Source organism: Canis aureus, chromosome 28 (genome assembly GCF_053574225.1).
Source record: "Canis aureus isolate CA01 chromosome 28, VMU_Caureus_v.1.0, whole genome shotgun sequence".
Classification (NCBI taxonomy): Eukaryota; Metazoa; Chordata; class Mammalia; order Carnivora; family Canidae; genus Canis; species Canis aureus.
The window spans coordinates 1,712,271-1,784,359 of NC_135638.1; the positions used below are offsets into that span (position 1 = coordinate 1,712,271).

General features: G+C 40.1%; 1 pseudogene; it reads right to left on the reverse strand.

The window, feature by feature from the left end:
• Positions 1 to 71,441: 71,441 nt before the first annotated feature.
• Positions 71,442 to 72,089, reverse strand: part of LOC144300154 (cytosolic 5'-nucleotidase 3A-like) — a 1,150-nt pseudogene continuing 502 nt past the window's right edge.

Genomic DNA, 72,089 nt, shown 5'->3' on the forward strand with positions numbered 1-72,089 from the left:
TCCCGCGGTGTTCCCATGGCAGCCCATATATACCACTACCATTTTTAAAACCAGTATTTGCTGAACACTTGTTAAGGGCTAAGCATTGGGTTAGGCATATAACCTCGATTAATTTAATCTTCATGACAATCTTATAAGTGTCACTTAAAATTATTTCACAGACAAGGAAAAGGAAAAGGAGGGTAGAAACACTAAGGAACTTGCCCCAGGCCAGACTGCTCATGGGCGGTGAAGTGCAATTTGAAGTGCAGGTCTGTCCGACTTCCAAGTCTGTTCTCTTCAGCACTAGCTCATCCTACCTTCTGTAATAATTTTAAGGTATATTTACTGATATACTTTATTATGGGTATACCTACCTGTCACTTCCATTAATTCGAAAGTACCTTGAGGTCAGAGCTAAACTCTTACTCATATTTGTAGTTTCAGAGTATACTAGTAAAGTGCCTGGCTTAGATCAAGTGGCCAACAAAAAGCTGTTGAATAAATGACAATGGAGGTCTCTCTTCTGTCACTTTCCACGTTCAGCTTACATCAGACTGCCCCTTTTCTCAGTGAAATTGAAACCCAGCTTCACCGGGTCAGACCATACCATATGCTAGTGAGGAAAAGCAGAAGGAATCTGAGGCAACTGGTGTATTGGCAGCTCCGAGTAAAGCGAGCAGGAAAAACAATGTGTAAGTGCCCAGAGATGCCAAGCTCCAGGGATGAATTAGTTTGTGCAGCTGGGAGTCAGTGGCAGCCAGCCCGCCGATTTCACATAGGAAGCAATCATCAATAGGGCAGCATAGACCAAGGGCTGAAGAAACACCCTCTGAAATCAAAAGTTGATCAAGAGAAACCCAACCCCAAATTAAGAATAAGCTAGTATAGACAAGATGAAGCATGGTGTACACTTCAGTACCTATATTCCAGCCCTAGAGAATGTGTCCATGCAGCTATTTGTAGTAATTCGAGTCACCTACAGTTGGACTTGGTAGTGATTCCCAGAGCAACAGAGAAAATAAGATTTGTTTAGAGAGATGGCACCAAGGAGAAAAAGGATCTGCGCTACAGAAAGAGCTACAAGGAGCGGACTCTAGGCAGTTGGGGATCCCAAGCTCATTATTTAAAGAATGAAAGAAAGAATGTTTAAAAGCAATTATGTGGCATAACTAACAGGATGGGAAATTAGTCCCGCTGAAAGTAACAGACAGGGTCTGCATGAGAGAAGGATGATTGTGGAGGAGATCTGAGACGAAGGGAGGAGAGGGCTGAATAGTTTCTAGCAATTTTAAATGTGGAGATAAGGTGGGATAAGCATGGCACGTGCATAGCTAGAGAAGTCATACGAGTGTAACCCAGGGAAGAATAGTCACGAAGTTGAGCACTGGACTGAAAGATGACCACAGAAAGCCTGCGGATGAGATGAATGGGAGAGAATAGATGAATGCGTATCTCGAGTTCCCATACTGAGAACATGAGTGCTGGGAATAAGCAACATGCAGTAAGAGAACAGCGAAGAAAACTGGAAAGCTACTTCTTTTCAGATATCAAAATCCTGGGATCCCAACTTCAAAAGAATCAGGTTTAATAGCAGAAAAGCTAAGGGAACAAAAGAGTTTCTAGAAAATGAGTTAAAAAAACATGAAAATACAAACAGCACTCACTATAGGAAACGTAAATTCCAAGTCTGTAGAAAGAGTGCAGTGACACTGAACATGAGTCAGCAAAGGGGGAAAAAAGTGGGGAGAGCATTCAAAGCGGGGGCTAAAAAGATGAAATGTGAATGTCGCAAGTATGGAGAAAACGCACCTTCAGTTAGAAAATGGACTTAAACAGTGTCTGCATATGGAAACCTGGAGGAGAAAAGAAAAGTCGAGATAGTTCAGAGCAAGAAAAAAATGTCTTTATATAGATCGATATAGGAATACAGATCTATCCACATAGAGTGCATTTAGTAAAAGTTTGAAAACTATTTCACCTCTAGTAAAAGATATATAATTATGGCTTTGAATTGTAGGAAAAGAGTTAGTATATATTTTCCAAAAGACAGGGAAAAGAGGAATTATGGAAGGAAATGACACTTATCCATTGACCAGTGGTTCTCCACCTTGCCTGTGTGTTAGAATCATATTTTGAACCATACCAATATCTTGGCTCCAGCCCCAAATATTCTGAATTAATTTTCAGTGGTGGGGGAGGGTGGGTGGGAGAGAGGGCATAGTCTCAGCACCTGTATTTTTAACAAACTTGCTAAGAAGTAGTTTCACGTGTTAGCTGGAAATCATGAGAAGTGTTTGTCTAAAATTTAAAATTAAGGATCAATTAGTAAGAAAAATCTTATTGAGGAGTGCTTATTTATATAAACCTATTTATCATTTGGAATGGCATATCTAAAAGACAAGTGAATCAATAGAGGGCATAATTATGTATAAACAAGAATACAGGTGAAAGTTAAAGCTTTAAAATAGAAAAAAAAACAATTTAAAAAAAAAAGGGGGAGATCCCTGGGTGGCACAGAGGTTTGGCGCCTGCCTTTGGCCCAGGACGCGATCCTGGAGACCCGGGATTGAATCCCAAGTCAGGCTCCCGGTGCATTGAGCCTGCTTCTCCCTCTGCCTATGTCTCTGCCTCTCTCTCTCTCTCTCTCTGTATGACTATCATAAAAAAATAATAATAAAAAAATAGCAAAAAAAAAAAGATTTTACAGGGATATATGAGGAAGCAGCAAATCTTGTTAGAGCATGAAGAAATTTAAAATAAAGTGAGGAAATAAGGGAAGAAGGAAGACTGTGCTTCTCCTTTCTAGCATCTCTGTCTCCTCGGTATCTAGAGCAGAGCCTGGCATGAAGTTGGAATTCGCTAATGTTTGCTGAATAAAGAATTCTGCATCAGAGTAAACATGAGATAGGAAATCAGGGGCCAAGTGTAATGGAAAATGAAAAACAACCGGGAGTCAGTGCTGGACTTCAACTACCAACAGGTTGCCAAGCAACTGGACAAATCTATACATCTCCATGGATCATTGTTGAACTAGATGAACTCAAAGCTCATGTAGCTCCTAAAGTTTATGACTATATCCTGGCTGTAAAAAATAAGTAAGCCCTCAAGGAAAAAGGAGAAGTCAAAAACGTTAAAAAGCAAAATGGAACGTGCCAGATCCACTTAATAGAAATCATAGACCGATAAACCAAAGGTGAGGAAATGAAAGCCAAAACGTCAAAAACGGGAGTAAATAAAAGGAGTTGATAGGTGCACTAAAAGGTAAGCTCCCCGAGATCAGAAACTTTGTGTCTCACTTCCCACCATATCTCCCTGTACTCAGAATAATGCCTGGCTCATAATGGGTGCTGATCTGACTGGAAAGACAGGAATGCCACGTTTTTACTCCAAACTGGGCACTGGTCTGGAAAGCACTGTAGAGAAGAGGGTCAAAAGAAACAGATGTCCAGTAAGTGCAAAGTATCCCCAAGTCATTATCCCTTATCTCTGTTATTTTACCAGGGGTCTGCCATCAACTTATTTGGTCGCAACACCTGTGCTAAGTCCAAAAGGACATGGTTCACATGACACACTGGCTTGAAGCTAAGTGTGCTGACACGGAATTAATCCAGATATTGAAAGGACTCTAAGGCAGTACGGTACCTGCCAAGTGACTTTTTTCTCTTCAGCCAAAGGCATGTGCTTTTCCACAGACGGAGGCCAAGAGGCCTTGATCATGGACCCATATTTGCGTTGCAGGACCATTCCCGAGGAACACCTGCACAGCAGTCAAAACCTTCCCCAGATAGTTCAAGAGGCTCCAATATTTAGCCCCAATCTTTTTTTCACCAAGCAAACCAGGGCCTTAATTTGTAACTCACAGCTTTACGAAGTGTAGTACTTCTAACAAGGAGCATTTACTCCTTAAGTTCAAAGATTATATGGACTTAATTAAGCTTCCCTATCTCCCTTCATCACCCGCAAATCAAGGGCTCAGATGAAACAGTGGGGTACACCAAAGCAGAGGTCCACATGCATTGTTACAGGGGGGCTGGCCAATAAGTTGGACCAAGTTTTGTAGGGGGTGACATGGCATGCCTTTTATCCTAGAGCCAACACACTTGTATCGAACACCTATATTGGGCACTGTACTAGGGCGGGGGGCTAGGAAGATTGATATGTCAAGGTGTCTCCCTAGAGGGCTTCCTAGTCTACCGAGAGGGACAGACTGATCCACAGCTAAGAAGGAAGGGAGAAGAAAGGAAATATGGTTGTTAAACATCTGCTGGAGGCCAGGCTTTATGCTATGTGCATTATCTACTCTCCTTTTTTCACCTCTCTTTTACGTAAAAGAAAACTGAGGTTCCAAGAAAATATTTACTTGCCCAAATTCTCAAACCTGAGTATAGCATAGTTAGATGGGTGCTCAGATTTGTCCTCCTGGAAAATCCATTCTCTTGCTTCTCTATCATATTCAATTGCAATTCTTAAAAACTTAAAATAACCGCAGAGGATGAAGGCTCTACTAGTAGTAGTTGGAACAAAGGGCTATAGGAGCACAAAGGGCGTAGTGAGACCGAAGGGGGTCAGGGAAGGCATCACCGAGGATGTGACATTTGAGTTGGGCCATGTTAAACAGCTGGAGTCAGTCCTGCTGGATTACTAATGTGTTGATTTTTTGACTACACCTCTTGGGCACTGACCAGAGTCACAAAGTGAAGGAAGCAATAATTCTTCTCTGGCCACCAAAACTGCTGAAATGGAGTCACCTGCTATTTCTACACCCTCTCATTTCACACAGAGTTTCTCTTAAATAAGGTTGCAGTTAGAGGATGTTAGCTCAGGGAGCAGCAGGTGTGTGGATGGAGGGGGGGGTGTGGGTCACATCTGATAGGAGGGGGGGTATTGTGGTGCCTTGGAGCCCCCCCTCCTTGTTTGCACACTGGGACGAAAGGTACCCAGATTAGATAAATGGAACAAATCACTCCAACAAAGACCTGCAAAAGCATATGGAATAATTTTTGTGTGAGAGTTGTTTCAAAAAGAAAGATCTCAAGCAAGGATTAAATAAAAAAGAGTTTCTGTTTACCTATTGATGATAAATCAACAGGGTTGCATGGCAGCCAAATGGGTCTTTGAATGTGCTGCTTCATTTTTCCCATTAAGTCTAAGGATAGTCACAGAAATGGAAAAAATACGGCATTAAACTTCAATGAAGCAAAATCTGGAAAAATGTGTGTGAGCCACTGAACAAAAGACACTCGGTTGTACATTAATGGAAAGTACCTTAGAGTAAATTATGGAAAGTTTAGTGACCATGTACTCTAAAAATAAGGGAAAATAATGGAATGCCCACGTAAAGCACATAGAGTCACCAAGTGGAGAGGGAAAGGGAAAAAAGTGAAAAGGTCTCTAAAGTACCGTGGTGCTTCTCCCATCCAAGTACTAACCAGGCCCGAACCTGCTTAGCTTCCGAGATCAGATGACACCGGGCGTGTCAGGGTGGTGTGGCCGTAGACCCGTGATGCTTCTCTATGGGAGACACGGAAGACCTACAGAGGCAATAGGTGAATACCCGCAAGCCAGCGCATGACTGAGCAGGCCCTTGCTCATCTCCCTGCTTCCAACTCTGCACCTTACAGATGATTCCTTCCACTGTGACCAGTGATCTCCCGAAAACGCAGACCTGATCATAGCACTCCTCTGCTTCCATGCCTTCAATTCCTCAGTCTCAAGAAAAAGTCCAAATTCCTTTGTGTGCCTTGTAAGAATGACCATGTGGCCCTTACTGTTGCCCTGCTTCAGCTTTCACACCCTTCCCCAACTCACACCTGATTCTCTGATCCTCCTAACTATCTGACTATCCCTCCAACTCAACCTCTGAAACATGGAACATGCTGTTTCCCACTCCCAGCTTCTCTTTTCTCCTGATGAGTTCTAATTCCTCAATCCTTTAACATTTGTTGAGCCCAACAATGGGCTAGACCGTGAATAGAAAACGATGATGGAGATGGAGGTGGTCCCGGTTCTCTTGGTTTTCAGTCCAGTATGGTTATTATCATTTCCTTCATGATGTGAAGGCTCCAAGGCTTGACTGAATGCCTCTTCTATCCCAATGCACTGTGACTGTATAACTGAATTATCCATTTTAATTAACTAATAGTCAATCTTCATTTGTTTAATGAATAATTATTGAATCAATAAAGTCATAAAAAACCCTAGAAAATTTCCATTATCAATGGTACAGCTTTCCTAACAGCATTTGCCTTTGTTTGGTTCAATATTTATTGGGCATCGACTACCAAGGCCCCATGCTAGGCACTGGGCATCTAAAGATAAATAAGACCGTCTCTGACCTTAAGGAGTGTGCAGTCCAGCAAGAGAAACAAATATGTGAATTTTAATATGATTTTAAAGCACATAAATGCCTAACTTATTATAATATCAGAAGATGCTTCACGTGTTTTGCCTGAACCTATCTTTCTATCCTCATAAGAATTCCAAGGTAGAAGACAATTCTCATTTTTACCCCTCTCTTATTGTGAGAAAACTGAGATTAGGCTATCTGTCCAAGGTCGTGATTAAACCCAGCCAATTTTGTTAGCCAGCCCATGATTTTAACATCATAATAGAGCAAAGCAGGTACTAGAGTAGGATTGTGTGCATAAGGTGCCGTCTTGAGACAGAGACAAGAACTGAACCCAGAATTAAAACTGAGGAAAAGTTTACTGAAGAAGTTGAGCCCTTTCCGGTGCTAAACACAGAGTCAACCAATGACCACATCAGTTGGGTGAAAGAACAGACCCACTTACCCCAAATTAGACAGATGAGAAGAAAGATATCGGGATGGCAGTCAGATGACTCACACAAGCATGCCGTGCTTTTTATCAGATACTAAAATTATTTTTTAACATTTGTGGGAAAAAGTTCTGCTGCCCTGATCCCCCAAAGCCACCCTCCCATCCTGACCATCTGGCTGCAATGCCAGCTCTGTGAGACCCAAGCTTCCAAACAGGCAAGAGTCGGCTTCTATTCTCTCAGTCCTGTTCCACTGACCTAATTCTCTATGCCTTTGCCAAAAACATGCTGCTATCATAAACAATAGGTTATAGCACTGGGTGTTATGCTATACGTTGGCAAATTGAATTTAAATTAAAAAATGTAAAAAATAATGTTTTTAAAGCATAAAAAAATGAACAACAGGTTTGTTATAATTCTTGACATCAGCTAGGCTGAGAGCTCCTGCTCTGTTCTTCTTCAGGAGTATCTCAGCTATTCATGGCCTTGTGTTCATCTGTTTATATTTTTTAAATCCATTTGTCCAGTTGTGTTAAAAACTCTACTGAAATTTTGAATGAAATTGCATTGAGTCTGGAGATTGGAAGAGAATTGATATTTCTGTGATACTGAGTCTTTCTACAAAAAGATGAGGTGTCTTTTACCTAGGTCTTGGTAATATCTTCCAATGGATTGTCCTAATTTTCTCTCTAAAGGTTCTGCACATCTCTTATTAGATTTATTCATAGAACCTTACTTTTGTTGCCAGTGCAAATAGCATCTTTTAAATATATACCTGTTCTAGTAGTTTACTAAGATTTTTTCTTAATATGAAAGTATTGGGAGTCAATTATTGCTTTTATTCTTCATCTACTGAGAGGACTATTATGACTTTCCTCTTTAATCTGCTAATGCAATGATTTTCTAATTTTATAACCAGAAAACCAGATTAGCAATGATTAATGTTTCATTGGATTTCATTTGCCTATTATTTCTGTTAGAATTTTTGCATCCATATTAGTGAGGGAGCTTGTCTTATAATTGCTCTTTTCATACCGTTATTGTCTGGTTTTGATAATAAGATTTAACAGCCTCATAAAATAAGTGGGGGAGTGTCCTCTCTTTTCCTATTTGCTGAAAAAGTGTGGAATTATCTGTTATTTAAATGTTTGAAAGTATTTGGAAGAATTTGCTGGTAAAATCATCTAAACCTACCATTTTCTTTTAACAAAAAAAAGAGAGAAAATCTAAAGAGTCTTATTTTATGGCAATAATACTTTTAAGATTTCTTTCTTCTCTTGTTTTGTTTAGATATGATGAAATGCATAAAAAAACTATCTTTTAATTTATTGAAATAAATTACATATATTCTGTTATTTTTTTAGGTTCTTCTGCATCTGAAGTTATATTTCTTTCTCTTTCTTAAAATTCCTAGTATAGATTTTTTTGTTGCCTTTTTAATCAATATTACCATACACTGAGCAATTTTGTCACTTCACAAAAATCCAACTTTGTTGATTCTCTTTGTTTTCTATCTCATTAACTTCATTCATTTCTGCTTTTACCTTTGCTATTCCTTTCTTTTTATGTTCCTTGGCTTTATTCTATTGCTATTTTTAATATAATTATTAAGTTAAAATGTTAGCTTATTAATCTTCACTCATTCTTCTCTAATATAAATATTTAAATTCTGCTTTACCTGCATTCCACAAATTTGATATGTAGTACTTTCATTCTCATTCAATTTTAAGTGTTTTTGAATTCCATTATGATATTTGATCCATGAGTTACTTAGTCTGTAGAATTTTTCAAATGTACTTTAAATTTTTCAAGTTTAGCTTAGTAATCTTTTTGTAATATATTTCTAATGTAATTGCATTATCACTGAATATAGTGTCCATATCAATTTTGTAAATTTGATGAGACTTCAGTCTCATAACTGATTCAGGTTTCATAAATGTTCAATGGATTCTACAAAGAATGTTTTTCTCCAGTTGTTCGGTGCAAGAGTCAAAATATTGTGTGTTGATTATAGCAGGCAAATGTTGTATGTCCTAACCTATGGATTTTTCTGCTTGATTTATCAGTTGCTGAGCTATTTTAATATTGAGTATAGTAATAATGGATTTTTCATTTTATCCCTATGGTTATTTTTACTTTTTACTCTGTATGTTTTGAAGTTATATAATTACATGCATGCAAGTTTGAATTGTTATTTGTTCAAGAGAATTCAACCTTTTGTCAATACATAGTAATTTTTTAAATTTCTAGAAGTGATTCTTAAAGACTTATTTATCTGATATTATCAAAACCTCATCAATTTATGTTTCATTACTATTTTCTGGTGTATTTTCTTCTAACCTTTCAAATTTTTATATTATAGGTAAGACTTTATAAATAAATAACATAGAGTTAGATCTTTTTAAATCCAGCCAAATAACCTTCTAACTAAGCAGTTTGGTTCACTAATATTAATTAAGATTATTGATATATCGTATTTCTTTTTACCATCTTATTTTTGCCTTTTTATTTGCCATACTAAATACCATAAACACCATATTTGACAGTAAACAGTTTGTTTCTCTGAAAATGTCTTTATCTACTGTCCATTCTTAAAAGACAGTTTTATGGCTCTATAGTTCCAGGTTTACATTTATTTTCTCTCGGGGCTTAAAGTAATATGACACTATATTCTCTTTTTCATTTTTGCCTTCAATCTAACTGTTATTTATTTGTTGCTAATCTGTCTTTTCTGACTATTCATTAGATTTGGTTTTCTTCATATATTCTGCAGCTTTACTACAATGTAACCAGGTACATATGTCTCTGCTTCGAATTTAGTGATCCCTAAATCTTAGGATTTGTGTCTTTTATCAGTTTGGGGAAATTTTTCACTATTATCTCTTAGAATATTATCTATTTTTCATTCTTTCTAGCCTCTCCTCTGTAACTCTGATTACATGTTGGAACCTTCCCATTTTACATTCCATGATTCTTGATTCCTCCCTCACGGTTACCATATCTTTTACACTGGTGTGTCTGGTCACTTCTGTAGGTTTATATCGCAGCTCAGTACTTTTCTTGAGTTGTATGTCATCTCTTTCTTAAACCAAGTAAGTTGGGGCACGTGGCTGGCTCGGTTAGTGGAGCATGTGACTCTTGATCTCAGAGTTGTCAGTTGGAGCCCATGTTGAGTGTAGAGATTAGTTAAAAATTAAATATTAAAAAAAAACAACCTAAGTTTATCCCCATTATGTTTCTAGGTCTATAATTTCTTTTTCAAATGTAACTTAGTCATCATTGAGAGTTTCTGAACCTTACTCATACTTGCAATACTCTTATATTTTTTTAAACTTATAAACGGTTATTTTCCATTCTATATTTGATCAGTTGAATATCATACATCTTAATGTTTAATTCAACTACTGGGTATTTCTGCTGAGTGTCAGCTGTTTTTTACAAAGATTTTATTTATACGAGAGAGCTAGAGTGCACATACATGCTGGGGGAGGGGCAGAAAGAGAGGGGAAGGGGCAGAGGGGGAGAGGCAGAGGGAGAAGGAGAAGCAGACTCCCTACTGAGCAGGGAGTCCAGAGCAGGGCTGGATCCTAGGAGCCTGAGAACAAACCTGAGCTGAAGTCAGACACTTAACTGACTGAGCCACCCAGGTGTCCTTTCAGTCATGTTTCTTGCTCTCATATCTACGTTGTGACATTTAACTATTGAGTCACTATCTGATATAGTTTTCCTGAAGGAATTCTAAGAGGCATAAAGGTGAGTGTTCTTTCATCCAGAGAGACTTTTTACTTGCTTCTGCTAGCCACCTTTAAACCTACTTTTTGCTAATAATTTGGGGTTTCCTTCCAGTTAGAATTGAAGTCAAAATAGGTAAGTTTCCCATGTAAATTAGGACTTACCTCTAGTTCACTAAAGGTATTGTCCTTTCTCATAGGTAGGGTCTTGGCGTCACACAGGTCCTTGATCTGACTCTCTCCACTATATGGACGCTACCATTTTTTTACCTTGTTCCCCATGAGGCCATTAAGACCTAATCTCTGGATCACCAGAAATCCATGGTGCCCAGAGAGCAGTCATAGACTTTTCTCCCAGGATTTATGCTTTCACTTTATGTTTGACTGCTAGGGATTTCCTTATTCTATTGCCAACTCAGCCATGCATTGAAAAGTTTTCCATTTTATATAATATCTTGGATTATTTTGTAGTGTAAAGCTTTTCAGAATATCAAGTTTATAATACTGCCAAAAATGGGGGAAATCTAATTTATTATTTTTAAATTTTGCCTAAATTAGAACAGTTCCTTTTTAGATGACCAAGTTACTTTCTATTAAAAATTCTTTATATTACAAACAATGTTTCTGTAAAAATAGGAAATTATAAATCAAATTCACAGAAAGAGAATATTGCTGAAGATTTCATCACTTCCCAAAGATATTCAAGTGTTACTAGAGTAAACCATGTGAAAGAGTACTTCTATAGGTCAAAATCAACAACTTTATAAGGCTCAGATAACTATTTCCTTTTAGTTTTTTTTTCCAATAACTGTTTTACATAGTTAAAATAATTTATATATAATTTTGAATTTTTTTCTTTGTAGAAACATTTCCCCATTAAACTTCTTACAAATAAATTGCTTACATAGAATATATTCACATGAAATTTAGCATAATTGTTTTAATCATTTCCTTGTTTTGGAGCATTTAAATTGTTTCCAGGTTTTTTTTCAATTATACTATGGTAAACATCTTTGTGCAGAGAGCAAATTTCTTAATTTTATATTTTCTCTTAGACTGGGTAAATAAAAATGGAATCAAAAGATTAAAGTTTTTCAAGATCTTATTTATCTATCAGAAAATTATACTCACTTGCAGATTTAAAGTATCAGAAAAGAAGTATTTGAAGCATCTTCCAATTTCCTAATTTGATATTTCAACACCTTACTAGGAAAGTCATGTGATGATTTAGATCTAACCTACAACTCACATGTTGTAATGTGTTCTTATTTTTTTACTATCTGTTCTTGGTTGTTTTTTTTTTTAAGATTTTATTTATTTATTCATAAGAGACACAGAAAGAGAGGCAGAGACACAGGCAGAGAGAGAAGCAGGCTCCATGCAGACAGCCCAATGTGGAACTCAATCCTGGGACTCCAGGATCACGACCTGAGCCAAAGGCAGGTGCTCTACCGCTGAGCTCCCCAGGGTCCCTGTTCTTAGTTTAAATAGCTTCCAGATACTCACCACATTTTATGTAATGACTGAGAATCTCATCTAACTTCCCTTACGACTTATTTAAAAGTTCTATAAGAGTCAAATGACCTAATTATATCAAAAATTAATTCTTCAAAGAGGTATGCCAATTTTTACCAAAAGCCTAAAATTTAGTTCAAATTGTTCAGATTTCATTTCATTTCCATTTGTGAAAAAAAGAAAAGTTTTGTTCCTCTCTCCCAAATTCCCATCTAACAAAAATGGCAATAACTCTTACATTTTTCTCTCGCTAGACTGTTTCAATAATAATAACAAAAGACTGAGTGCCGCCTCATCGATGCCAAGAACTATAGATTGATGCCAAGAACTATACTTAACTACACTTAAAGTATCTCCCATTCCCATAATAAACTTGCAAGGTATCATCATGTCCATTTTATAACTGAGGAAAATTGAGTCTTGGAGAGGTTAAAGGGTCATAGGAAAATAAAGGGTGTGATCAAAGTTGAGGTGGATTTAACTAAAGTTAAGCCTTAATCTATAGAAATACACACAACCAGGCAGAACTATGGCTCAGAAAAGGTGGGAATGGGGGTGGGGGATTGCTTTGTAAAGCATACCAGGTGTCTTGGGGCAACTACAGGACTTAGAGACACAGTGGATCATCACTATGTCACGGATAAAGTTTAAAGTCTGAAGTAAAGAAACTTCACTACCAACACTGTGAAAAATATTACCAACAAATAAACAAAAAAAGCCAAGAAAGTGAATGTGTAGCCCAAAGATGATTTTTCCCTGTGGCTCCACTTTAATCAGCTAATAACACCCAAGAGCAGCATGGCTAGGCTAGTTCTTTCATTCAATGCCATATTCAGGAGATGCTGTTTCACAGTTTTAATAGCCCTGTCAACATTCATCAGGAAATCAACGCAGCCCTCCAGAATCCTGCCATAAAAACACAGTGGCTTTTTAAATTAGAGCTGTGCAAGCTTCAGCACACCCCAACTCTGTGTTGAATTGATGTGTCTCACTCTCACCTTAAGCTCACCAAGATTCAGATGAATCCAAAGGAAGCAGAAAAGGGTCAATGTGGGCCCAGTTGAATAGAGCCCAGGATTCAAAGTCAATAGGCTTTTAACTCTTGATGCCATAGCCTTTTTAAAAAAATGAATAAATTATGGTAGGAAAACTTCTCACTGTGAAAGTTTCTAGGGATCCTACATGCTGGACACAATTCTGTGAAACGTAGAAGCAGAGATATAATTTCAAGATCCTGGTGATATCGAGGTTGCTATACATCCATATACCCGCAGAGAATGTTATGCAGGCAGGAAATTAGGAGGCTAAGTTAATGAGTCAGTTTTGTTGTTTCATTACAAATGTGTGGTTTACCAAAAGTCTTGCATCTGTGTTGTTCTGAAAATTACAATGTGTCTCTCCTACAATTATCACCCCTGGTTTCTGAATAGATCTATGTACTCACTGAAAATCTGTAGGGGGAGACATGGAGAAACAGGAAGGGGTTCAATGGTACAGTATTGTTGCAATGGTACAGACACTTGTTGCTTTTCCTAAAAATTTTAAGATTACAGACTCCTCAATCTTTTGTCATTGAAATCACAATACAACATGGTGATGGTCACTGCTAGGTTTGAAGCTTCCATCATCCATGAATTAAATGGAAAATGTTTGGTCATTCTTTTTGCAATTCACTATCCAGGAGTTGTATTCTTGGCCAAAAATTTAATTTTTATATATAAGAATAAATAGCTCTCATAACAGCAAGAAAAAAATGCATACTCTGAATCTCCACCTACTGTTAATCTCTTTGCCTTAGCCATTAGTTTCTCTAAAATCAAATAATTTAAGTTAAACATGATTTGGGCTTTACCAAAAACTATATATTTACTAAAGCCAATTATCTTGAATTCGATCTCAAATCCTTTAAACATATACAGCACCCATCAGTACAGATATTTTTAAAATTCTTTCCATTGCTCTTTCAGAGTATATATAAATTCATGTCAATCATGAGTCAAAATTCTTTTTCAGGGGCTCCTGGGTGGCTCAGTGGTTGAGCATCTGCCTTTGGCTCAGATCATGATCCCAGATCAAGTCCCACATCGGGCTCCCCACAGGGAGCCTGCTTCTCCCTCTGCCTGCGTCTCTGCCTGTCTCTCTGTGTTTCTCATGAACAAATAAAATGTTTTCTAAAAAAATAATTTTCACTTTTTTAAATAAAAACTTCTATAAAATGTTGTTTCCCCCAAACTCAAGTGCAAATTATGAACTCACTTTTGTAATATTTCTTGGCAAAACTTCTGGAATGAATTAATAAAATGCAACCTTCCATAGGAAATGCACTTCTGAAAAATAACTTGCTCCACTGAAATGGAGTCTGTAGAATGGCAAGTGACCTCTTTAGTTTACAATGTAAAATGTAATGCTGATTTGCTAAACTATACATTTGTATTGCTGATAGGAGGCTTTGATCAGAGATTCATTAGATATATAAAATAATTCCTTGCCTGTTATGCCCCAAGTATTTAGGTATGAATAGATCTGAATAAGTAGAACGGATGTATTGAAAATAAAAGGGAAAATCCGGGGTCACATTCAGGGTTATAATCTAGGAGTACTCCTGCATTTTGACAAATTAGGTTTGTAGCCAAAGTGGAATTAAACAGGTAAGGAAATTAAACTTGTTAAATTTTTTGTAATCGTTGTAATGGGAAGTGACATCTCATAAACTTGTCTAGGAAAAAAACTTCTGCCCTCCTGTAATAAAGTCAATACGTGCAGAGAAATGGCATGAGAGCCAAATTAAAAGTTGATCTGTCTTCCCTGAAAGAAATACTAGGGAACCTTTGGTCAGGGTTAACCTCATAGATGGGCCACGTGGGTACCCAAGCTCTATGTTCTGAATGCCCCACTAATGCTCTCCTTCTCAAAACATCTCCCCAAGTTCTGCTAGTGATACCTGAAATTATTCCTCTCCTTTCATGTTTTTTTCCAAGCTAAAATGTAAATATCAAAGAGAAGAATAACACATGAAGTGTGTCAGTCATTTCTGTGTTCACAGTGATGCGTTTTTCATAGAAGAGGTAAACAAAGTTTGAGACAACCGTTCATAATGGGAAGGAAAATGCTAGGAAAGGGAAGAGCCTCTGGAAGAGGCAGGAAGATACCGGGAAATATGGGAAGGCAGAGGAATAGAAGGAAAGCTGCCTTCCCTTTTCTTTTCTTTTTTTTTTTTTTTTTTTTTTTTTTTGCCTTCCCTTTTCTTGTCATAAAACCAATATAACACATCTCAGTTTCTTTTTTTTTTTTTTTTTTAAGATTTTATGTATTTATCCATGAGAGACACAGGCAGAGGAAGAAGCAGGCTCCATGCAGGAAGCCCGATGTGGGACTCGATCCCAAAACTCCAGGATCACGCCCTGAGCCAAAGGCAGACACTCAACCACTGAGCCACCCAGACGTCTCTCAGTTTCTATTTAAATAGAATTTTAATCATCCTGGGTCATAGCAGAATGGAGGGAAAACACTTACGGCTAGGTTTGAACTATGCTTCCACGAGGGAAGTAAACACATAGAAAAAAAAAACACAAGTAAGGTCTTCTCAAACAAAATAAAGAAAACAATCTTTAGACTTGAAAATACAGCTCTCACACAGTCATTATCTATGAATACCTTTCTAAACACAGCACTTCTTTTGGTTTCTACAGCATAGTTAAAAGCCAAGAAACCCAGTAGCAATTGTTTGAGAGTCTAAGAGAGAAACGTTAAGTATTTCTCAAAATGTGTTCCATGGAATACTTGAATGGATAGAAGCTAGAATGATGAAGGGGGAGGTCTTAGAATAAGTAAGTTTGAGAAATGCTTTATGCTGTAGGTCTCTTTTAGGAAGTTAAAACAGGAGTGTGGCAGAGACTGCTACGAGTTCACCAAAACTATATCCTTTTCTCTAGACCAGACTTCCCAGCATTTGCTGTAGTTGGGAAAGGCCATGTGACTGAGCTCTGGCCAATGGGATGTGATTTTGGGGTAGAAGCTATGTGTTCCACTTTCTGGTTTGGCTCATTAAATTGCACCATCTCTCTTTACCCCTTCCAACTTTCTGAAGTGGAGATAAACCTGGGGCGACTTGTGGAGCTACACATTGAGGATGACGAAATTTAGGCAGATGGTCTCTGGCTTTATGAATTACCTCCTGGAGGCAGCCTCTTTAATCAAGAGCTCTAGCATTAGACCATGTCATGAGCCAGGAATATATCTTATTATGTTAAAGCTGAGATTTGAATGTTTTTTCTTTTATGGTACCATTTATCCTAATAAAATATTTTGCACTTCCATGGATTTGACCACAAACCCTATATGGTTTTGTTTTTAACTATTATCTGGTACAACTCATTTTCTACACTGAAAAAAGCTGTATTATATCTTTCTCTTTTTTTAAGAACAGGGAGGGGGCAAATGGAGAGGGGGAGAGAGAGAATCTCTGGCAGGCACCATGACTAGTGTGGAGTTCAATGTGGGGCTCAAATCCCACAACCCTGAGATGACAACCTGAGCTGAAAGCAAGAATCCGATGTTTAACTGACTGAGCCATCCAGGTGCCCCTGTACTATGTCTTTCTTTAGGGAAGACTGCACTGTGCCTTTCTGTCACTTTCCCCATATTTCTGGTAGTTTATTCTAGTCGAGGGAAAGACGGACTTAGAAACAAGCTCTAACAAGATATGAGGAGGTTATAGTACCAGGGATTCTAGTTATAAACTCATGCACAGATCTATTAAGATAAATACAGATAGTGCAAAACTGAATTAAAAAGGTAAGCTCAACGAACTAAAGCATGTTCTCTGAGACCCTAAAGTAAAAAGAGAGAAGGAAGAGCTGAGAATCATACACAGCAGGTAAGGTCTAGGGTGGTGACAAGATGCCAGTATTTTTAATTTTGTATTATTTTATATTTTCATATAAGAGCACATCATACAGGAGTAGTAACTACTAATAATAACGTTGCTCAGCCATTTTAAGAATAAAAAGATGTAATTTTGAGCTTGTTATCAATTAGAACTCCTGGAGAAATACCAACCAACTCAAACTGGACTAAAGAATGACAGGGATGGGGCAGCCCGGGTGGCTCAGCGGTTTAGCGCCTGCCTTCAGCCCAGGGCATGATCCTGGGGACCTGGGATTGAGTCCCACGTCGGGATCTCTCCATGGAGCCTGCTTCACCCTCTGTCTGTGTCTCTGCCTCTCTCTCTCTGTCTCTGTGTATAAATAAATTTAAAAAAATTTAAAAAAAAAGAATGACAGGGATGTATTGGTCTCTTCTTAGAGGTAGGGCAAGCCTGCAGGCTGGTTTAACCCGCCAGCTCCAGGAGTACTCAAGGACTGGCTTCTACTGGTTTCTCTGTTCTCTGTCCCATGAGATCAGGAGCGTCTTCAGTTTGCTTTCCTTTGTGGTAGCAGGAACGTCAGTGACTCTAGGGTTTGCATACATACATCAAAAGAGACCTATTTCCTCCAAAAATCTTTGCTCACATTTTCTTCATCTAACCTTGGTCAATACCCTTTCCTGTACCTTCACAAAGTAAAATATTCAGGAAAAATACTATATATTGATTGACCCGTGTCTGGATTACCTGGATCTGTCACTATGGCAAAGAGGACCTTCTGATGATACTACACAAGTTAGGTCCTTCACTTACAGTTGGTAGTGAGTTGAACCCCTCCACACTATATGGCTGCCACACAACAGGGGAGAGGTGAAATCACTGTTGGAATGACAATCACAGATCAACTTTTGAATAAATCATTTAATAAGTGTTAACACTTACATGCCAGGCATTTATGATATACAAGAAATTATTCTACATATTTAAATATATTAACTCATTTAAAAATTAAGTCATTATAGATATTAACCTACAACAACTCTATGAAATAGGCAATATTATTATTAACACCACTTTGCAAATGAGGACACTGAAGCATAGATAGGCTGTATAACTTGCTGGCAATCAGGCTGGTAGGTAACAGAACTTGGCTTTGATTCTATACAGTCAAGATTCAGAGTCTCTGTCCTTTTGCAACCATGTTAAAATTTTGTAAAGCCAACCTTGTATATATAAAGTACACACAAACACACACCAGTATACACTAACATGTATATATTTATACACACACTTATATTTATACCACATGCATGCACCCACGCACACTCATGTTGGATTAGAGCCCCAGCTCTCCAGACCTTATGATTATAACAAAGGTGCCATCTGGTGTTAGAGCCCTCTAATTGCAGAAAAAGCACCCAAGTAGAAACAAAGATCTTCAAACAATACAAATATAACTTGAAAGGTCATCTAAATTCCTAACTCCAGAGCACTGTCTCACCCTTTGAGGCATCTGTATGATGCCTGAAAGTATATTTAACTGGTTTCACAATGCTGCTTCCAGCCAGCACTGTCCATTTATTCTCTATACGACTTGCAAAACCACTCCTAAATGGGAATCCCTTCTTTCTCATACCAAGAGAAAGAGCATACATAGAATTTTTCCACTTGGGTAAAAATGAACTGTCCTATTCTATGATACACCAAGTCTCCACAAACCCTGTGTGTACATCTATTTGACCAAGTAGCTGACTTCAGAGGCAACATACCAATTAGTGGATAAAATTTGGTGTTTGAAAATCCTGCCCAGAACATAAGCAATACAGTGTGTCAGACTCCCTGTTAATTTCCCTTGCTGCTACGTTAAACTTGGGCACTGAAATTGGTCCACCACGTGGGGAGGCTCTCCAGGAATACCTGTGATAGAAACCCAACCCTGGGTTTGTTCTTCCCTTTCAGAATAATTAATTCTAGATTTCCAAAACTACTTCAACAACTAACCTTGAATTTAAATAAGGTCAACTGGAGCAATATTTTCTAACTCAGACCTTCCTACCAGCTGTTTCACTCTACTGCAACTTGCCCAGTGGGTATTTCTCCCAGATAATGGTTTAATAAATTTGCTGGTAAACTGGAGGAGCAACTTAACTTGTTCACACTGACCCATCTCCATAAAAGTTCTGTATAAATCTAGAATGACTGTCTCACTGTCAAGCGAGTACTCCCTTAAAAATAAACAATAAGACTTCCAGGGAAGATGACAGGGTAGGAAGCTTGTAGCCTCACCTCATACATATACCTAGGTAACATCTACATCAGTGTAAATAATAAAATGACCCAAAGACTGGCAGAAGAGACTCTCCATGGCTAAGTGTAGAGAAGAGACCATGCTGATAAGGGTAGGAAGGACAGGGACATGGTCAGGAACCAAAGTGACCCATGTGACTATCCTCAGGATGGAGGAACACTGCAGGAGTGGAAAGGAGGAAGAAGTAGATCCCAAATCAGGCACCACAGGAACACAGCACCCCACACACTGGAAAGATGAATCTACATAACATTTGGCTTAAAATCAGAGCAGGTTAACTTCACAAGTTCTTACTGTCAGTGGGGCTTAACACCTGGAACTTTAAGAATCAGCAGGTTCAGCTCTCAGAGAGCTGAAGAGCAATAAGAAACTGAATCCCTCCCTTAAGAGACAGCACAACCAACAGCTCCATCACGATAAAGCACAGAAACATCAGTTTTAAAAACATGTAGGGTCTACAAGGGAGAGATTTGTTTACTAATCTCAGAGTATGTACAGGAGGAGTGGGGATTTTGGGGGAAAATCTCCAACAACAAAAGAAGCAGCAGGCACCCTTTCCTTCCCCAAGCCCCCGGCCTAGACAAACAAACATCTGTGGGAATGGCACCAACACTCTCCACCTGGCTAGTTAACATCCTGACTAACCCCATGCTCTTTTGTTGACCAGACCCCCACCTCCCACCTGGTCTTGACAAAAGCTTTCAAAATCAGCTACAGGTCCCCACCCATAGCACATCAACACTAACCTTCCTAGCAAAACAATCCCCACCCCACATTCATCTGTGAACCCATCTCCCAACATCCCTCTACAGGAGTCCATCCAAAGTAGCACAAGCATGGCAGTGTGCAAGCAGCTCCTACAGGGGTCAGCATCACCTCCAAAGTGACTCCTGCTCCAAGGATAAGAACACCACAGACATGAGTTTGTAGCCCCAGCAGTGGTCTGACTACAAGTCCAACCTACCAACAAACCTTCTCCCTGAGACATCACAGGGAAATCACTTACAGTATGGTGGGACTGCAGCTCTGGCAAAGATCTGGTTTGATCCGACTCAAGCACAAGGCAGCCCCACACTGGCCGACTAGCAACTCAGGGACCAAACCCTGCCCACAACAGGGAGACAATCAGACTGAAGGCAAATGTGCCTCAGCCATAACAGTAGGACACATGCAACACATGTAGGAGACAGCCCCAAAGTGCTAGATTCTGATAAACAGGGGACACTGATTGCAGGGCATATAGGGCCCCTTCTTCATAAGGCCACTAGTTTTTTTTCCTTAAGATGTATTTATTTATTTCAGAGAGAGAGAGAGTGCATGACAAGATGGGAGAGGGGGAGGGAAGGGAGAGAATCTCAAGCAGACTCCCTGCCAAGCACAGGGCCTGACACAGGTCAGGTCAGTCTCCTGACCCTGAGATCATGACCTGAGCCAAAATCAAGAGTCAGATGCTCAACTTACTGAGCCACACGGGTGCCCCACAAGGCAACTACCTTCAAGAGAAGGAGACATAGCTGACTTTTCTAACACATAGAAACAGACACAGAGAATTAAGCAAAATGAGAAAACAGAACTATGTGCCCCAAATGAGAGAAGAGGACAAAATCCCAGCAAGAAAGCTAAATTAAATGGAAATACATAATGTGCCTGATACAGAATTTAAAGCAATGGTAATAAATATATTCACTGGACTTGAGGAAATAGTAGAGGATCACAGATGTGATCATGAGAGATGAGGAACTCAAAAACAGAATTAAAAATACACAAAAATAGAAGGAATAAATAGTAGATGAGAGAGGCAGAAGAACAGATCAGCAGCCTGGAGAATAGAGAAATGGAAAGTAATCGGTGAACAGGAGAAAAAAAATACTAATAAAAAATGAGAATAGGTCTATCAAGAATAATAATATTTGCATTATAGTGATCCCAAAAGGAGAAGAGAGAGAAAAGGGGGCAAAAAGAATTATTGGAAGAAATAATACTAAAAACTTCCCAAATCTGGGGAAGGAAACAGAAATCCAGACCCAGGAGGCACAAAGAGCCCCCAACAAAATGAACCTAAGGAGGTTGACATCAAAACACATAGTAATTAAAATGTCAAAAAGTAGTGATAAAGAGAGAATTTTTAAAGCACCAAGAAAAATAAAATAGTTATATACATGGGAAACCCCTAAGGCTCTCAGCTAATTTTTCAGCAGAAACTTTGCAGGCCAGAAGAGAGCAGCTTAATATATTCAAACTGCTGAAAGAACAAAACCTGCAACCAAGAACACTCTATCCATCAGGGCTATCTTTCAGAATAGAAGGAGACATAAACAGTTCCCCCAATAGACAAAATTTAAAGGAATTCATGACCACTAAACTATCCTTGGAAGAAATCTTAAAGATGACTCTTTGAGTAGAAAGATAATAAGGAGTGAAAAAAAAAAAGTAGGAGTCACAAAAGCAGTAAAATTAAGTATATCTATAAAAATTAGGCAAGGGATTCACAAAATAAAAGGATGTAAGGTATGACACCAATTATATAAAACAGGGAGAGAAATCAAAATGTAGTGCTTTTAGAATGGGTTCAAACTTAAGTGACCATCAACTTAATATAGACTGCTACATGCATGAGATGTTACATAAAAACCTAATGGTAAACACAAATCAAAACCTGGCTGGTAACAGATATATAAACAACAAGAGAAAGGAAACAAGTGTATCACTAAAGAAAAGCCAGCAAACCACGAGAGAAGATAGCAAGAGAAGGATCAAAGAACTACAAAACAACCATAAAACAAGCAACAAAACAGCAGTAAGTACATACCTATCAATAGTTACTTTGATATAAATGGACTAAATACTCCAATTAAAAGATATGGGGTGGTGGAATGTATATAAAAGCAAGACCTGGCAGCCCGGGTGGCTCAGCGGTTTAGCACAGCCTTCGGCCTAGGGCCTGATTCTGGAGACCAGGGATTGAGTCCCATGTCGGGCTCCCTGTATGGAGCCTGCTTCTCCCTCTGCCTGTGTCTCTGCCTCTCTTTCTCTCTCTCTCTCTCTCTCTCTCTCTCTCTCTCTCTTTCCCTCTGTGTGTGTGTGTGTCTGTGTCTCTCATGAATAAATAAAAATCTTAAAAAAAAAAGCAAGGTCCATCTATATGCTGCCTACAAGAGAATGATTACATACTGAAAGACACATGCAAATTGAACATGAAAGGATAGAAAGCATTTCATGGAAATGAAAAGAAAGCTGGAGTAGCGATACTTATATCAAACAAAGTAGACTGCAAAACAAAGACTCTAACAGAGTCAAAGAAGGACACTACCTAATAGTAAATGAATCAAACAAAAAGGAATAACAACTGAAAATATTTATGCACCCAACATGCGAGCACCCAAATCAGCTAATAATAAGTGTACAAGAGGTAGTTGACAGTAATACAATAATACTAGGAAACTTTAACACCCCACTTACATCAATGGACAGATTATCCAAACAGAAAATCAACAAGGAAACAATGTCCCACAATGACACATTGGACCAGATGGATCTAACAGATTTATTTAGAACATTCCATCCTTATACAGCAGAATACACATTTTTTTTCAAGTGCAAGTAGGACATTCTGCAGACTAGATTCACATGTGAGGCCACAAAACAAATCTCAACAAATGAAAAGGATCAAAGTCATACCATGCAACTTTTCCAACTGCAATGCTATGAAACTAGAAATCAACCACAGAAGACATGTGGAAAGGACACAAATATAGGAAAATTAATTAACATGCTACTAAACAATGAATGAGTCAATGAAAAATTTAAGGAGGAAATAAAAAAATACATGGAGACAAATGAAAATAAAAACAGAATGGGTCAAAAATCTTTGGGATGCAGCAGCAGCTGTTCTAAAAGGAAGTTTATGGCAATACAGACCCACATGCAAGAAACATGAAAATTTTCAATCTAACTTTACACCTGAAGATGTTAGAAAAAAAAGAATAAACAAAACTCAAAACCAGTAGACAGAAGGAAATAATAAAGATCAGAGCAGAAATAATGAAATATGAACTAAAAAGTTCAATAGAACAGATCAATGAAATCAAGAGCTGAATCTTTGAAAACAACAAAATTGATAAACCTTTAGCCAGATTCATCCAAAGAGAGAGAGAGAGAGAGAGAGAGAGAGAGAGGAGAGGACTCAAAATCAAAAATGAAAGAGGAGAAATAACAATTGACTACACAGAAATACAAAAGATTATAAGAGAATATCATGAAATATTATATGCCAACAAATTGGACAACCTAGAAAAAAAAATGGATAAATTCTCAGAACCATATAACCCCCCAAAACTGTATCAGAAAAAAAAAAAAAGAGAGAACACTTTATCAGACCAATTACCAGCAATGAAATTGAAGAGCAATAAAAAAACTCCCAACAGACAAAGTCCAGGACCAGATGGCTTCACAGCTGAACTATATCAAACATTTAAAGAAGAGTTAATGCCTATTCTTCTCAAACTATTCCAAAAAATAGAAGAGGAAGGAGAGCTTCAAAGTCAATCTATGATGCGAGCATTACCCTGATACCAGAATCAGATAAAGACACCACAAAAAAGAGAGCTATAAGCCAATATCTCTGATAAATACAGATGTAAAAACCCTCAACAAAATATTAGCAAACTGAATCCAATAATACATTTAAAAAGTCATTCACTATGGTCAAGTGGGATTTATTCTTGTGATGCAAGGGTGGTTCAATATTAGTAAATCAATCAATATTATAAATCACATTAAAAAGACAAAGATAAAAACCATATGACCATTTCAATAGATGTAGAAAAGCACTAGATAAAGTACAACATCCATTCATGATAAACATTCTCAACAAAGTAGGTTTAAAAGGCATATACCTCAACATAATAAAGGCCCTGTATAAAAGATCCACAGATAACATCATACTCAATGGTAAAAAAAAAATGAGAGCTCTTCACTTAAAAGCAGGAAAAAGACAAGGATGCCCACTCCCAAGACTTTTATTCAACAGGATAAAGTCCTAGCCCCAGCAATCACATTGGAAAAAGAAACAAAAGGCATCCAAATTGGTAAGGAGGAAGTAAAACTTTCACTATTTGCAGATGACATGATATTATATATAGAAAACTCTAAAGACTTCACCAAAAACCTACTAGAACTGATCAATTAATTCAGTAAGGTCACAGGATACAAAATCAATATACAGAAATCTATTGCATTTCTAAACACTACTAACAAAGTAGCAAAAAGAGAAATTAGGAATAGAATCCCATGTACAGTTACACCAAAAATAATAAAATACCTAGGAATAAACTTAACTAAGGAAGTGAAGACCAGTATTCTGAAAACTACAAAACACTGATGAAAGAAATTGAAAAGACATAAACAAATAGAAAGATATTCCATCTTCATGGATTGGGAGAACAAATATTGTTAAAATGCCCATACTGCCCAAAGCAATCTACAAATTTAACTCAACTCCTATTAATACAGCATTTTTCACAGAACTAGAACAAATAATTCTAAAATTTATATGGAACCACAAAAGACCCCAAAAGCCAAAACAATCTTGAAAAAGAAGAATAATACTGGAGATAGCACAATTCCAGATTTTAAGAGATACTACAAAGCTATTGTAACCAAACCATATTGTAATGACACAAAAAGAGATACACAGATCAATGAAACCTAATAAAGACCCGAGAAATAAACCCATGATTAAATGGTTAATTAATCTTTGACAAAGGAGCAAAGAATATGCAATGAGAAAAAGTCTCTCCACCAAATGGTGGTGGGAAAACTGGACAGCAGCATGCAAAAGAATGAAACTGGACCCCTTCCTCACATTGCACTAAAATAAAATGGAATAAGGACCTAAATATGAGAACTGAAACCATAAAAGTCCTAGAAGAGAGCATAGGCAGTAATTTATCTGACATCAGCCATAGAAACATTTTTATAGATATGTCTTTTGAGGCATGGGAAACAAAAACAAACATAATTTATTGGGGCTATATCAAGATAAAAATATTCTGCACAGCAAAGAAAACAATCAACAAAAATAAAAGCCTACTGAATGGCAGGATGTGATACATCTAATAAGGGGTTAGTACCCCAAACAAAAAACTTATATAAGTCCTTACCAAAAAACCCAAATAATCCAATTTAAAAATGGGCAGAAAACATGAACAGATTTCTCCAAAGAAGACACAGATGGTCAACAGACACATGAAAAAATGCTCAATATCATTCATCATCAGGGAAATGCAAGTCAAAACTACAATAAGGTATCATCTCACATCTATCAGAGTGGCTATAATCAAAAACACAAGAAACAAGTGCTGGCAAGTAGAAAAATGAACCCTCGTGCACTGTTGGTGGGAATACAAACTGGGGCAGCCAATGTGGAAGACAGTATGAAGGTTCCACAAAAAAATTAAAAAAAGAATTACCATATGATCCAGTAATCCCACTGAGTTTTATCCAAAGAATATGAAAAAACTAATTCAAAAAGATATCTACAGCTCTATGTTTATTGCAATGTTATTTGTAATAGCCAAACTATGGAAGCAACCTAAGTGCTCATCAATAGATAAATGGATAAAGATATTATATTATATATAATTATCTTATTATATTCTTATCTATATTTATTATATATAAGATAATTATATATAACAAAATATAATCTCATTATATATATAATGGAATATAACTCAATAATATACTATATTTATAAAATGGAATAATACTACATATATAATGGAATAGTACTCAATAATATAAATATAATGGAGTAATACTCAGATAAATGGATAAAGAAAATATATGTATATCATATATATAAGATAATGACATATAATATATCTCATCTTATAAATATATAATGGAATATTACTTAGCCATAAAAAGTATGAAATCTTGCCACTTGCAATAATGGCAGATCTAGAGGGCATAATCCTGAGTAAAATAAGTCAGAGAAAGACAAATACCATATGATTTCACTCATATGTAGAATTTAAGAAACAAAACAAAGAAAAAGAGACAAAAAAAATACAAAAATCTCTGAAATATAGAGAACAGACTGGTGGTTGCCAGAGGAGAGGTGGGTGAGAGGATGGGTGAAACAGGCGAAGGGGGTTAAGAGTACACTTTCGAAGATGAGCACTGAGTAATGCATGTAATGTTGAATCACTATGTTGTACACCTGAAACAAATATAACACTGTGTTAATTCTACCGGAATTAAAACTTTAAAAATAATAAAATAAGTGGTATGTTGCTCTGCACATAAGCGCACAAGACTTAAAAAAAACGGCTTAACCTTTGGGCCACTGAACATTGAGTTCCCAGCACATACAGTGTTAATAGTGTGGTGCTATTTCATTGCATTTAAGCTCGCTGGGAGTTTTTGGCAAAAGAGAACATTCTCTTAGTTCAGATTCAAGTAACAAAGGTCATACAAATGCAGATTACATAATTTCACAGCTATATCATGTCAACATATATATTTTTTTTTTAAGGTGTGAAAAGGTGCTGAGCAGAAGTCCACTGAGTCACGGCAGCAGCAGGGTTTTCCAAGATTTTCCCTGGAAGCCCTATGTCATTCATGACTTTGGCAGTAGGGGTTTGTCATCCTCAATGTGGATTACAAATGTTTCAAGATCGTCAGGCTTTCAATGGGTCCCGAGTATCACTGAAGGAGCCCCAGTTCTGTGAGTCCACGTAGACCCTAAACATAAACACATGCCCCCTGGAACACAGGTCCAGAGCTTTGCATACATCAAGGATAGAAAGTCAAGGATAATCTTTCTTTACAAAATCGGGAAGACTCAAAGCTCACACCACCTACTTTAGCAAGAGAAGGCATAAACATTTCTGCAATACCTCTGAAAATGGTGCATCTAATTAACATTCTTTATTTCTTAATCTTTTCAGTTCAGCTGAGTTTTCTTTTGGAGTAAATTTTGCCCCTTGATTACAGCTCCCCTGTCAGGGAGTCCTCGGCATTCTTTTGTGGGCTAAGAAGACACCTTCTCACCCCACTGCTCCTCCTGCCCACTCCAGTTCTGCTGCTCTCTTGTGTCCTGCACTCACTATGTATAGTCACGGTCTGGAAACCCGTGTCCAAATTTCATTTTATTATTTTTTAAAGAAGTTAGTTATGACGAGGGGTGGGGATGGGGGAAAGGAGCAGAGAAAGAGGGACATGCAGACTCCACTCTGAGCATGGAGCCCAACACAGGGACCCGGAGATCATGACCTGACCTGCAATCAAGAGTCAGACGCTTAACCAACTGAGCCACCCAGGTGCCCCTATATCCAAATTTTAAAATGAATAAATAATAAGAGAACTTTCTGCCATGACGAAAATATTCGATATCTTGGTTTAAGCAATAGATAGAAGAGTGTATAGAACTTTCAAAACTCATTGAAATAAACAATATCTTTTCTTTGTATGTACATTATACCTTTAAATGAGTAAATAGCCTCCATACCCATTAAAAAAATTCTCTTTGACGGGTATGATTTTATTTTCTTCAATGGAACACCCATCCCCCAGGGCAAAGCTGAAAGAACCACAGACCCCATTTTCAGAGTGGGGTCTGTTAATAGGTGTTGGTGTGAAAGGTTCCTGAAGAGAAATCTTATGAGTCAGACAGGACCCAACTCCAGAGATGACACCACATCTGGGATGAAAATGTCCAGTGTGAAGGTTGGTCACACCTTCCTCCCAAAACACCTCATAGCCACGTACAGAACGTCATGACACCTTAGACATGGTCGAGGAATTAACTTCTGCTGAAAACCCAGTCTTCTAACACTCAAAGGAGTCCTGTGAGGGGAAGGTGTAAGGAAGGATCTAACTCTAACAACGCGGCCATTCAAGGACCTGCCGTAACCAGATGGCCTGCCTCTCCCTCTGACTACTTTCAACTAGCGGCAAGCATTTGTTGAGCATTTTCTACGTGTTAGATGTAGTTCTGAATACTTGACTTGTATTGACTTAATCCTCGCATCTGTATTTGTTACAGAGAAGAGCGAAAAGAAAAAAAGTGGTTGGAATGGTTGCCTTACCCACCATGAGAACTTGATCTTCCTTCTCCTCTCGCACCATTTCCTCATGAGGAGGAGCATGACCTCTGAAGGGTAAGGCAAAAGCAGCCAGGCACATAGGTCACTTCCACAGTGAAAATTAGAAAGAAACCCAGAGGTGGCATGTAAAAGGCGGAGAAGCGAGCATACTCTACCTTGTGGGTACATTTTCCATAGAGAATTTGAAAACGACAATTAAACCAACTAAACAACTTACCTGCTTTTTCTTATCACTAGGTCCTGACAATTCTAAGCAACGTCAGTGAGATGCTACAGTTTCATAAAAAAAAATAAAAAAAAAATCACTGGCTCGGTCTAAGTTCTAAACAATTATTATAGTTTTTGAGGAGTTTTGACATTGATATTCAAGCTTCAAATGAGTACATTTTTGTTCATTTCTCTTTTAGTAAATAGTGTACTATTTATGAGGGCTAATTCAGAAAACTCCCAGGTATATGGTCAGTCCTCAACTCACAGAGACTCAGCTACATGCATTTGTTTTGTGAGTAGGTTGGTAATAGTTCAGCATCTTTCAAGCTCACTTTGGGCACAATTCAACGCTCCAACCCCATGGTATTAAATATTTCTGTATTTGCGGAGTAGATTCAAAACAAGCAATGATAGCAAGGTAATTTAAAGGCAAAGAAATAGAATTATAAACACTTCAATTTGGCATTCTGTGTAAGCACTTGAGGTTTTTCCTTTTCTAGAACTTTTGGAAAAACAATCCATTCACTCTAGCATCACTTTTCCTGTTGCAAAATGCTGCAGAACGTAGGTATAACACTAAAAGGCTTTCCTAGGGAAATTGAAGCTGTGGCAACAGTAAAGGCACAAAAGAAAATACGGCACCAGAGGATCAGTTCAAATTTTACCCTCTCTTCCATGAATTTTTTTTCCCTTTTCTCTCATCTTTTTTTTTCTAGTTCAAAGCTTTAGATGAGATTAGCCAGAAACAAAACTATTTGCAAACAACCAGAATCAGCCTTGAATCACATAGTGAGACGTCAAGCTTTTTAATTGATTCTTTTAGATCAGCTTATACACATACCACGTAAGGCCATTAACCATGCAAAAATAAAAATATAAGGAGGTGGATATTTTCTAGAAAAAAAAAAAGAATCAAATTTTGAAGAACAACAACAGAAATCCTGGTCTGGTGGTCTTATATCGCCAAAAGCAATTAAACAGTAATATCTGAATCCCTCAATCATTTTCACTAAGAACTGGACATTATTTTAAAACCATGGATCAAAAAAGTTCAATGTCCTCTGCCATCCAGCCGTTTTCAAATAATTTTAGCAGAAAAACCAAAACTTTGTATGTTCGTACCAGAAATAATAGAGATTTCTGGTAAATTTTCTAGTTTAAATATTTTAGTGGAAATGTTTCTACCGAGAAACATATAAAAGCCACTAGAAATGTGCCTGAAGGAAAAACAGACATGAGCACTATTGCCTTTCCTGGAAGACTGTGACTGGGATTTTTGTGAGTTTCCACAGAACTCAGCCTTATCTCTGAGACTTTTCCCAGCTATTCACCTATCTGGTGTGTCACATAAAAACACTGAAATTAAGTTTTTTAAAAAAGAGTTTTCCCATTAATTATGAGTGAAGGTAAGTTAACAAATCTGGCCATACTGTCTATTGAACAGGACTGTGCAGGGAAGATAAACCTGTCATTGACAAGTTGGCCAAAGTTAAGGCTGAAAAATAGAAACTAATATATCACTCGTTACAGTTTCAGATCAATGTAAGTATAAGCATTTTTCCTTTCACCATAAAAATACATTAATAGAATTAAAAGTATCGAGGTCCCTGGATGGCTCAGTCGGTCAAATGTCAGACCGTTTGTTCTGGCTCAGGTCACGATCTCAGGGTCATGACATCGAGCCCTGCGTCCGTCTCCAAGCTCAGCGAGGAGTCCGCTCGGGATTCTCTGTCTTCCTCTCCCCCTCCCTCCGCACCTATTCACAGTCTCAAATAAATAAGTAAATCTTTTAAAAAAAATAATTAAAAGCATTAATCCATTACTTTTTCCTTTTTGGTAAAAAGTAATGGATTAATTTGGATTAATGGATTAATTAAAAGTAATGAATTCCTTATTATTCCAAATAATATAGTATATTTGGTTTATTTCCTTATTTCTTTAATTTGCTAGCATGACTACATACACATACATCAGGAAATAAAAGTTTCACTGTGTCTCTTTTCTGGCTATTACTATTCAGCTGAATAATTAGTTCAGTATCGAGAAGAGAGAGATTTTTTTTTTAAGATTTTATTTATTTATTCATGAGAGACACAGAGAGAGGCAGAGACACAGGGAGAAGAGAGAGATTTAAAACCATGATCTCGGGATCCCTGGGTGGCGCAGCGGTTTGGCGCCTGCCTTTGGCTCAGGGCGCAATCCTGGAGACCCAGGATCGAATCCCACGTCGGGCTCCCGGTGCATGGAGCCTGCTTCTCCCTCTGCCTATGTCTCTGCGCCTCTCTCTCTCTCTCTCTCTGTGTAACTATCATAAATAAATAAAAATTTAAAAAAAAAATAAATAAATAAAACCATGATCTCCTACAAGTGCTCAGTATACTACACACATCATCACTGGAGATGAACCAGGTATAAAAAGGGAGTTGAAGAAAGTGGAAGGGAACTGTAGACAGCCTTGTGGTCTGACCCAGACCATCACCCAAATGCTCGTGGTCAAAGTCAGCGACGTCTCCAAAATTTCTATCCAGAAGGCACTTTCTTAGAAGTGGCCACCTGTTTGGACAGGAGGCAGGAGCCTTGTCTAAGGCTGAGTTTTCTCAGCAAGGGCAGCGGTCTCACCTGCACGCTCATGCGGAGGCACTGGAGGTACGGGGAACAGGTGGAGAACAGGAGTCAAGCGCCCGCCCTTCCTGACTACCGCCGAGTGACAGCATGGAGGTGTACTCACGCGCAGGACTGGAGGTCGGGGACCCCGCACGAGACCCGCTTTTCCCAGCTAGCCACGTGATCGCAGACAAGTTTTCACTCTCAGTCTCCTCATCTGAAAAATGAGGGGGTGGGGGGGGCTCGATGGTCTCTGACGCCCCTGCCAACCACAACATTCAATGGCTGTGACTCATTTACCACGGCAGCTTTAAACTATGGATGGCCCTAGGTCTGTGCCAAATTCACAATGCATCAAAGTGAAGAGACAAACAGCCACCAAGCCAGAGACTATGAGTTAATGGCCAAGTCACATTTGGATAACTGAGAAAGTATCGGGTTCCCGTGTAAGGGACCAGGTGTTTCACATAGCGTGTGTTGTTCTTCCATAAACGTTGGCTTCTTAGATCATGTCTACGTTCGCAAGTCCTTTTGTAACCTGTGTCACTATCGACTGCAACAAACACTAAAGCTTTCTCTCTCTCTGTCACCTGGAACTCCTTTAATCCCAACGGACAAAATTGGGTAAAGTGACTTTTACAACTGCTGCCTCTCAATCTAGTTTACACAACAAATATTTCCATAAGGGGCCAGAGCCAGTTTTCTGGAATTTGGAGGACAGGCCAAATCTCAGAGTGGTCTTTTAAATCAAAAACCAAATGTAGGGTGAGCTCATTCACTGGAACTTCGTTAAGGAGAATTCATTTCACTTCCTTGGCATAAATTAAGCTGTAGTGAGCTAGTGAACGATTCCACTAGTGTTCGCGGGGATGGTAAATGGAGCTCTGCAGTGGAGGCCAGAGAAAGACCCAGGTCCTCTGGAGAGTGTGAAGCAAGTAGGACCTGGTAGGGTGTGTGGATGTCCTGGAGAATCAGAGCGGCCACAGGGAGCCCGCGGGCCTACACCCTTCAGTGGGAGAAGAACTGGTGAGAATCTCTGGATCCCGCCCACTGCCGTGGGGGAGAGAGAAGTGAGAGAACTGTGTGCAGGAGGAGGAGGAGCCATGACTACCATCACGGCCCTCTTCCCCAACTGGAGACACCCCCAATCGAGGGCAAGGAACAGCCTGCTCAGGGCCCCTCTGTCCCAGGGGGTTGCAGGCCAGCCTCTGGGGTCTAAAGGCGAGAACCACTCTCTTACCAGCTCCCTTTCTCAGTGAACCCGTTGAACGTGGCTGTTCCGTGGAGTTCCTCCTCGGACCCCGATGCCCCTCAGGGTCACCATGACCTCACAGCCGTTCCCTCACTCCCATGCTGACAGTCAGGCACCACCCGTGTGCTGTGACATCCTGGCACCACTCCTCAGCCCGGACCACCCACCTGTGGGCTGGCCTCCAACGCCCAACAGCCTACTGCATGTCTCCTATTGAACATCCCTTAGACGTCCCCCAGTTCTGAGTCCACTCTCATGCATGCCCTGTTGTCCTCTCAGAAAATGCCACCCAAGCTCTCCTATCCACCTGCTTCAGATACCTGAAAGTCAGCCTCAGTTGCCCTCACAATCCCGTCCAACCGGTCGCAGCATGTATAGGGTTCGTTTCCTCCCAGTCTCCAATCTGCTTGTCTCTCTCCTTTCCCGCCGTGGCTGAATTCGGTTCCTCACGTTTGCCTACAAACTCCCAACAGGTGCCCTCCGGTCTGATCTTGTTCCTTCCAATTAGCCCTCCACATCCTCACAGATTGAGCATTCAAAAAAAAAATCAAGTACGATCTCATCACTACCCCGCTTAAAACCCTTCGGTGATGCCCAAAGTCAAAAGGCAAATGACAAAATGGGAGGAAATCTATCCCGCGCGTGGTAGAGAGTCAACATCCCTCACGTGCATGGAGCGTCCGCACCCGGGAGAGAAGAAACAGTGCAACAGAGGCCTGGGTCGAGGCCAGAAGCAGGCCTTCCGTCCCTTAGGAAATGATCAATAAGCCCTTGCAAAGCTCTGTGAGCTCTAGGTGCCAAATAAATACAAATCAAAAGAACGACGGGATTCTGTGTTCTCACCTCTAAGACTGGCAAAAGTGAAGCGAACCGGGAACATGTAGGACTCGGCGGGCCCGGACTTACAGACCCCTGTGTATTGGCACAACCTTTACGAAGAATAGTCTGACGGGATACACGCTTAAAAAGGAACAGAGCTGTAGGGCCAGCTACCCCACGTAGGTCTCGTGCCAACAAAAAGAAAAGCACCTCTCTATAAAACTGTCAGGACAAAAACGAGCGACAAAACAACAGAAACGGACTCATAAATGCAGAATACTGGTGGTTGCCAGAGGGGAGGGGACGGGGGATGTGGGACGTCGGTGAAGGGACTTAAGAGCTACAAGCGTCCAGTCCTAAAATAAGCGAGTCACAGGGATGAACAGCGCGGCATAGGGAACAGTCAGCGGCACTGCAGGCACCTTGCGGGATGTAGACGTCACTCCCCGGCCGGTGGCGAGCGAGCATCCTGTGCGCGAAACTGACACGTCACCTCGTGGCACACCTGAAATTAATATCGATGTCGACCATATTTCAATCAAAGCCAGAAAAAGGGTTTCTGGATGCTCATCGCGGTGTTCTTTGTAACAGCAGAAAAACCAGAAACCATCCGAATGCCCACCGACAGAAGAGCCGAGGCTCCTCCACGTCGTGGGAACGCAGCCTGCGCCCATTTGAAAGAATGAAACAGGTGAATGTGTCGCCGTGGGACGCGGGCACGACCCCTGCTTAGGCAAAGAGAAGCGGGTTACGAGGTAGTGTGTACAGCGGCCTTGTATGTTCATAAAACCCGCCGTCCTGCAAAGTCGCACACATTTGTTCTAGAAGAAGGATGTTAAAGGGGATGGAGCTGGGCCTCCTGACCTCAGGCCGCCTTCTGCTCACGTCCCCTTCGCCCAGACCCTGCAGGTCCTCAGGGCACCGCGCTCCACGCCCAGCTCCTTACGTTGCCTTCTCTGGCTCGAGTCCACCCCTCTCCGACAGCACGGATTTCCCGGAGACGCACCTGTGCCCTCCTGGTGACCACACGTCCTCCGCGCCACGTGGGCCCGGCCACTTCAGGACACTGCCTGGGTCGGCTTGTGAACCACTCAGTGACTTCTGTAATTTAAGGAGAAATCAAACATTTTCAAACCCGATTGAGGCCTCCACCGTCTGTGGAACAGACGCTCAGAACACAGCCGTCACCGGGTCCCTGGCCCCCCCTGCAGCCTCGCCTCTCAGCTCCCCACCAGGGGCCCTCCCCTCTTGCCCCCCGGGGGGTGGGTCTTCTCTTCAGGGCTAAGGTTCCTGGAGGGCAGGGACTGCATCCTACTGGATTCTGGATCCTCGTGCCTCCAGGGCGCCAGCGTGCTGCAGCTGCTCAGGGAACGTTTGCCAGATGACTGGCACGGGGCAGGGGCACAGCTTGGAGGGAACATAGGGGACCCCCCTCGAGAGCTGTGCTGCCAGCTACAAGCTCCAGGGCCTTGGGGACCCCCTTACAGAGTGGACATAACCAAATTAACTCCTTTCCCGAGGTACGGCACACACCGAGACGGCAGGTGCGTATGGGGCAGACCTAAGAACTGCAGGAAACTGCCCGTTGTCCTATGTGCACAGACACACTTGGTCTCACAGTTATTTGTCATGATCAATCGTGACCTGTACCAGGTGCCACTGAATGGCAAGAAATTCAACCTCCGTTGGATCGGTGTCCCTGCCTCGCACCGAGGGCCATTCAGAGTGCCAAGGGACTGTCCCTGGCCCCCTCCCATCTGCAGTCCCTAGCACCCTCTGTAGTCCCTAGCACCCATCTGCAGTCCCTAGCACCCTCTGTAGTCCCTAGCACCCTCCACAGTCCCTAGCACCCTCCGCAGTCCCTAGCACCCTCTGCAGTCCCTAGCACCCTCTGCAGTCCCTAGCACCCATCTGCAGGCCCTAGCACCCATCTGCAGTCAGTAGTACCCATCTGCAGTCCCTAGCACCCTCAACAGTCCCTAGCACCCTCTGCAATCCCTAGCACCCTCCGCAGTCCCTAGCACCCTCTGTAGTCCCTAGCACCCTCCGCAGTCCCTAGCACACATCTGCACTCCCTAGCACCCTCTGCACTCCCTAGCACCCTCTGCAGTCCCTAGCACCCATCTGCACTCCCTAGCACCCTCTGCACTCCCTAGCACCCTCTGCAGTCCCTAGCACCCTCTGCAGTACCTAGCACTCATCTGCAGTCCGTAGCACCCTCTGCAGTACCTAGCACCCATCTGCAGTCCCTAGCACCCTCCGCAGTCCCTAGCACCCATCTGCAGTCTGTAGCACCCTCTGCAGTCCCTAGCACCCTCCGCAGTCCCTAGCACCCTCTGCAGTCCAAGGCCTACCCTCACAAGGACCGGCTCCACATGACAGCCTGGCCCACGGGAGGCCTTGCCCCAGCTGCGGGCCCTGGTGGCCAGAGGCAGAGCGGTCCCTGCGACCCACGGGCCTTCCCCGCCGCTCGGTGAGGAGCCCGGAGGCGGCTCGTTCCCAGCCTCGGGGACAAGTGGCCCTTTCCCAAACTGCCTACCCTGCCGGCACGCCTTCCTCTCTCTGCACACAGGGCATGATCCCCTGGCAGGGGGTCCTCGAGAACTTCCGAACCCCTGACATGAGGGAGCACAAGGGGCTGGTTCCCTCCTTGGAGCCCAGGTCTGGACAAAGCACAAAGCGGCGGCCCCCGGGATAGGGCTGCCCCCTCATGCGACCCACATCACTCAGTGACGAGGAGTCCGGGCTGCGACCTGCTGCCACGCAGTTGACACGGTTCCTACGAAAGCTCTTTGCTAAAGGACTCCTGAAACTCCAGCTTAAGAAATGGAAAAGGGACGCTTGAGGGGACTCGGCTACTCCGCAGCGCAGAGCAGCTCCTGCCCGCAGCCCCGCGGTGGCGGAGGCCAAAGCAGACCCTCTGGCACGGGGGCCCGACGGCCCTGCCCGGAGAGGAGAGCTGGAGTCCAGCGCAGTGCTCTCCTGTCGGGGCCCAGGGACCTCCTTGGGCCTGGCACCGCTGTCCCCTGGGAGATGCTGGCAGGGTCTGTGCTCTCCGGGGGCTCTGCTAACGTCAGCACCCCGGGATGCTGCACATCCTTACTAGGGATGCTGGTGTCCTCAACAGCAGGGCCCCTGATTAGTGCATGTGCTGCCCAGAGGCTCACCGGCCTCGGGACCTCACGCCAGGCCTGCCACCTGCTGTCACGCTCCCTGTCCCTTCCACGACCTCGCCCCCCTGCTCCGACCGCCAAGGCTACTACTGTTTTCTTTCATTCTCAAGGTGCTTTCTTCCCCCCTCACGTTGCATCTCCACGCAGATGCGGGCGGGAAGCTGTGATGCACGAGCGAGTCTAGACATCCCAGAGCCAGACCCTAACCACGCACGGTACAATGGGGAAGCGGCTCCCAAGCCCACCGCCCCGCCGCGGCCGCGTGCTGTCGGCCAAGACACAAACTGCTCGGATTTCAGATGCCTTGTTGCCTTGTCTACCAAACAGGAGAGGAACCCCACGCGTCTTAAAGCACCGCAGCTAGACCAAAGGACGACACGATATTCCATATGATATTGTTTCCGCAGATAGAATTTCGTGAGATGCCTTCCAGCTCTAAAATCTAATATCCTACTTGGGGGTTTTGTTTTGTTTGGGTCTTGTTTTGTTTGCCCTCAACCAAAACAAAAATAATAATCCCTGCTTGACCCATGAGATTATTGTAAGGAGGACCAAATAAAATAAACTATGCAGATATATTCTGAAAACTGCAAAGTCTTGACCAAATGTAAGATACTGTTGTTGTTGTTTTTTTCAATGACTAGAGGTCCTCTAAGGATTGATAAGCAAATAAAAATAAAACTAACCATAGTTACTTTCAGATGACTGAACTTCAGTCTGTTTACCTTACTGACAAAATTATTCCTCGGTCAAAAGACTGTTATTCTGAATTATCAATTAAAATAGTTATGTAACGTTAGACAGCTCCGTTACCCCCATACAGTTTTAGTCAAAGCAAGAGAGGGAAGAAATGTGTTTAATTACTCCACTCTTTTCCTGGATTTTAGGATGGGCCAACTCTAAGATTTCCATCTATGGGCAGGAAATACTTATAATCTATATCTTCTTACATCAACATATACACTTTATCATAATTACTTCCTCTAGTCTGAAATTTGGGTGCAAAATCGGGTGACATTCAAATCTGGACCGTATTAAATACCTTTGGGTTTGATTGAGTCGGATTTGTAAACAAATGACTTTCCTAAAAACATGAAGTCATATAAAATCTTGTACTATTAATGCCTTGTTCTCTTCTGACACCATAAATAAACCTCATTTCCCCTCAAGGATTAGTGAGAAAAGCACACTTTGAAAAATCTCTCTTTCTGCGAAGATATTAGGTAATTGGTCTCCACCGCCGCCTTGCACTTGCTTCTCTTTAGCTCCTAATGAAGAAAGTAAACAATGTTTTAAGTCAAGCGTGTCTTGGAGCTCAGTGTTTTAAGCCGACTTCTACTATCTTGGCATTTCTACAGGGTCTGTTACGTGATTGACAATGAAACTGGCCGTGGTGAGGAACTTAACCTCTACCAATGCCAGGTAAAATCAGCCTCGCGGCATTTTAGCATCATCTGCTATTGCTCCTGACCCACTCCCCTTTCTAGCTCCCTAGCATTTTTGTTTGGCTGCCCTAAGAGCCTCTGTTATGCTCGACCCCGCATTCTGATTTCCTTCTTTCCTCTTTCAAAACACATTGACGGTGTCTGCTGTGGGCAGCACACCGAGCCCACTCCTGTGAGATCCAGCAGGATCAGGAAAGATCAGCCCCCAAGAGGCACAGGGCAAATCCAACGCTCCGACAAGGTTAAAAGTGATGAGAGCTACAAATTGCGAGATGGTATTTGCATCATGGAAGACCTCTCGGAAGAGGTGTCTTTTAGACTGGAACAGGGAAAGGTCAACAGAATTCAGGCAGGTAGGGATGGAAGAGGGAGCACTGGGCAAAGGGAACGGGTGCGGGCAGAGGCAATGAGCTGAGAAACTCCCTGACGTGCGTGCGGCCTGGAGCGATTCAGGTTGGCAAACTCATCAGGCACCGGGGAGGGAGTCGTGCCAATTGAGGCTAGAGAGGTAGTTACCCAAGACCATGGGTATTTGTGGTTAGAATGACGATAATGCTGTGTTACTAAGCAACAATCTCCTCTCTCCCCTATTAACCGCTAGATTAAGCCCCTCTGCGCGGTGGAGGAAAGGAGGCAGGGGGGAAAGAACATAAAGAACAAGTCGTGGCCCCAGCCCTCAAGGAATTCAACGTAGGACAGAGATACCCGCCGAGATCCTTAAAGCGTAACGTGTTATGACAGAAACGACTCCTGCTCCGTAGGGATCTCTGAACCAACATGAAAACAGTGTTTCCAAATGCTAAAACCCACCCAATTTTCCAAAAAAGAATGCCTCTATCACCAATACACGACATTTCTTTTGTGTATTTTGTTAGCAGGATCCCATTCTCTCTCTCTTTTTCCTCTTCTCTCATGCCTGCGGATGCCAGACAGATAACAACACTGTATAAAGCCAGCTATTAGGCTTGAAATTAAATTGAAAACAGTTGGAATTAGCGGGAACTAATTTAATGAATTGAAAATAGTAGGGATTCTGATAAAACGAAGCTTTAACTTTTTGAGATGATTCATAATTCATTTGCAGCTGTGAGAAATGATACAAATGATACAATGATCCCATGTACCACATAGGTAGCATCTCGAACGACCCCTTTATAATGTGACAACCGCAGCGTTGACATTGATACGGTCAGGATACAGAGCGTTTCCATCACCACGAGGGTCCCTCAAGTCATCTTTATTGAATTTCAACGGCCTCCTGCTCCCTCTACTCTCCCGAATCCCCAGCAATCCCTGGTCTGTTCTCCATCTCCAAAATGTTGTCATTTCACAAATGTTAGAGAAATAAAATCACGGTAGGGGTGCCAGGGTGACTCAGCCAGTTGAGTGTCCGGCCCTTGGTTTCAGCTCAGGTCATGATCCCCGTGTTGGGCTCCATGCCATATGGGGAGTCGGCTTGCCCCTCCCCGCCGTCCTGCTTGTGCATGTACGTGCACGTGCCCTCTCTTTCAAATAAATAAATAAAATCTTAAAAAAATAGAATCACAGTATGTAAACTTTCAAGATTTGTTGCCCTCTCACTCTGGATTATTTTCTGGAGATATATCAATATTGCTGCCCTTACCAATATTTTGTTCTTCCGACTGCTGAGTACTGGTCCACGGTGTGGATGTACCACAGTCTGTTTAACCATTCACCCATTTAAAGATACTGACTGTTTCAAACTTTTGGCTATGATGAACAACGCTGCTATAAACGTTCATGGACAGGGTTTTTGTTTTTTTGTTTTTTTTTTGCATAACCAAACGTTTTCCTTTCTCTGGGATAAATGCCCAGAGGCACAATCACCAGGTTCTATGCTAGTTACGTGTTTTGATTTTTAAGAAACTGCCAAACTGTCCTCCAGAATGGCTGTCCCGTTTTACACTCCTGACAGCAAACGTATGAGCGATCCAGTCTCTCTGTACTTTTATCAGCACTTGATGTCACTATTTTTCATTTTAACCTACTGATATGGTTGTAGTGATACCTCATTGTTAGTTCTAATTTGCATTTCCCTAATGGCTAAATGACGTTAAGTACCTTTCAGTGCTTCTTTGCCATCTGTATATACTCTTGGATAAATGTTTATGTCTCTTCCTCATTCTCCACCTGGATTTTATTCTTGAAGTTTTGTTTTTTTTTCTTTTTAACTGTTGAGTTTTGAGATTCCTTTGTATATTCTAGATAATACTTCTTTGTAACAGACGTAGTTTGAAAATATTTTCAGCCAGTTTGTAACTTGTATTTCATTCTCTTAGTCTTCCACGGAGCATTAGGTTTTTAATTTTGATGTTAGTCCAATTTATCCAGTTTACTATTTATAGATTGGGTTTTTGGTGTCAAACCCAACCCTAAGGACTTTTTGTTCACTCTAGTTTTCAGGGATTTTTTTTTCTTTATTGTTTCTAAGATTATTATAGATTTATATTTACATTTTTTTAAGATTTTATTTATTTATTCATGAAAGAACACAGAGGCAGAGACATAGGCAGAGGGAGAAGCAGGATCCCTGCAGGGAGCCCGATGTGGGACTCGATCCCGGAACATTGGGATCACGCCCTGAGCCAAAGGCAGACCACTGATCCTCCTAGATGTCCCTATATTTACATTATTTTAGTTTTTATATAAAATGTAAGACTTGGGGTGAGGTTCATTTTGTGTGTGTGTCTGAATATCTACTTGCTCTGGCACCATTTGCTTTTGCACCTTGTCGAAAACTAGTTGGGAATATGTATGTGGGTCTATTTCTGGGTTCTCTACTTTATTCCATTTACTGATGTGTTTATCCCACTGCTAATACCACACAGTCTTGATTACTGTAATTATACAATTAGTCTTAAAAATGGGTAGATTGATTCCTGCCACTGTATTCTTCTTTTCAAAATATATATGCTATTATAGTCCCTCTACCTTTTCACACAATTTTTTTGACTGTTTTGCTTGTATTTTATTTTATTTTATTTTATTTTATTTTTTATTGGTGTTCAATTTACTAACATACAGAATAACCCCCAGTGCCCGTCACCCATTCCCTCCCACCCCCCGCCCTCCTCCCCTTCTACCACCCCTAGTTCGTTTCCCAGAGTTAGCAGTCTTTATGTTCTGTCTCCCTTTCTGATATTTCCCACACATTTCTTCTCCCTTCCCTTATATTCCCTTTCACTATTATTTATATTCCCCAAATGAATGAGAACATATAATGTTTGTCCTTCTCCAACTGACTTACTTCACTCAACATAATACCCTCCAGTTCCATCCACGTTGAAGCAAATGGTGGGTATTTGTCATTTCTAATAGCTGAGTAATATTCCATTGTATACATAAACCACATCTTCTTTATCCATTCATCTTTCGTTGGACACCGAGGCTCCTTCCACAGTTTGGCTATCGTGGCCATTGCTGCTATAAACATCGGGGTGCAGGTGTCCCGGCGTTTCACTGCATCTGTATCTTTGGGGTAAATCCCCAACAGTGCAATTGCTGGGTCGTAGGGCAGGTCTATTTTTAACTGTTTGAGGAACCTCCACACAGTTTTCCAGAGTGGCTGCACCAGTTCACATTCCCACCAACAGTGCAAGAGGGTTCCCTTTTCTCCGCATCCTCCCCAACATTTGTTGTTTCCTGCCTTGTTAATTTTCCCCATTCTCACTGGTGTGAGGTGGTATCTCATTGTGGTTTTGATTTGTATTTCTCTGATGGCAAGTGATGCAGAGCATTTTCTCATATGCATGTTGGCCATGTCTAGGTCTTCCTCTGTGAGATTTCTGTTCATGTCTTTTGCCCATTTCATGATTGGATTGTTTGTTTCTTTGGTGTTGAGTTTAATAAGTTCTTTATAGATCTTGGAAACTAGCCCTTTATCTGATACGTCATTTGCAAATATCTTCTCCCATTCTGTAGGTTGTCTTGGAGTTTTGTTGACTGTATCCTTTGCTGTGCAAAAGCTTCTTATCTTGATGAAGTCCCAATAGTTCATTTTTGCTTTTGTTTCTTTTGCCTTCGTGGATGTATCTTACAAGAAGTTACTATGGCCGAGTTCAAAAAGGGTGTTGCCTGTGTTCTTCTCTAGGATTTTGATGGAATCTTGTCTCACATTTAGATCTTTCATACATTTTGAGTTTATCTTTGTGTATGTTCACACAATTTTTGAATAATCTTTTCTACATCTTCAAAAAAAATATGCTGAAAGTTTGAATTGCATTAAAACTCAATGTCAGTTTAGGGAGAATTGACATCTCTAGTATGTTAGGTCTTCCAATATGTGAACACAGTACATCTCCATTTATTTAGATCTCCTTTTAGTTTTTTCATCAGTTTTGTACTTGTCAGCCTATAAGTCCTGTTCATATTCTGTTAGATTTACACCAAAGTATTTTTTCAGCAACTGTAAAAGCTATTGTACTTTTAATTTCAGTGTCTGTGTTCATTGCTGCTGTATTGAAATATGATATTTTTGTATGTTTATTTTATTTCCTATGACTTTACTAAGCTTAGTTTTAGGAGTTTTTTGGTAAACTCCTTTGAATTCTCCACACAGACAATCATATTATCTGCAAATAGGGGCAGTGTTATTTTTTCTTTTCCTATCAGCATGTTTTTAGTTCCTTTTCTTGCCTTACTGCACTAACTACAACTTCTACCACTCTGTTGAATAAGAGTCATCATCTTTGTCTTGTTCCTGATCTGGGGAGCATAGTATTCAGTTTTTAACCATTAAGTATAATGTTAGCTATAGGTTTTTGTATATGTTCTTTATCCAATTTAAGAAGTTCCCGTCTATTCTATTTTTCTGACAGTTTCTATCATCAATGTTTGTATTTTTTTTAATGTTTGTATTTTTATTAATGTTTGTATTTTTTAACGTTACATATGCCAGAAAAAAAATCCATCTTCAGGATATTTCCAGCCTTTAGGTCAGCATCTTGCAACCTCTACAATGAGTTTGTTCAAATCTTGATTTTTCCCAACCACTTCAAAGCAAGAGAGAAAAATAAAATGAAAGCAGCCGGTAAATGCAGAATAGGCTAATAATATTCATTTTCCCTCTTATAGTGTGGTTTTTTGTCTTTCATGTTTATTTAAAAGTTACCCAGTTGAGAGTATCTTCACTTTTCAAAAGCAGCATCTTCCCTTCTTTCTAAAATTATTTTTAAAGTTTATTTATTTTAGAGAGAGAGTGCATGCAAGTGGGGGATAGGAGGGAGAGAGGGAGAGAGAATCTTAAGTAGACTCCACAATCAGCACAGAGCTCAGGGTAAGGCTTAAACTCACCATCCTGGGATCATAACCTGAGCTGAAATCAAGAGTTGGACGCTTAACCATCTGAGTCACCCAGGGGCCCCCAGCATATCCCCTTCTAAGAAAGTCATCTCTTGCTAATCCCAGGAATACCATTCCCATCTGATAAATGGTATCCTGGGAAATTACAAAGATTTTTGTTGTTCTCCTGCTTAGTTACATACACCATCCTTGGCCTTCTGTTATCAAAGGACTTAGACCTTAGCCAAGACTTTAGTAAGGCTCTTAGTTGTCACTCTTCTCAAGGACTCCAACTTGAAATGCACAAATTCAAATTAATAAAGAAATTAAATAAAAGAAATGTTAGCCTGGAATAAACTAACTGAGAAAAACCAAAATATGATACAAACTATAAATGGGAAAGAGAAACAGAACAAAGAAAAGATTGTTTATGAGATGGTTGCTCTTTTTCTCAGTGTTTTCTGAATGAAACCACGTTAAAGCCATCTGAAAATATCAAAGAACTATCTCAAAATTGAAATCCTCTGAGAATGGAAGAGGCATGCTAATTCTTAACTTAGCTCATCCTCATCAATTGGGTTAAATATCCATGTTTTATTCCTGAGCTTCAGTTAAAGTTCTGTGAAATCCAGCTAAAGGATTGGATGAGACAAGGAGGTTCCTCTCAAAAACGAACACATTTTAGAGAATTTGTAATCAAGTTAGAGAATCATTGTCTCCAAGACTTCCCTTTGAGGACACAGATTTGCTGTTTATTTTTTGTCTATAAGAACCAAGAACAAAGTGAATAGCCCTGGTCTCCTCTCAATATTAGGTTTAGGCATTTCTTAAGTCCTACCATCCAGCCATTCAACATTTTAATCTTTCCCATTACAGCATGTAATTATAAGAAAGTCTTTCTGAACTGCATTTTGAACTCTCCATTCTGAGGCAAGCAATCTTTGTCAACTTATCCTAACTTTTTTCAAAAAACCTCTATCCTAAGTGGTACAGATTGAGTAATTCTTCTGATCTCATAGGGCCATGGGTCTTGGTAATGCCATGTCCATTTCAGTTCGATTAACTCCGAATGAAGGAGAGAGTTCTGCTTTGGATACTTGGCAATGTAACCATAAACAGAAGACTAATCTTTCAATAATACAAGTTTAAGAAAATAAGAGGTGACTGGAACTCTGTTGTAATGAAATTGCCCGTGCATGGCAGTTTCAGGAAGGGTTTTTTTCTTCTGGGAAAGCCGAGAGAGCCACATTGCCTCTACCCAATGAAAGTAATTGAGTGAATGATTTCACTTGTTTCTTCTTTGGACTGAATTAGGTCGTTGCCATCTGCGGAGTGTGCTAAATACCTTAGGGGAAGAACGCTGTTTTCTCATGTCATTTATGTAATGGCTGTGTTGTCACTTGCCACCTTTGAGCAAAATCAATATGTAGCAGAAGTTGGGCCAGGTTTTCCACAGCTGAAGTAAAGTAGGGAATTGGGGCAATTGTTCAGTTAAATTGAGCACATTTTTAAAAAGCAACACTTTCCTTCAAATTACTCAAATGCTTCAGGGAACATTTCTAATTGCCCTGGCCTAACACTTTTCTTCAGCTATTGACATCTGGCCACCAAGCCTCTTGTGAGAACCACAACCAAATATAAATGGGTGAGGAGTTTTTAGTGGGGGGGTGCATTCTCTCCAAATATTGGAAGAGTGGTCAAGAATCAGAAGGATTGGACTGCTCTGCATGAAAATGAAGACAGAATTAGAAGGATACTGGGCAAGATCTACCACGGAGGCAGGTTTAAGCTCAGTTGAAAGGAGCTCCAAATGTTCCAATGATAAAACAGGCTTCCTTGGGAAGTATTAAGTTGTCCGTAGCTGGAAATGTTTGAGGAAAGGATTGAATCAGTGTTTCTCAAACTGTGGGTCACAAGTCACTAAAGAGTTATGAAATCAATTTATGACTTGTGACCAGCATTTTAAAGAAATTAGGAAGGAATGGAATGAAATAGGATGGGATCAAACAGAAAAGGAGAGAATAAGAAATGTTGGGCGTTACGATAGAAATTAGTATTGCTTTGTGAAACTTTATTTCTAATTACTTTTGTGAGCGTATGTACACACACATATAGATATTTGTACCAAGTCACAATGTAAAATGTGCTTTTAGTGTGGACTACAGTCTAAAACATTGAAAAATACTGGATTAGACATCTAGTTGAGAGGATATGAGTATTGGACAGGAGTGAGTGAACTACATGACTATTAAGACCTAGCTCAAAAAGGAAGTACAATCAGTTAAAAGGGTCACAATCTCCAGAAGCTAAAAAGAAATATTTTCTAAAAATATGTAACTGTTTCTAATTCTGAGCCTAGAAAAAAGTCTCCCAAGTCTTGATAGAGGAATCACTGTATAAAGTAATTTTAAATATATAAGGACAATGACAAATTTCATGGAACTTTTAAATATTTTTAAAGATTTAATTTATTCATTCATGAGAGACACAGAGAGAGAGAGAGAGAGGCAGAGACGTAGGCAGAGAGAGAAGCAGGCTCCATGTAGAGAGCCCAATGTGGGACTCGATCCTGGGACTCCAGGATCATGCCCTGGGCCAAAGGCAGGCGCTCAACCACTGAAGCACCCAGGCATCCCCATGGGACTTTTTTTTAATGTTGCCCCAAAATATGAACTCGTGGCATCATACCAAAGCAAAGGTCAGAAATCAGGTCTACAGAAAGTCAATACTGACACAGTCCAGAACAAGTATTCAAATGATCTGATTTATTAAAGGGAAGATAGAAGCTTGAATTTGCTGATCTACAACATAGTTAAGCTCATGCTATCAGGGAAAACATGTAAAGTGACCAGCAAATCATATTACTGGGCAAACAATGACTGTTCTAGAAAAATCTAATGTCTTTTCATTTAGAGCTTTCAACCTGTATTAAATTATAGTATTGTCAGTTGTCTAGAGAGGTTTTTCTATCTCTCCTTCTCTTTCACCACCATCATATAGAAAATGAGCTCCTTGAGGATACAATAGGGACATTACTTATTTTACTATCTCAAGCCAGCAGGATGCACAGAATGTAGTAGGGGTTCAGTAAATGCTTAATGAATAAAAGAGCAAGCTTACAATGACATCAGAGAGAACCCAACCATCTGTGGTGAGAGGATGGAAGGTAACATAGAGAAAAGGGAAAAGAGTTTAGGAAGTTTGGGATTCAATAGAGCAAGAGACTGACAATTCAAGGAGGGCAAGCTCAATTTGGACAGAGAAAGAATCAAAGTACTTGGTTTCCAGATCCTCTTCCCTAAGATCTCAACAGAGACATCAAGGAGACACAAACTCCTAAGAATCACCTCCTAATTTAGATTCTGTTTCACTGTCCATGCGTGTAAACATTGTTATGTGCTCGAGAAATTTATGTTGTTCTTTTAGAACTAAGATCAGAATAAACTTCCATCCAGAACATTCAGGAGGGATTCGGGGTAGAAGAGGTATGGAGGAGAAAGGACAGGGGAGGAGAGGGACTTATCTATTAAAGACCAACAGCTCCTTCAACATGGTGGCAGGGAAGGCCGTGCCGCTCCAGTAGAAAGAGTAGATTTCTCAATTTTGCAAACCAGCCAGCTCCCCGTGTCCCTGTAAGGCATTAAAATCAAATATGTTCCAATGAGGGAGTGGTGTCTCGTCATTAGAAAAAAGGACTCAGAGCCAGATTTTTTTTTTTTACTTTTTTCATTCTTGGCTTTGCCACACAATCTCACTATAGCCCAGGCAAATTTTTCCTCTCTACGTTCTAAGGCCTCTCTTGACACATCTGTGAAATGTATACGTGTGAGAGTGTGTGAGGGCTGAATGACATCAAACTGCAAGTGGGAACCACGGTTCCAGTGGAGAAATGGCCAAGGCATTAATGACCATCATATTCAAATGAAGAGCCTAGGCTCCTTCCAATCAAAGAGTGTTTGGAAATGACAGAAAGGGTCATTAGAATCCAAGCAGCCTATACTGTATTGCAACATAGGACAGCCTACGCACATTCACATAGGAGAGCTCCAGGCAAGGTACAAAACCAGGTTAACATAAAAATACAAAATTTACACAGAGCACATAAAGATATCAGAATTTAAGACTCCTCATGTCTACCTGTAGCCGTCATGTTTCTGTCTACTGGAACCACCTACAAAAAAGAAAAATTGTTTTATTTAGATTTGGAAACACCACTAATTAGGTTCAGCCTCTCTGTCAAAATATGAATACTCACCCACAATCTTCTTGCAGGTACTCATTCAACTCTTATATGAACATTCCCAGTGACAAAGAGCTTACCGTCTTTCAAGGAAGCCCAATCATTTGTGAGTTCTCCAGCAATTAGAAAATTATTCCTTGTACTAATACAGTTCTATCTTCTCTCTTTGTGCTAATACAATCAGATGATGAAGAAGAATAAGAAATATCCCAATAAGAAGAAGATGGTCAACTGTCCTAGTTTTCTTTAGAAACTGGGGGTTTCCTGAGATGAAGGGCTTTACAGTACCTGGGAAAACCAGAATGTTAATTAATAAAATAGAGACGAAATTACCAGAAGTTTCAAGAGGATTCCATGTATTTACTCTCACATCAAACAACCACCATCTTGGGTAGTCTATAAGTATTATCTTTCAGATCAAAGAGTTGGAGGAAATTGTGGGGCTGGGCCTTAATATGACACAGGATTATGCTTAAGATAGTCGTTTCTATATGGCTTACTTTGGGTACAACTGCTTTAGTGCTCTAGGGGGAATTACAGAAAAGGATGTCCTGAATTAATCAATGAAGATCATGTAAGAATATCATATACTATAGATAATGATGTGTCTTCCCATAAAAACACTTGTAACCCAGATTAACAGTAAACTAGCCTGGAGAGATTAAACAAGAAAATACAGATAAGAGGGCTTTGGTGTGTATTTGAAATGACATTCTCAAGTTAGGAAACTCCAACTGAGCAATTTCATCTTGAAAAAATACTAAATGTTCTGGGATCCCTGGGTGGCGCAGCGGTTTGGTGCCTGCCTTTGGCCCAGGGCGCGATCCTGGAGACCCGTGATCGATTCCCACGTCGGGCTCCCGGTGCATGGAGCCTGCTTCTTCCTCTGCCTGTGTCTCTGCCTCTCTCTCTCTCTCTGTGACTATCATAAATAAATAAAAATAAAAAAAAAATATTAAAAAAAAAAGAAAAAATACTAAATGTTCTTATAAAAGCAGAACTAGTATTAATTTAAGTACCCCCGTAGCTGTCTGAGGGAATTCTAACCCTGTATTATTCAGTAAAACTTTGTTCCATAAGGTAAAAAAAGAAAGTCCCATAGATAGATCCTGAGAACTACAGAGGCAAACTAGTGGAGCCCAGCCTGGGAGCTGGTTGCTTAGGGGAGGATGTTGAAAATAGAGAGATTCTGTAAGAATATTTCAATAAGGAATGAGAGCAGTACTAAAAATAAAAGAAGAAGGAATCTAGGAAAACAAGGGAGTTCATATATGCAGACCTTCAACTCCACAAGTGTAGAAGTCATAAAACCATATATAGGAGCCATTTAGCAATCCATTAAATAGTTATAGAGTCAAGGTTCCCCGAGTGAACAATATCTATTTTCCCTGAGGGCAGGAGGGATCTCAGTTTCTGGTTTCTTGCCTAAAAAACCAGTGGGGGAGGAAGTAGGAAGAGAAGATAAACACACGTAGTGGTTCACGTACAAAGAGATGCTAACTTGCTCTAACTTATGGGCAGATTTAGTTTGTAGGAGTCACGCCATCAAGGTGCAGCTTCTCCCCTAACAACTCATTTTCCTACAGGGTCTAGAGTAAAGAAGCCACCCGGTTTGGTTTGGTTTGGTTTGGTTTGGTTTGGTTTGGTTTGGTTTTGAATCTCAAATTTTATCTGCAAATACGAATTGGCTGTCTAGCACCAACTGACTTGCATGGACTCCATTTGGAATAATGATGAAGTTCAAAAGGTTAATCAAGTTATTAACATTTTAAAAGAAGGGAAATTTTCTTTCCCAGATGGCTTAACAGGTGACTCCTATAAATTACACAGTACATTACAGCGGGCATCCGCTAGCCCGGTTATAGTAGAGAGTCTGTCAACATTTCCATTAGAAAGCCCTATTTTCAGAGTTTATAACTCAGCCATAAAACTCTGCTCCAAGCTGGGCCTTGGCTTTCTAGTTGAGTTCTCAGCTCAGAGGCAAACTCTTTTCTTTCTTCTCCTTCTCCTTCTCCTCCATCTCCATCCACTCCTTGTCCCCCCCCCCACTTTTCCATGCTGAAAATGTTTTTTAAAAAACATGGTTGTGAATTATCTAAGTCGAAGAAGGACTTGTGCATAGGGAAGTCTTTCAGTCACTTCATTTTTAAGCCCCCTTTTTTTTTTTAATGCTCAGGTGTTGAGATCTTTTTTTTTTCCCCCCCAGAAACTGTTAGGAATCAAGATGTTTCTAATCAAGGCCTGTGTGGTAGTCCTTCCAATCGTAATGAAGATGTGTAAGCCACTAGCATGTGAAGGCAGGGAGGGCTTCACTAGAAGAGATTTTATCTTAGAAATGTCCCACTCTGTTTCTTGAATTCCAAATGTCTACATTTAATCCGTCCCCTAAAGGTAACAACAATGGCATATATTCCATTATTTCATCAACATGTGCACGGGGCTTTGGAGAACACAGCAACAGCACAGCAACTTCCAGATGGCGGGTGTGTGTTTACAGGCCACCAGGGTGGAGAGAGAGACAACACACAAAATACTAAGTGACAAAGAAGGTGCATAAGTGACGAGCGGAGGTCTGCTGTTCCAAGTCTGGTCAGTCACAGCCTGGGGAGTTTTTATGGCCTATTCAAGGCAGTGGCGCAGACTAAACAAAGTTTCCTTCACTTTCACCATGACATCCTTGAAGACCAGGCCAGAGGGTGGGGAAGGCTAACGCACACAGCCAACTCTGCTCGAACGCGAGACTGCGGCTTCACTGTGCAAGCTGTGGCTGACCTTGGGGCTTCATCCCCAGGGTCTCCCCCACCACCAAAAAAACCACAACTATCTTAGGCAGAAAGTTAAGCCACACGGGAATTTTTCTGCAAATGTAGGGGGTGGGGAGTTCCAGGAATACAGTTGAAACACTCATAGGAACAAGAACAGAGCAGGTCACAGTGGCACTTGACCAATCCCCCCACACCCTCCCGCCAAGACCCAGGCCAAGGAGGGTGCATCTGCAAATGCTCCAGAGAGAAGGTTGTCTTTCTCGTCATGTCAGCATCTGTCTTGATGCCCACTCGGCAGCTCCTGAAGTTAGGCATCACCTCCCACCTGGGGGGAGACGGCCCAGGGGCAAAGGATGGCTAATTCCCCTCTTCACCCAGGCAGAACCTGTTGACCCTCCCCCACATCAAAACAGGAGACTGCAGCTGTTGGACTGTCCAGGGAGTAGCATTTTGGCTTGAGAAACGTTCCAATGGAAGGTGCTAAGATTTATCTACTGAGCTCACCCCAGGCACATCTGTTGAAGAACCTCACTCACATATCCCATTCTCCCAGCCGATCGCCTTCTCATATGTTTTTCATATTTTTTTGTTAATATACTAGCTCATTAGCAAAGGTATTTGGCTTGGAGGAAAACTGTACCCCTTTACAGCTCATCTTTTCCTCCTCCCGAGTCCCATACTCATGTCATAATATTTGAATTTGTGATATACATCACCATCATTTCCATAGCAATGGAAACAGCAGCCCTTGTGAAAACAGGATTTGCGATTCAGTGAAAGAAAAGAACTGAAAAGGACCTCAGAGGACAGCTGGCCCAGCATCCTGCCACAGACAGGTACGCGGTAGAGCAGACCAAGGACTGCTCTCAATGGGCACACTCCACTCACACACAGCCCAGCCCCCCTCACTGCTCTGGAACTAGGTGTCTGACCGTGTCACTCCTGTGCAAACTAGCCAAGAGCTTCAGATGGCAAGGGCGCATCCTGGCATCATCTCCCTCTAGCACCTTAGCCGGTGGCCGGGAATCATGGATGCTTCAACGAGTTTGCTAAATGACAGAGATGCCAGATGTTGAACTTGTAATCAGATCTACAGCCAATATTTGCTTATGATGTGTCTAAGCATCTCCTGTTATAATTCAAATAGATTGAAACTCTGGTTCTCTACGTGAAAGAAGTAGGTTGTTCAAGAGCATCCATGAAATAATTAATCATTCTAATGCCTAAGACAAGTTACTGATTTACCACCTCAATTCTCTTATCGCTCTGCTTAAAACTCGGCAAATTGTTCACCTTCCTAAAGGTTCACTTTCTGCCAAGACATCTTCAATGCACCGTAGGTCTCTCTTAATTATTAAGTTCTAATTGCAGTGGGGCTATATAAAATCTTATTGGAAAGAAAAAAGAAATCAAAAGGTTGAATAGTAACATATTTTTGTTTCATTACAGTGGACTTGTTTTATGCTTTGAGCAAATTGGAGACAACAATCAAATTAATGTAAAGTAGAAGTTATTAGTGTTGGGGGCAAGGGAGGAAATTTTTTTATAATAAAATCTCTCTCATTTAGAAAAATTCTATTCCTAACTCATGAGTGAGGATTCTGAAAGTCTCAATTCTATTCTGGCTATCTCTTGTGGAATGACCCTCACCAAGACATACAACTGCTCTGAGCCTGTTTCCTCATTCATAAGATTCCCCAACTACCTCGCAAGGGTCATTATAAGGAAAAAATAAAATAATACATGTGAACACCTATGAAATTCTGAATTGTATATGAGTGGCAATTATGAGTGTTACTAAAATTACTCAGGTAAGAGTGTTCCAATGCCTAACACAAGGGATTGCTTGCCAACTTGGTGGTTACCAGCCCAGAATGATGGTTTCCAGTAACAATCTCACATTTGTTAAACAAAACTAGAGCCAGACAGTAAAGCAGCAAAAAAAGATTTCATTCAGAAACTAATGCAATAGGGGAAAAGAGACCTCAGTATAGAACTGGGCTCAATTCCAAATACAACGGGGACAAGGGGGGATTTAGAGCCAAGGAGAGGGTTAGTAGATGGAAAATTACTGAGAAGACACCAAGGGTAGGGACAGTTCTTGCTTAAGTGACCTTAACAGGATTCTTGTTGAAGGCAGGCCTGTACCAAGGATGGGGAGTTACCTCTAAACTGAAATAGTAAGGTTTTTGCTCAACTGGGCTCTGCAGGTCAATCAAGGACTAGGGTGGAGGTAGGGATGGGGCCCAAGGTCAAGGCCTAAAGGAGAAGAGGGATCAGGAAGACTGGCTACAGCTCGGTCAAGAACAGAGTTTTCTCACATAACTGAAAATACTCAGCTTTAGCCTGTGGTTCTCCTCACGTGTCTGCTTTTGACCATATTTGTGCCATTTCTCACCACTCCCCATTTTAAACATATACGTATCTGCTCCCCAGGCCCTAGTGTAGGCAACAGCTATGGACCATGAAGCCAACCATGGATTGAAATAAATGCAAATATGTAGGTTCTAATTTATAGACTGAAAAGTCAACATTTCAAACTTCACTTTCTTTAAAGGAGAAGCCATCTGAAGTATGGGTTTTCTGCCCTCATAGATAACGTATTGGTTTCTGTAATGAACTTTCTCCTCTTTTACTATTTAAGATTTTATTTATTTATTCATGAGACACACACACAGAGGCAGAGACCCAGGCAGAGGGAGAAGCAGGCTCCATGCAGGGAGCCCGATGCGGGACTTGATCCCAGGATCCCAGGGTCACACCCTGAGCCAAAGGCAGACATTCAACTGTTGAGCCACCCAGGCGCCCCCTCTTTTACTATTTTAAAGTATTATTTTTCCCTAGTCCTGTCAACTTCAGCAAAAATGACAACTGACCAGATACAAACTGAAATTTTTACTTGCAGACCCTATATTTCATTGCAAAATTCCATTATACGCCAGACTCTCCTTGTCTGATTGGAGCCCCTGAGTTTCCTCTAGCCCCTGTTTCATTGAGAGACGTAGTAAGTGCCTGAGAGCCTGGAGGAGCTGTTCTGCAGCCTGACAGACGCACACACTGACCATCGACCTTCGGCCAAATGACCACGCGCTTGTGGGCGCTACTGCTTCCAAGCTTTTTAATCCAAGAGCCTGGAAGACTTGGCCCATCTTTCTGTTCTTCCTCTGCCTCTTCGATCAAAGAGCCATCTGTTCTCTGGTCACATAGCGATTAGATTATGAGGAATCGGCTTCCTCCTCCTCTTTCGCCTCATATATCCCAAATCATCCCTCTGCCTGTCTCTTTTCCCATCATAAGTGGGCAATGCCTGGCCTCATTTTTACTTCACATTGGTTTCTTGAGGGTTTTTCTCCCCCAGATCTGGGATTCTGTGTTTTGCAGCTGCAGCTCCCTGCCCTCTTTCACTAATGCCTAGTTGGAGGAACGGCAGGGATAAGAGCCATGAACAGGCTGGGGGTTGGCTGTAGTTTCAGTCCTGACAACCCACAGGAGGAAGCAGAAGCCCAGGGGCAGAAATGAATCGGTCATGTGGGTATGACCTACTGCTGGATCGGTGAAGGAACTTGCTTTCTGATTCCAACGTCTCTATTCTTTCCACCAAACTAAATGGACTTGCTGTCCTGTTCATCTTCCTTTTTCCATTTCCATTCTTCTTCCCATGTTTTCCTTCTCTCAGTCCACTACCAGTTTTAAATTTACACAACCATGTAAAGTGTCCAACCCATTAACTTCCCTTTTCTTTCATCTTTATCCCAGCCTCACCCTTCACTGCGCCACTCTCCAATGCCTGCATTTCCTCCCCTAGAGTTCCCACAGTCCTAAGATTTACCCTGTCTTGAGAAATCACTGGACAAACAAAATGAAGTCTGGGCAGACAGCGGATCTGAGTTTAGGAGCTGTGAAATATATACATTTTGAATGACACCTTTAAGAGAAATAATGCAAAATTACTAATATAAAATTAGGCAGACATATAAGTATTTATTTAGAAGGAGAAAAGGAATTAGAACTACACATTTTAAAAGCTGACAAAATCACGAAATCCAGAAAGTCACCAGGATATTTTTATTGGTTGACTGACACATCTGTATATTTTTTATCCTACACCTCTTGATATGACAAGAACATTAATTTTCAATATAGAAATTTTTTCAAGATTTATTTATTTTAGAGAGAGGGAGTGTGTGTGTGAGCAGGGGGAGAGGCAGAGGGAGAGGAGTAGACTTCCTGCTGTGCACGGAGCCTGATAGAACAACAGTCCCTTGCTTAACCAACTTAGCTACCCAGGCACCCCTCTATATAAAATTTTTGGCATGTTGGCAAATTGAACACCAATAAAAAATAAATTTATTATTAAAAAAATAAAAAAATAAAATTTTGGTTTTTCTTTCTCTAGAACAATTATTTAAAATTAATTTTATATGTTTGGCAGTTTAGAATAGCTTATTTTGCTTCATAACTATTAATGATAACACTGTGATAACATGCTATACACTAGAATGCTTAAAATATAAAATGTCAAAAAATGTAAAATGTCACATAGTATATTATCTACTTTATACTACAACTATAGTTTGTGCCCTACAAATATAGAAATTCTGACAAATTCTACTCCATGCAGTACTCATAAATAAAAAGACTATGCAGTGCATTCATAATTGCATACATTGCATTAAAGAATATAATTTCATCGAGAAAGAACTTCCATTTTGTTTAAGCATTGATAAGAATTAAATCTATTGCTTACAATTTTGCACATCTACAGTTTGAGAGACTTTCCCACAGCTTGTAGCTCCCCACACTTTAAATTATTCCTTCTCTATACCACATGCTTCTCATGCTGGGCACAGCTGTGTACTAGGATTTCTCTTCTTTGGAACTTCAGCTTAAAACACCAGGGAAGTCATTTCAGTGAGCGGTAGGCATATACTTATATTATTTCTGCATGGGACAGCTAGAAAGCTATTCATGGAGTAGACTGCAAACCAAAATATATCTTACAAAACCCAAACTAAGTGAACCGTAACAACTTCCACTTAGCTGGGTCCCCAAAATGTCCATAGCTCTTCCATTACCACCAGTGGGAGGAAAAGAACAACAGGGGAAATTCAGAATGGAAAGAGGCAGTGGTCTGAAACAATTACAGTAAAAGTATCTTACCTTTAAACATTTTACAACAACCAGGACCACATAAACACATTATTGGATCCTTCTCAGAACCTAGAAAGTGATCTATGCAAGCAACAAGGGCTCTGAAATATACATTTTCTTCCCTTCCAGGTAAATCTGCCCCTGGCCATTAGACACCAAGCCAGCTTCTCTAAACAGTCTTCAAGGCACTTCAGAATGAAAGGTGTGCCCAAGAAAAATTGAAAGCAAGGTTATCTTTAAAATGCTTTACTAGGATTAAATCTTATTGATGAAGCTACTAAATCCAATAGACTCTAGAGTCCTAAACTGTAGGCCATTTTATTGTGTTTTTATCTGTAAATACATGTATAATATACCTGTATATTATATATACAGACACAAGTTTTGTGATGAATGAATGAATGAATGAATGAAGACATGAACTAACAAAGGCTATGAATATCCAACATATGAAAATATATCCTTAGTAAGTAAAATAGAGTGTGAGGTAAGGAAGGATAGATTCATGATACCCAAAATTGCAATGACTGCCTTACACCTGTCAAGAATATTGTAACTTAAATGATGGTATTTTCAAACAGAGACTGTTGTCTGACAGTGAACAACAGTTTCTATCCAAATAAAAATGTTTTTAAGCATGGATGTGAATCCAATATGGAAATGGATTTGGAGTAAACATTAAACATTTTGCCATCTGTTGCCCTGCTGAGTCACTGAATAATATCCTCCTCAAATGTTCATATTTTCAGATTAATTGGTCCATGGCTGCCAGGCATGAAGAAGAAAGAAAATCTGAAACTCAGTGATTTCACTAAGTTGTAAAAGATGCACTACAAAGACACTGCTATTTGGAGATGGAGTTGTGGATTGAGTGGAGTCAAACCAGGGGGAACATTCCTAGGCTGTCAGAACATTTTATCCAACAATTAATCATAATCAGCACATTCCAATAATTTTGATTAATTTAATGCTTAATATGTTTTTAATCTCAAGTTTCCTACCCAAATATATTTACTTCACATTTCTAATCTTTAGAGAATCATCTTTTTAGTAAGCATCAGAAATGTGATGAAGAATTTGGAGTGAGGAAAGGAAAAGATAAAGGGGATAGAATGAGAGGCAACTGGAGTGAGTGAGGTTTCCAAAATAGCAGCAAACAGGGAGAAGAGAGGAAAGTAATCAAAGAAAACTTACACTGTTTCTCATATTTCAGTCATGCCTTTCCTCTGAAGAGTAGAGCACAAACCAAACTCCAATCTACTCAAAGCTAAAGAAACAATACAAAGTTGGTCTCCCTCCTGCACTTCCCTACCTCTGGCTGCTACCAGAGTCCCTGGTGGGTTCCAGAGAGCCAAGATGGTCAGCTGACTCCACAAGTGTGGTGGATCATTTCCCAGGAGGCCCATGTGGGTGTCAACCTCACCAGTGCTCATGGGGGAAATCTGCAGGGCTTCACCACTGGAGATCAGGTTGTGATGGAAAAGGTGAGCAGGGCTTACAGCAACCAGGGCTCAGATCTTAGCAGATCAAATTCCTCCTCATAGTGGTACTCAATTAGAGATCCCAGCCAGCCACATAGCCCATCCACAGAGCCAAGCCAGTGGCACCATCCAGTTTCCAGTTAGGGAACTTGGTGTCTAGCTCTGCCTGATTTGGGACCCTGAACAACAAGCCCTGCCAGCCTTGGAGATTATTCTGCAACCCTACCCAGACAAGGACACTAATTCACAGCCCCTCCTACTGCTAAGTACAGCCCCTGCCTGCCTGACCATGAAATCTTGTGAGAGCACCTGGAAAGCTAGGTAGCCCAGCAGCACTTGAACAGAAAGCCCAGCCAGCAGTTCTGCCTACCTGCAGAGCTCAGCTGGTGCCCTATCTGGCCAGGTAGCTCAGTGCACAGGTCTGCATAATTTGGTTCCCTGGCCAGTGAGATGTGCTGATCCTGGAACCTGTTCTGCTACCCTGCTCACTGCTGAGTATATACCTCAGTTTCATCCAACCAGGAAACCTCACCAAGGCACCAAGGAGCCCACTTGAAGAGGTACACAAGGAAAAAGCACAGACACAGCAGCTCTGCCCATCTGCAGAGCTAAGATAATTGGTCCTGTCTGGCCAAGAAAGTCAATGTAAACTTCTGCCTAATTCTGGTCTGCAGCCAATGACTTCTACTGGCCCTGGAGCCTGTTATATAGCCCCACCCAGGCTGGGAAGCAAATCTAAAGCACTCTGCTTGGGGCTGAATATAGCCTCCAGCCCTGCCTGACCAAGAACTCTAACAAGAATACTGGGGAAGCTGTAGAGCCCAATATGACAGCCCACCAACAGTGGCACCCAGAGAGCCCAGCCAGTGCTCTGTCCATCTGCAGAGCCAAGCCAGTGGTCCCATATTGCCATGAACTTTGGTGAGCAGCCCTGCTGGATTCAGGTCCCCAACTATCAAGCTGTAATGGCTATGGAGCCCATCCCACCACCCCACACAGGCAGGAAAGGAAGCAAGTTCACAGCCCCACTCAAGTGCTGATTATAGCATCCAGTTCTACCTGACTGAGAAGATTAACAAAAGAATCTAATCAACAGCAGAACCATCATACAGTCTTGCTTGGTCAGAGAACTAAGGCAGCAGCCCTACCCAACTATTCTCAGCCAGTGGCACTCCTCTAAACCTCAATGTTTGGGCTGTAGCCTCACCAAATAGAGAACCCACCTGCCCAACAACCTACCAGTTGACCAGTCCAGATCCCAAGCTGAGATGACTGGTGAAGGATTATCTCTGCCAAAGTGAACCTATAAAGTCTAGAGGAGGAGCCCACTTCCTCATATGCCCAGATACCAATGCAAAAAATCAAGGATCACAAAAAATCAGGTAAACATGACACCAACAAAGGAAATAAATAAAGCTCCAATAACAGACCCTAAAGAAACTGGGATCTACAAACCATCTGACAATTCAGAGAATCCTCTTAAGAAGTTTAGTGAACTTAAGAGCTGAATAAGAAGATGATGACTGAATTGAACATTTGAATAGAGAGCTTCAGCAACAGACCAGATCACATATAGGGAGAAGAATCAGTGAATCAGAAGATAGGTTATTTGAAATTATCCAACTAGAGGAGCAAAAGAAAAAAGAATGAATAAGATTAAAGAATACTTATGGGACATCACCAAGGAAACAACATACACATTATGGAAAATAATATACCCATTTTGGGAATTCGAGAGAAGGAAAGAAATGAACAATAAAAAGTATATTTAAAGCAGTAATGGTTGAAAACTTCCCAAACCTAGGGGAAAAAACAGACATCCAGATTCACAAGGTCCAGAAGACCCTAAGTAGGTTGAATCTGAAAAGGGCCACACGGAGACACATTATCATTAAACTGTCAATGATCAAAGACAAAGAGATAAATTTGAAAGAAACAAGAAAAAAATGACATGTTATATACAAAGGAGCCACCATAAGATTGTGTAGATTTCTCAATAGAAACTTTTCAGGTCAGGAGAGAATGAGATGATATATATTCAAAATATTGAAAGAAAAAAATGAAACCAAGAAAACTACACCCAGCACAGCTGTCTTTCAGAAATGAAGATATTTTCCCAAATAAAAGATGAAGGAGTTTATCAAAAGTAGACTTGCCTCACAAGAAATGCTAAAGAGAGTTCTTCATACATAAAAAAAAAAAAAAAAAGAGTGCTAATATCATCAAAACATGTGAATGCGGGGGTAAAAGACACTGTAATAGTAAATATATACTCAAAGTTAGAGATTCTCTAATATTATAACAGTAATGAATAATTCACTTACAACTCTAGTTTAAAAGTTAAAAAACATAGTAAAAATAACCACAACTAAAATAGTTTTTAATCAGATACACAAAATAAAAAATAGTTGCAACTTAAGCTAGGGGTGCCTGAGTGGCACAGTCAGATTAAGCATCTGCCTTTAGCTCAGGTCATAATCTCAGGGTCCTGGGATCAAGCCCCATGTTGGGCCCTCCGCTCAGTGGAGAGTCAGCTTCTCCCTCTCCCTCTGCCTCTTACTCCCCACTAATGCTCTCTCTCTCTTTCTCTAATAAATAAATAAAATGTTTTAAAAAATACGTAAAGTGAATATCAATAACCTATAATGTGAGGAGGTAAGAGAGAAGCAAAAGCATGAAGTTTAGAAATGCTTTAAAAGTTGTTATCAGCTTAAAATAAGATAGTATAAATATGATACTTTATGTGACCTCATGGTAACCACAAACAAAAAAACCCATAGTAGTTATGCAAAAGATTATGTAAAGGAGTCAAAGCACATTACTACAAAAAGTCATCAAATCACAAGAGGAGAGAGAAAATAAGGAAAAAAATCTATAAAACACTCAGAAAACAATTAACAAAATGGTAATAAGTTCTTAGCTATCAATAATTACTTTAAATGTAAATAAATTCACCCATCAAAAGACATCAAATGGATGAATGGATTAAAAAAAAAAAAAAACTAGATCCAACAATATGCTCCCTACAAGAGACACGCTTTAGCTTTAAGACACACACAGACTGACAATTAAGGGATGAAAAATATATTTCAAGCAAAAGAGAACCAAAAGAAAGCTGAGATAGTTATATTTATATTAGGCAAAAGGGACTTTAAGCTAAAAATGGCCAAAAGAGACAAAGAAGATCGTCATATGATGATAAAGGGACCAATCCATCCTAATAAGATATGACAATTGTAAATATTTAAGCACTCAATTTTGGAGAACCTAAATATATAAAGCAAATGCTAGCAGAACAAAAAGAAGACATAAATAGCAATACAGTAATAGTTGGGGCTTTAATATCCCATTCTCAACAATGGATAGATCATCCTTATAGAAAATCAGTAAGGAAACAGAGTTGAACAACACTATAGACCAAATGGACCCAACAGACATGTACAGAACATGCCATCCTACAAAAGCAGAATACATATTCTTTTCGAGCACACACTAAACATTTTCTAGGACAACTCATGTTAGGCCACCAAACATCTTAGCAAGTTTAAAAAGACTAAAATCATACCAAGTATTTTTTTCTGACCACAATAATATGAAAGTAGAAATCAATAACAAGAAGAAAACTAGAAAATTTACAAAACATGGAAATTAACACACTCCTAAACAACTAATAAATTAAAATTAAAAGGGAAATTACAAAGTATCTGGGTCAAACAAAAATATATGAAATACAACAGAAGTGATCCTAAGAAATGAGTTTACAATGATAAACATATATATCAAGAAAAAAAGAGTTTGCAAATAAAAAAGCTAATTTTACACCTCAAGAAACTAGGAAAAGAAGAACCAAAAGAAGAACTAAGCCCAAAGTTAGCAGAAGGAAAGAAATAATAGAGATTAGATAATAAATAAAGAACATAAATACAAAGATTAATGAAACTAAGAATTCTTTGAAAAGATAAGCAAAATGGATAAACCTTTAGCTAGACTAACCAAGAAAAAAAATAAAAAGAGAGAGGACCCAAATAAAGAAATTTATAAATGAAAGAGGAGACATTACAACTGATACCATAGAAATGCAAAGGATCATAATGGACTACTATGAGCAACTATATGTCAACAAACTGGATAACCTAAATAGATAAATTCCTAGAAAATAACAACCTACCAAAATGAATAATGAAGGAAGGTTAAATCTGGACAGATCAATAGTGAGCGAGGAGATTGAATCAGTAATCAAAGACCTCTTAACAATGAAAAGCCTAGGACCAGATGGTTTCCCTGGTGAATCCTACCAAACATTTAAACAATTAATACCGATCCTTCTCAAACACTTCCAAAAATGAAAGAGGAGGGGACACTCCCACACTCATTTTAAGCCAGTATTACCCTGATACAAAAGCTAGATAAGGACATAAGAGAAGAAAATGACAGCCAATGTGTCTGATGAATACAGATGCAAATATTCCCAATGAAATACTAGCAAACCAAATTCAAAACACATTAAAAGTATCATATACCATTATCAACAGAAATTCATCCCTCAAATCGCAAAAATGGTTGAACATACACAAATCAATAAATGTGATATGTCACAATAAAATGAAAGATGAAAATTATGATCATTTCAACAGATGGAGGAGAAAGCATTTGACGAAAACTAACAACCATTCAGGATTAAAAAAAAAAAAAGGCCTCTCAACAAATTGGTATAGAAGGAATGTAGCTTGACATAATCAAGGTCATAAATAACAAGCCATACTCCATCATAAAAGGTTGAAAGTTTTTCTTCTAAGATCAGGAACAAGACAAGTATGCCCACCCTCACCACTCCATTCAATACGGTAATAGAAGTTCTAGTCAGAGCAATCAGGCCAGGAAAAGAAGGAAATAAAATGCATCTGCTTTGGAAAAAAACAAACAACATTATCTCTATTTGCAGATGACATGATTTTACATGTAGAAAATACTAAAAGCTAGAAAATCAACATACTAAAATTAGTTGCATTTCTAGCCAAGCAATCTTGTGAAAGAAAAACAAATCTGGAGTTATTACAATCTCAAATTTCAAGATATACTTCAAAACTATAGTAATCAAAACAGTATGGTACAGGCACAAAAACAGACATACAGATCAACAGAACAGGACAGAAAGCCCAAATAAACTCATGCTTATATAGTCAATTAATCTATGACAAAGGAGACAAGTATATACAGTGGGGGAAAGACAGTCTTGTCAATAATGGTGTGGGAAAATTGGACAGCTACATGCAAAAGAATGAAACTGGACAATTATCTTACACCAAACACCAAAATAAACTCAAACGAATTAAATACCTAAATATGAGACTGAACTCATAAAACTCCTTAAAGAAAACAGCCATTAGTCTCTTTAACATCATCCTTAGCAACATTTTTCTAGATATTGAAAAGATAAGCAAAATGGATAAACTATTTTTGCTCCCCAGGCAAGACAAACAATAACAAAAATAAACCACTGGTACTATACCAAAATATCCAATAAGGGTTTAATATCTGAAATATATTTTAAAAACTTACACAACACCAAAAAAAAAAAAATCCGATCAAAAAATGGGCAGAGGACCTAAATAGACATTTTTTTCAGATAGCCAACAGGACAATATGCTCAACATCACTCATCATAGGAAAATGCAAATCAAAATCACAGTATCACCTCACACCTGTCAGAATGACTGATATCAAAAACACAAGACATAACAAGTGTTAGTGAAGAAGTGGAGAAAAGGGACCCCTTCCGTGCTGTTGGTAAGAATGAAAATTGGTGTAAGCACTGTGCAAAATAGTATGGAGATTCCTCAAAAAACTCAAAACAGAAATACCATATGCTTAGTATTTCCACTAGTAGATATTTACCCAAAAAAAGTGAAAAGACTAATTCAAAAAGATATATGTATATGTGCTCCCCCCAAAAAAAGATGTATGTATCCCTATGTATATTGCAGCATTGTTTATAGCCAAGATAAGGAAGCAACCCAAGTGTCTATCAATAGATGAATAAAGATGTAGAGTGTGCGCATGTGTACAAAGACAGATACCATATTATTCTAGTTATATGTGTAATCGGAAAAACAAAAAAAAAAATAAAGCAGAAATAGACCCATAAAAACAGAGAACAAACTGGTGATTGCCTGGGGCGGGGGGGTTAAGTGGATGGCAAAATAGGTGAATGGAATTAAGAGGTACAAACCTCCCAGTTATAAATAAATAAGGCATAGAGATAAAAAGTACAGTATAGGGAATATCGTCAATAATATCATGATCATGTTGTATAGCGACAGATCTTAACTATGCTTATCCTGGTGAGCACAGCGTAATGTATAGAATTGTTGAACCACTATGTTGTATGGTTGAAATTAATATAACATTGTATGTCAACTATATTTCAATTAAATTAGTTGTGTTATTATTCACTAACAACAAATTATCTGAAAAAGTAGTAAAGAAAGCATTATTTCCATTTATAATAGTTTCAAAAATTAAAAAAAAATACTTAGGGATAAATTAAAACAAGGAAGTTAAGGATCTCTACACTGAAAACTATAAGACATTAATGAAAGAAACTGGAAAGGAATTAATATTGTTAAAATGTCTGTACTACCTAAAGCCACCCATAGATCCAGTGCAATCCCCAAACAAGATTCCAATGTCATTTTTCATGTAAATAGAAAAAACAAAAACAAAAACAAACAAACAAAAAAAAACAGCCACAAGGAGTAGTGGGTGGACAACTGGGTGAAGGGGATCAAAAGGCACAAACTTCCAGTTATGGGATAAAGAACTTCTGTGGACATAATGCACGGGATGATGACTACAGTTAACAATAGTACAGTATGGTTGAAAGTTGCCAAGAGAGTAGATCTTCAAAGTTTCCATCACAAGAAAAATCTGTAACTGAGTAAGGTGATGAATGTTAACTTATCGTGATAAGCATTTTACAATATATGCATATGACAAATCATTATGTTGTATGTCTTACACAATGCTATATGTCAATTAGATGTCAAGAAAACTGGAAAGAAATTTAAAACTAAAAAAACTGATTAAATAGTAAATAAAAGAAAATAAGAAAAGATTTGAACTAGATACTTTACCAAAGAAGATACATAAAAATAAATGAAAAATTGACTGCTTAAAAAAAAAAGAAAAATTGACGTCTTGATACTAGTCATTAGGGAAATGAATGTTAAAGCCACAATGAGGTACTACTGCATCCCCATTAGATACTTTTTTATTTTTATTTTTTTTTATTTTTATTTTTTTTTATTGGTGTTCAATTTACTAACATACAGAATAACACCCAGTGCCCGTCACCCATTCACTCCCACCCCCCGCCCTCCTCCCCTTCTACCACCCCTAGTTCGTTTCCCAGAGTTAGCAGTCTTTACGTTCTGTCTCCCTTTCTGATATTTCCCACACATTTCTTCTCCCTTCCCTTATTTTCCCTTTCACTATTATTTATATTCCCCAAATGAATGAGAACATATAATGTTTGTCCTTCTCCGACTGGCTTACTTCACTCAGCATAATACCCTCCAGTTCCATCCACGTTGAAGCAAATGGTGGGTATTTGTCATTTCTAATAGCTGAGTAATATTCCATTGTATACATAAACCACATCTTCTTTATCCATTCATCTTTCGTTGGACACCGAGGCTCCTTCCACAGTTTGGCTATCGTGGCCATTGCTGCTAGAAACATCGGGGTACAGGTGTCCCGGCGTTTCATTGCATTTGTATCTTTGGGGTAAATCCCCAACAGTGCAATTGCTGGGTCGTAGGGCAGGTATATTTTTAACTGTTTGAGGAACCTCCACACAGTTTTCCAGAGTGGCTGCACCAGTTCACATTCCCACCAACAGTGTAAGAGGGTTCCCTTTTCTCCGCATCCTCTCCAACATTTGTTGTTTCCTGCCTTGTTAATTTTCCCCATTCTCACTGGTGTGAGGTGGTATCTCATTGTAGTTTTGATTTGTATTTCCCTGATGGCAAGTGATGCAGAACATTTTCTCATATGCATGTTGGCCATGTCTATGTCTTCCTCTGTGAGATTTCTGTTCATGTCTTTTGCCCATTTCATGATTGGATTGTTTGTTTCTTTGGTGTTGAGTTTAAGAAGTTCTTTATAGATCTTGGAAACTAGCCCTTTATCTGATATGTCATTTGCAAATATCTTCTCCCATTCTGTAGGTTGTCTTTTAGTTTTGTTGACTGTATCCTTTGCTGTGCAAAAGCTTCTTATCTTGATGAAGTCCCAATAGTTCATTTTTGCTTTTGTTTCTTTTGCCTTCGTGGATGTATCTTGCAAGAAGTTACTATGGCCGAGTTCAAAAAGGGTGTTGCCTGTGTTCTTCTCTAGGATTTTGATGGAATCTTGTCTCACATTTAGATCTTTCATCCATTTTGAGTTTATCTTTGTGTATGGTGCAAGAGAGTGGTCTAGTTTCATTCTTCTGCATGTGGATGTCCAATTTTCCCAGCACCATTTATTGAAGAGACTGTCTTTCTTCCAATGGATAGTCTTTCCTCCTTTATCGAATATTAGTTGCCCATAAAGTTCAGGGTCCACTTCTGGATTCTCTATTCTGTTCCACTGATCTATGTGTCTGTTTTTGTGCCAGTACCACACTGTCTTGATGACCACAGCTTTGTAGTACAACCTGAAATCTGGCATTGTGATGCCCCCAGATATGGTTTTCTTTTTTAAAATTCCCCTGGCTATTCGGGGTCTTTTCTGATTCCACACAAATCTTAAAATAATTTGTTCTAACTCTCTGAAGAAAGTCCATGGTATTTTGATAGGGATTGCATTAAACGTGTATATTGCCCTGGGTAACATTGACATTTTCACAATATTAATTCTGCCAATCCATGAGCATGGAATATTTTTCCATCTCTTTGTGTCTTCCTCAATTTCTTTCAGAAGTGTTCTATAGTTTTGAGGGTATAGATCCTTTACATCTTTGGTGAGGTTTATTCCTAGGTATCTTATGCTTTTGGGTGCAATTGTAAATGGGATTGACTCCTTAATTTCTCTTTCTTCAGTCTCATTGTTAGTGTATAGAAATGCCACTGACTTCTGGGCATTGATTTTGTATCCTGCCACGCTACCGAATTGCTGTATGAGTTCTAGCAATCTTGGGGTGGAGACTTTTGGGTTTTCTATGTAGAGTATCATGTCATCGGCGAAGAGGGAGAGTTTGACTTCTTCTTTGCCAATTTGAATGCCTTTAATGTCTTTTTGTTGTCTGATTGCTGAGGCTAGGACTTCCAGTACTATGTTGAATAGCAGTGGTGAGAGTGGACATCCCTGTCTTGTTCCTGATCTTAGGGGAAAGGCTCCCAGTGCTTCCCCATTGAGAATGATATTTGCTGTGGGCTTTTCATAGATGGCTTTTAAGATGTCGAGGAATGTTCCCTCTATCCCTACACTCTGAAGAGTTTTGATCAGGAATGGATGCTGTATTTTGTCAAATGCTTTCTCTGCATCCAATGAGAGGATCATATGGTTCTTGGTTTTTCTCTTGCTGATATGATGAATCACATTGATTGTTTTACGGGTGTTGAACCAGCCTTGTGTCCCAGGGATAAATCCTACTTGGTCATGGTGAATAATTTTCTTAATGTACTGTTGGATCCTATTGGCCAGTATCTTGTTGAGAATTTTTGCATCCATGTTCATCAGGGATATTGGTCTGTAATTCTCCTTTTTGGCGGGGTCTTTGTCTGGCTTTGGAATTAAGGTGATGCTGGCTTCATAGAACGAATTTGGAAGTACTCCATCTCTTTCTATCTTTCCAAACAGCTTTAGGAGAATAGGTATGATTTCTTCTTTAAACGTTTGATAAAATTCTCCTGGGAAGCCATCTGGCCCTGGACTCTTGTGTCTTGGGAGGTTTTTGATGACTGCTTCAATTTCCTCCCTGGTTATTGGCCTGTTCAGGTTTTCTATTTCTTCCTGTTCCAGTTTTGGTAGTTTGTGGCTTTCCAGGAATGCGTCCATTTCTTCTAGATTGCCTAATTTATTGGCGTATAGCTGTTCATAATAGGTTTTTAAAATCGTTTGTATTTCCTTGGTGTTGGTAGTGATCTCTCCTTTCTCATTCATGATTTTATTAATTTGAGTCTTCTCTCTCTTCTTTTTAATAAGGCTGGCTAATGGTTTATCTATCTTATTAATTCTTTCAAAGAACCAACTCCTGGTTCTGTTGATCTGTTCCACAGTTCTTCTGGTCTCGATTTCGTTGAGTTCTGCTCGAATCTTTATTAACTCCCTTCTTCTCTTGGGTGTAGGATCTATTTGCTGTTTTTTCTCTAGCTCCTTTATGTGTAAGGTTAGCTTTTGTATTTTAGTTCTTTCCAGTTTTTGAATGGATGCTTGTATTGCGATGTATTTCCCCCTTAGGACTGCTTTTGCTGCATCCCAAAGATTTTGAACGGTTGTATCTTCATTCTCATTAGTTTCCATGAATGTTTTTAATTCTTCCTTAATTTCCTGGTTGACCCTTTTATCTTTTAGCAGGATGGTCCTTAACCTCCATGTGTTTGAAGTCCTTCCAAACTTCTTGTTGTGATTTAGTTCTAATTTCAAGGCATTATGGTCCGAGAATATGCAGGGGACAATCCCAATCTTTTGGTATCGGTTCAGACCCGATTTGTGACCCAATATGTGGTCTATTCTGGAGAAAGTTCCATGTGCGCTTGAGAAGAATGTGTATTCAGTTGAGTTTGGATGTAAAGTTCTGTAGATATCTGTGAAATCCATCTGGTCCAGTGTATCATTTAAAGCTCTCGTTTCTTTGGAGATGTTTTGCTTAGAAGACCTATCGAGTATAGAAAGAGCTAGATTGAAGTCACCAAGTATAAGTGTATTATTATCTAAGTATTTCTTCACTTTGGTTAATAATTGATTTATATATTTGGCAGCTCCCACATTCGGGGCATATATATTGAGGATTGTTAAGTCCTCTTGTTGAATAGATCCTTTAAGTATGATATAGTGTCCCTCTTCATCTCTCACTACAGTCTTTGGGGTAAATTTTAGTTTATCTGATATAAGGATGGCTACCCCTGCTTTCTTTTGAGGACCATTCGAATGGTAAATGGTTCTCCAACCTTTTATTTTCAGGCTGTAGGTGTCCTTCTGTCTAAAATGAGTCTCTTGTAGACAGCAAATAGATGGGTCCTGCTTTTTTATCTAGTCTGAAACCCTGCGCCTTTTGATGGGGTCATTAAGCCCGTTCACATTCAGAGTTACTATTGAGAGATATGAGTTTAGTGTCATCATGATATCTATTCAGTCTTTGTTTTTGTGGACTGTTCCACTGAACTTCTTCTTAAAGGGGAATTTTAAGAGGCCCCCTTAAAATTTCTTGCAGAGCTGGTTTGGAGGTCACATATTCTTTTAGTTGCTGCCTGTCTTGGAAGCTCTTTATCTCTCCTTCCATTTTGAATGAGAGCCTTGCTGGATAAAGTATTCTTGGTTGCATGTTCTTCTCATTTAGGACCCTGAATATATCCTGCCAGCCCTTTCTGGCCTGCCAGGTCTCTGTGGAGAGGTCTGCTGTTACCCTAATACTCCTCCCCATAAAAGTCAGGGATTTCTTGTCTCTTGCTGCTTTAAGGATCTTCTCTTTATCTTTGGAATTTGCAAGCTTCACAATTAAATGTCGAGGTGTTGAACGGTTTTTATTGATTTTAGGGGGGGATCTCTCTATTTCCTGGATCTGAATGCCTGTTTCCCTTCCCAGATTAGGAAAGTTTTCAGCTAGAATTTGTTCAAATACATATTCTGGCCCTCTGTCCCTTTCGGCGCCCTCGGGAACCCCAATTAAACGTAGGTTTTTCTTCCTCAGGCTGTCGTTTATTTCCCTTAATCTATCTTCATGGTCTTTTAATTGTTTGTCTCTTTTTTCCTCAGTTTCCCTCTTTGCTATCAACTTGTCTTCTAGGTCACTCACTCGTTCTTCCACCTCGTTAACCCTCGTCGTTAGGACTTCTAGTTTGGATTGCATCTCATTCAATTGATTTTTAATTTCTGCCTGATTAGCTCTAAATTCTGCAGTCATGAAGTCTCTTGAGTCCTTTATACTTTTTTCTAGAGCCACCAGTAGCTGTATAATAGTGCTTCTGAATTGGCTTTCTGACATTGAATTGTAATCCAGATTTTGTAACTCTGTGGGAGAGAGGACTGTTTCTGATTCTTTCTTTTGAGGTGAGGTTTTCCTTCTAGTCATTTTGCTCAGTGCAGAGTGGCCAAAAGCAAGTTGTATTGGGAAAAAGAGAAAAAGAGAGGAGAGAAAGAAGGAAAGAAAAGAGAAAGAGAAAAAAAAGGGAAGAAAAAAAAACGAAAAAAAAAAAGAAGAAAAAGAAAGGAGAAAAAAAGGGGGTGGGGGAAGGAAACAAATCAAAAAGCAAAATAAAACAAAACAAAACAAAACAAAACAAAACAAAACAAAACAAAAAAAAAAAAAAAAAGAACCACGGGGGAGTATCTTCTGATTCTGTGTTCTTTAAGTCCCTTGGCTTCCCCTGACGCTTGTCCGTCTAGCTGGTCTTCTGGGGGAGGGGCCTGTTGTGCTGATTTTCAGGTGTTAGCAGTTGGGGGAGCTGCTGTGCCCCCGCCTGGTGCAGGGCTCGGTGGGGGTTGTTTACCCCGTGAGGCCGCAGGAGGAACAGCCCCAGTGGCGGGGCAGCTCTGGAAACCTGGATTCAGCTCCGGCAGGAACTCCGTCTGCAGGGCCTGGAGGCTCCGGGCGGGGCCGCTGATGTGCTCAGCTGGGGCAGGAGCGTCCTCGCTGTCCTGGGCCCTCCCGGCCTCTGCCTGTCCCGGGGGAGGCGGGATCCTGGGCTGTGTCCCGGCGCCCTGTGCTCCGGAGCCTGCGCTGGTGGATTCGCGCTCCGGCCCCGCAGCCCCCTCCGCGGAGCCGCCCCCGAGCCCCCCGAGCTGCTCCGGGTCCCGCCGGGTCCCGCCGTGCGCGCTGCAGCCCTTAGGGAGCTCGGCGCACTCTCCCGGGGCGCAGGTGCCTGTTAGTGTCCCCGGGAGCCCCAGGGCATCCCCGCCCTCCTGGGTCCTGCTCCACCTCCCCGCGAGCCCCTTTCCGCCCGGGAAGGTCGGTGCAGCTCCTGCTCCTCCGGGACGGGGCTCTCCTGTCCTGGGGACCCTCGCCCCAGCCTCAGCCCGGCTCCTCGCGGGCCCCTCCCCCTCGGAGGCCTTTGTTCCTTTATTTCTTTTTCCCCGTCTTCCTACCTTGATAGATGCGCGAACTCTTCTCACTGTTGCCTTCCAGCTGGTCTCTCTTTAATTCTCAGGCCGAATTCATAGATTTTCAGGATAATTTGAAGGTTTTCTAGGTAGTTTGGTGGAGACAGGTGATTTGGAGACCCTACTCTCCCGCCATCTTGCTCCTCCCCCCTAGATACTTTTTTATAAAAAAAGGTAATTACCAAATACTCTTGGTGAGGATGTGAAGAAAACCATTATGATAAGTTAAAAAAAATAAAAGCCAAACTGTCATATAAATCATTTCTTTCATAGGACGTTCCAGAAAAGGCAAAACTAGGACAGAAATCATATCTGTGGTTATCAGGGGTAAATTATCTAAAAAGAACTTGAAGGAAATTTCTGTGAACTATACCTTAGTAAACCAAAGAAGGCATTACAATAAATCCAAAATTAAATGCATACAAATCATTCTGTGAATCATGATTTTAATGACAGTCACTCAAATCGGCAGAATTTGGTGTATTACCTGAATTACTGAAATTTTTAGTGATGGATTTTCAGAGGAATCGAATATGTTTCCCTAAAATGTTTATCACAAGTAAAAGTCGTTCAAAAGTGAGACAGTATTTAGTATCACTATCACTGATCAGCATCTATGATCATTACCTGTGACATCATTTAGTATCCATTGATGCAAATACTTGAGTAACATTTCCCGAGTGACACTAGACCACAGGCCTGAAAGGACTCCCTTCTCCCCAGTTCTGGACCAGTAGGACGTGCTTCAGACTTCTCCAACAAACCCTCATAAGGAATGACTGGATGAGACCAAACCTTCAAAAAATAACTTCAAGCTTAGCCTCAGCACGTTATCAGTGCTTCAATATACAACATTTTGTCAAAACATGTGGATACCAATGGTTTTTTCAAACACTGAGTGCCAGGATTTTATGGTAAATACTGATTTTCACACAACAAACTAACTAAACATAACACAATTTTAGGAGATGACCATATCAATGTAATTCATCCAAATTACAAAAATGGCAACACTTAAAATCATGCGCATTATCTCACCATTTCATAAGACTTCTCTTTAAACCTCTACAAACTTTCCCAGAGTAAAAAAGATTTCTCAAAAACCTCACAATAACACTAAACTACAAAATTCACTCCGGAAATACAGAGGGTTATTTTCCAAATTTTTGCTTTAAGATTTTTTTTTTTTAATGTGTGAAAATATATAGCAAGGAGTGTGTTGAGAGAAGTGAGGGTAAAAAAGAGCTTCTGGTTGACGGATTCAATGTCTGAAAGTACCTCACTAATGTAGAGAAAAAAACTTCAAAAGCAAGAACGTATTATAAGGAGAAGGCTTTCAGCAAGATGGACAGGTGAGAGTTCTTGCATCAATCACATCCACAGGAGAGACGTCTTGAAGAACGCTGGCTCATAGGATCTTCTGTAAGATAGAGCTAGCTACACCCAATGATTCATCTCTTACTAGAACAATGTCATAAGAGACCATGTACTTGTAAAAGCTCATCCACCCTATCATTTAGGTACCAATTTTCAGAATGTGATCAACATTGTCTTTAAATCCTTTGAGCATGCCACTGTCACCAGGATCATTAAAAAAAAAAACAAAAACATGAAGTTGTGATGTTTGGCTTGATAGATCACCTCCTCTGCTATGTGACCAATACCAGCTGAAAATATGAACACAGGGGATGCCGTATTGTTGGAGTTTATCAAAGAAATTCTCACACTTCCTTGAGCATAACATCAGATCCTACCACAATTTCTTGAAATTTAGCTTTTGGTAACACCTGCTCAACAAGCAAACCGTGTGACTCAGTATATACCATCCTAACATATAGGGGAACTTCTCTTCTACGGCAAGAAGAGGATCGATTTCAACAGCCTAGTATTTTTCCTTTAGTTGCAGCAACTTTTCCCAACATTCATTTGTGACCAGTTTACTGTTGTCAATGACATAATAACATGTTGGGCATCTTTTCCCTTCATAGGAAAATCTACTCGGTATCATATCAAAGTCTGTCGTTATTATCTGAAGCTTGGCAGCTCCTTCCTTAAT